The following is a 72,089-nucleotide window of genomic DNA, read 5'->3' as shown; positions in this document are numbered from 1 at the left end:
TTAACCTGGGCCAGTCACCCAGGGACCCTGCAAGGTTGAGCCTTGGTTATGTTGTAATGGGAAGGTCTGATTCTCCTCTTCTACTTGTTGCCCATCAGGGGCAGGGGGTCTTAAAAGCTTGTATTTCTCCCCAACTGAGATTTCAGCCCAAAGCCACTAATTCACTAGGATCAGTTAGAGACTAGCTGAACACAAGACACAGTCACCTACCCCATCACACCAAGCAGGTCCCCAGAATCTCAGGCTGCAATACTGAATGGGACCTTTGTAAAGCTGTATGGGAAAAGCCAAAGTCATCAATCCCAGCTCTTTGTTAAAGGGCTGGTTAATTACAACTCCAGGAGCCCTCAATCCAGTTTCACCTTACCAGCTTCTCTAGCCAAACTGAAAAAAATAATTATGGGGGGGAATCAGCAGGAAAACTCTGGCAACATGAATAATCAGAGTAGATCAACTCCCCCAGGGAACGACAAAGGAGACATAACAGAAGATGCCACTCATAAACAAATGGGAGAGGTGTCAGAAATAGAGTTCAGAATATGGATGGCAGATAAGATTAATAGAATGGAAGTAAAGTTGGAATTAGAAATTCAAAAAGTAATTCAAAAGATGTCTCGACGGGCGGCACCTGTGGCTCAAAGGAGTAGGGTGCCAGCCCCATATGCCAGAGATGGTGAGGTCAAGCCCAGCCCCAGCCAAAAACTGCAAAAAAAAATTCAAAAGATGTCTCAAAAATTCGATGAATTCAAAGACAAAATCTCCAAAGATTTTGACACATTGAGGCAAGAATTTTCAGCCCTCAAAGATCTGAGAAATACAGTAGAATCCCTCAGATTAACAGAGTGAAGCAGGCTGAAGAAAGGATCTCTGACACTGCAGACAAAGCTCTTGATCACTCCCAAACACTCAGAGAGACCAAGAAGTGGGAGAGCAAAAGTGGATCATTCCCTGGGAGTTGTGGTACCACTTCAAAAGAGGCAACATTCCCCTTATAGGAATTCCTGAAGGAGAAGAGAATGGTCCAAAAGGCACTGATGCTCTACTCCAAGATATAATTGAGGAAAATTTCCCAAGCATGGCAAGAGAAACTGAAATTCAGATAGCAGACAGTTTCAGAACCCCAGCATAACTCAATCCAAAAAAACCATTGCCTAGATACATTGTAATTAACTTTGACAAAGTTAATGTAAAGGAGAAAAGACTGCAACCAGCCAGAGGTAATAAAATCATAACCAACAAGGGGAGGAATATTAGACTGACTACAGAGCTCTCAGCTGAAACTTTTCAAGCCAGAGGAGGATGGTAATCAACCTTTAATCTCCTAAAACAAAACAACTTTCAACCCAGGATACTGTATCCTGCTAAACTGAGTTTCATTTGTGATGGACAAATCAAATACTTTAACAACATACACATGTTGAAGAAATTGGCCATAACTAAACCAACTCTTCAGGATAGTCTCAGACCCATCCTGCACAATGACCAGAACAATGGTCCACCACCAAAGTAAACTCACTCAGAAATTTTTGTTTTTTTTTTTTTTTTATTAAATCATAACTGTATACAATGATATGATTATGGGGCATCATACACTCACTTCATAAACCATTTGACACATTTTTATCACAGTGGTTAACATAGCCTTTCCGGCGTTATCTCAGTTACTGTGCCACAAAACCGAACTTCCACTTTGGCAAAAGGATTAAAAATGTCCACTGAACTTTTGAAAAACTCACCACCCAAAACACTACCAGACTTATCAGTTCTCTCAATTAATGTGAACAGTTTAAATTGTCCTTTAAAGAAGCACAGGTTGGCTGCCTGGATACAAAAACTCAGACCAGATATCTGCTGAATACAAGAATCTCATCTTAAATTGAAGTATAAAAATAGAATCAGGGTGAAGGGATGGTCATCTATAATTCAGGCAAATGGGAATCAGAAAAAAGCAAGGGTTTAATAATATTTCAATTATTAATATTTATGTGCCCAACCAGAATGCTCCTCAATTTATAAAGGAGACCCTAACAGACATGAACAATTTGATATATTCTTCCACCAAAATAGTCAGAGATATTAACATCCCTTTGGCAGTGTTGGATAGATCCTCCAACAATAAACTACACACAAAAAAGATTGGACGTAAACCTGACCCTACAACAATTGGACTTAACAGACATCTACAGAATATTTCATCATAACAAAACTGAATACACATAGGTCTCATCAGCCCATGGAACACTCTCCAAAATGGACCACATCTTATGTCATAAGTCTAACCTCAGCAAATGTAAAAGAATATAAATTATTCCTTCTATTTTCTCAGACCATAATACAATAAAAGTTGAACTCAACAACAACAGGAATCTTCATATACATACAAAGACATGGAAACCAAATAATCTTATGCTGAATGATAGATGGGTCATAGATTAGATTAAGAAGGAAATTACCAAATTTTTGGAAAAAAACAATAATGAAGACATAAATTATCAGAACCTGTGGGATACTGCAAACGCAGCCCTCAGAGGGAAATTTATAGCATTGCAAGCCTTCCTCAAGAATGTGGAAAGAGACGAAGTTAACAATTTAATGGGACATCTCAAGCATCAGAAAAATGAAGAATGTTCCAACCCCAAATCCAACAGAAGAAAACAAATAACCAAAATTAGAGCAGAATTAAATGAAATGGAAAACAAATAATTATTCCAAAGAACAATGAGCCAAAAAGTTGGCTTTTTAAAAAGATTAACAAAATTGATAAACCTTTGGCTAAACTAACCAGAAACAGAAAAGTAAAATCTCTAATATCACCAATAGGAAATGATAAAGGCAAAATAACAACAGAATCCTCAGAAATTCAAAAAATCCTTAATGAATACTAAAAAAACTCTATTCTCAGAAATGTGAAAATCTGAAGGAAATAGACCAATACTTGGAAGCACACCACCTTCCTAGATTCATCCAGAAAAAATTGGAAATGTTGAATAGACCTATATCAAGTACTGAAATAGAATCAACTATACGAAATCTCCTCCCCCCCAAAAAAAAATCTGGGACCAGATGGATTCATACCAGAATTATACCAAACCTTTTAAGAGAAATAGGTACCTATATTACATAACCTTTTCCAAAACATAGAAAAAGAAGGTCTATTTCCCAACATGTTCTACAAAGCAAATATCACCCTGATCCCCAAACCAGAAAAAGACCAACAAGGAAAAAAAATATAGACCAAAATCCTTAATGAATATAGATGCAAAAATATTCAGTAAGATCCTAGCAAACAGAATCCAGTAACACATAAAAAAATTATACACCTTGGTAATTCTGGGGCAAGATAGCCAACTGGAAGCAACCTCCGACAGAAGCTCCAGTCCACAGGGAAGGATAACATCCAGAAAGTACCCAATTAAGCTGAAGACTGGGAGCCAAGCCAAGAGAGAAGTGAGATAACTGCAGGCCACCTCTGCTGAGGCAAGCTGCGACTCCAAGAAAGCAATCTTCAGGTACAAAACTCATCAGAAAGGAAAAGTGTCCAATCCCTCCCCCAAGAAAGATGTCAGTTTGGGGTTTTTTTTCTTTTTCCTTTCTCTCTTCATTTGCTTCTATAGGTTTTCTACAGGCAAGTAGTGAACAGAGGACCTCTTGTCTCACCCCGTGGGTGAGAGCTGTAGGAAGTGGGGACTACTTCCTCCAAAGAGACCCTATGGTGACTCTGAACACTCCTACCAGGCAGAAAAATTGAACTAACATTTTCCCTGTCTTTCTGAACTTCCAGTCCACCCTTCCCCACTCACCTGATAAACCAGAACCCTAACCCCTGCTGAGACTCAGGGAGGAGGCTCATTAGCAGCATCCCCTGCTCCCAGTCTGCTGAACCAAGTGTCCCACCCCCCACCCAGCCAGAGTCACTGGGAGCCCTTCGCCCTGCCCCCGCGCCCTCCCTGTCTCCGTGCTGCACTGCACATCTGGAGCCCTGCCCATGGCAACCTTCCTGCTTCCATGAGGCAACCCGCCTGACCAGAATCTGCTGGAGCTGGGGCCCAGGGTCCTGCCCCTGGTGCCCTCCCTGCCTCCACGCCAGGCCCCTGCCCAAGACGAGTGGTGCTCTCCTTGCTGAAGTAACCAGGTGCCGGACACTGCCAGAGTTGCATGCAGTGTCCCCCACCCTGCTGCTGAATCTGTGTACACCATGCTCCTGGAGCTGCTCCTACAGCCAGAATTCCCTGGCTTTGGCAGTGGCAGAGGAGCCGTGCAGAGTCACTCCTACAAAGATCCAGTAACAATAGAGTGATCCCACCAGGGTCTAATATTGGAGACCCTCCCAAACTCTGTGCACTGCCAGAGGAAACCAGAATTCACTATATAGGGATACCGGTACTGCAGAGCAGCAGGAGCAAAGGCATGGTGCCTGAGGGAGAAAAGCATTTGCTGTCCTGGTACCCCCAGGATTAGACTGAGCCCAAGTGGAACACTTAACAGTGGCTATTGAACACCCAAGGCAGGCAGGCCTCAGCTCCCCCAGCTGGCTGGTAGCAGAGGGCAGTGACTGGGTTGCAGGGGCATTGACCTTCCTTTGACTCTGTGCTAAGCCCTGGCACTTCTGCTTATTGAAGGGAGCAGGACTGCAGCCCAGTGGGGTCACCAGTGAATGGCATGAAAAAGGAGCAAAGTGGAGAAAGAGACTCAGGCCCCTGGTCCAACTGTGCTACCCAGCGGGCCTTTCTGGATCCATAGAGCACCAGAGTGAGCCAAATATGAGCAGCCAGCAGACCTCTGCCATCTAGCTGCTGGAGACCTTTCGAACGCTCCCATTTGAGAGTTTCTACCGACTGGGTCAATTGATTCAGAACCCCTAAACTGGGACAATCACCCATGGACCCTCTCCGGTGGTACCCTGGTTATGTAGCAAATAGAAGGGTTGATTTTCCCCTTCCAGTGGTTGTCCATGGGGGGTAGAGTGTCTTAATTTATTGTATTTATCCACAGCTAAAACTTCACCAGAATCACTGATCCAACAGGATCAGACAAGAACCAGCTGAATACAAGACAGAGCCACCTAACTCCACCATACCAAGCAGGTTTCCTCAGCCTCAGACTGTAATACTGTACAGGTCCTTTGCAAAGCTAAAGGGGAAAAAGCTACAGTCATCAGTCCCAGATCCTTAACAGAGGGCTGGTTAACCACAACTCCAGGAAACCCCAATCCAATTTCACCTTACCTGACCACCTAGCCTACAGTCAAAAACAATCATGATGCGGAATCAGCGGAAAAACTCTGGCAACATGAGAGTAGATCAACTCCCCCAAGAAACAAAAAAGGAGACACAGCACAAGATCCCATTCACAAAGAAATAGCTGAGATGTCAGAAATCGAGTTCAGAGTTTGGATAGCAAATAAGATCAACAGAATGGAGGAAATGATGGAATTAGAATTCAAAGCAGAAATTCAAAAGATATTTCAAGAATTCAATGAATTTAAAGACAAAATCACCAAAGATTTTGACACATTGAAGCAAGATCTTGCAGCCCTCAAAGATCTAATAAATACGTAGAATCCCTCAGTACCAAAATGGAGCAGGCAAAAGAAAGGATCTCTGACACTGAAGACAAAGTATTTGAACGCTCTCAAATGCTTAAAGAGGAAAAAAAAGTGGAGAACAAAAACGGATCATTCTCTCAGAGAGCTCTGGGATAATTCAAAAAGATCTCATATTCACCTTATAGGAATACCTGAATGTGATGAGGTTGCTGTAAAGGATACAGATGCTTTGCTTCATGAAATAATTAAAGAGAACTTTCCAGACATGCCAAGAGATTCTGAAATTCAGATGGCAGACAGTTTTAGAACAGAGGCATGACTCAACCCAAAGAAAAATTCTTATAGACACATTATAATTAACTTCACTAAAGTTAATATGAAGGAGAAAATTCTGAAAGCTGTAAGACGTAAGAAAACCACAATATACAAGGGGAAGAACATTAGAATGACTACAGATCTCTCTGCTGAAACCTTTCAAGCTAGAAGAAGGTGGTCATCAACCTTTAATCTCCTTAAACAAAATAACTTTCAGCCCAAGATCCTGTATCCAGCTAAACTGAGTTTTATCTATGATGGAGAAATTAAATACTTTAATGACATTCACATGTTGAAGAAATTTGCCATAACTAAACCAACTCTTCAGGATATTCTCAGACCTATCCTCCATAATGAACAACACAATCCTTCACCACCAAAGTAAACTCATTGAGAAATATTTGGTCAAATTCCAACTTCCATAGTAGTAAAAGGATTAAAAATATCCAGTGGACTTTCAAAAAATTCAATACCCAAAACTCTATCTGATTTAACATTACTCTCAATTAATGTCAATGGCTTAAAATGCCCTCTAAAGAGACACAGGTTAGCCGACTGGATACAAAAACTCAGGCCAAACATCTGCTACATTCAAGAATCTCACCTTACCTTAAACAATAAACATAGACTCAGGGTGAAGGGATGGTCATCTATAATTCAGGCAAATGGAAATCAGAAAAAAGCAGGTGTTGCAATTTTATTCCCAGATCAATAGGCTTTAAACCAATTAAAGTAAGAAAAGATAATGATGGTCACTTCTTATTTGTTAAGGACAACACTCAACATGGTGAGATTTCAATTATGAACATTTATACACCCAACCTGAATGCACCTCAATTTATAATAGAAACTCTAACTGACATGAGCAACTTGATTTTCCCCAGCACCATAATTGTTGGAGACTTTAACAGTCCTCTGGCAGTGTTGGATAGATCCTCTAAAAAGAAGCTAAGCAAAGAAATTTTAGAACTAAACTTAACCATTCAACATTTACATCTAATAGACATCTAAAGAACATTTCATCCTAATAAAACTGAATGCACATTCTTCTCATCAGCCCATGGATCATCCTTCAAAATTGATCACATTTTAGGTCACAAGTCTAACCTCACCAAATTTAAAAGAATAGAAATCATTCCTTGTATTTTCTCAGACCATCACAGAATAAAAGTTGAACTCAGTAACAACAGCAATCTCCACATGCATACAAAGCCATGGAAACTAAATAACCTCATGCTGAATGATAGCTGGGTCATAGATGAGATTAAGAAGGAAATTACCAAATTTTTGGAACAAAATCATAATGAAGACACAAATAATCAGAACCTCTGGGATACCGCAAAGGCAGTCCTAAGAGGAAAATTTATAGCATTGCAAGCCTTCCTCAAGAGAACAGAGGGACGGAGGGGAGACAAGATGGCGGACTGAAGCCAGCTTTCAACAAAGGCTCCCGTCCAGAAGGAGAGTTAAGGGACAGGAATTTAGTAAGTATCCTGGTGGACTTGAGCCTCACCAAGAGAGAAGGCTGAAGAACGCACATCAACACCGCTGAGGCAAGTTGTGATCACAAGGATGCAAACAAAAGGTACAAAATCCACCACCAAGCGGACGGGAGTCCCCCTCCCCCATGAGACCGGCTCATGAGCCCCATAATTGAACAAGAGGGCAGAAATTAAAGGACCTCCCACTACACTCCACGGGAGAGACCTTCTAAAAACTGCACCTACCTCCCCTACTGGGGTGCAGTGGCGTTCTCCTGCCGGACATAGGGCTGAACAAAATTTTGGGAATCCTTTGCCGGCAACTCTGAATCCCCGGCACTCCCCTCCCGCCCACTGAGGTCTGGAGGCCTGTCCCCCAGGACTTCGGATCCTTGGGTGATTTCTCAAGGGGAGTGGACAGTCCCCGAGTTGCGACTGGTCAGCATTGACTCTGAGGCGCGCAAGTGAGGAGAGGGCACCGGGCTGAGGGGGAGTCACGCCTCGCGGCACTTCCCTGCGGTGCAGTGCACCAACACTCCCCGGGCATATGGGGCCCAAGACTGAATAAGACTCTGGCTTCCCCGCTGAGAGCTGAGAGCCCCTACTCTCACTCGGGGTCTGAGGGCCTAACCCCCAGGAGTTCGGCTCCTTGGGTGATTTCTCGAGGGGAGTGCACAGTGCCTGAGCTGCGTCAGGTCAGCGCTGACTCTGGGATACGTGAGCGAGGAGAGGGCACTCTGCTGAGGGGAAATAAAGCCTTGGTGGCACTTCCCTGCGGTGCAGTTTAGGACCCCTCCCCGGACCATAGTATTGCGTAAAACTGAATGAAACTCTAGCTTCCCGCCCCCACTCCCAATCGGGGTCTGGGGGCCCATCCCCCAAGAGTTCTGATTCTTGGGGGATCTCTTAAGGGGTGTGGACCCAGCACAAACTGCGGCCGCTCAGTGCTGACTCTGGGGCGCGGGACAGAGGAGAAAAGGGTCGCATGAGTGCCCACACCAGAGCAGCTGTTCCCTGGAGGTAGATCAACAGCCGTTTTTTCTTTAACGGCAGAACGCTCACTTCTGGATATTCTGAGGCCACACCCCCTGTCTCCCTGGGCAACCAGAGGTGACACGGCTCACAAACCCGGAAGCTTCCAGGGCGGGGCCGACCCAGAGAGGTGTTCAGACGCAATTCTCCAGCAGCAAAGACGTTTGAACTCAAAACAGCCCGTCTTCTGTAGGCGACGACAGGAACAGAGACAGAACCTCACAAAGTTGTCTGTTCTGTTCTGTTCTGTTAGCAGCATCCATCAGGGACGGGGCTAAGCCTGAGTGAACACCTCCTTCCCATCACCTGCATCAAACACTCAAAGATGTCAGGCCCAATCTCCTCCTGCTAGATAGCGGCAGTCTGCGGGGGCCTGGCAGACTTCCTTGCGATTCAGGCAGGTGCAAACCCCTGGAGTGTCTGTTCACTGCAGGCAACTGGGTTAGCCATCTGCAGAGATGCCAGTGACTGGGTCCGACGGAGGGGCAAAGTGGGGAAGGAGACGTCAACCTTCCCAGACTGCTCTGTTTGCTGGGTGGCTCCTCCTGACTCCACGCTGCACTGGGGTGAGCTGTGTCAGAGGAGTCACCAGGCCCCTGTGATCCAATTCCCAGAGACCTCTTGAACCCTTCCACCCGAGACAAGTGCCGATTGAGACAGTTGATTCGGACCTTTTGAACTGGGCTAATAGACTGAGGACTTTTCAGGAGGTGCCCTGGGTGTGCGATTGTAGGAAGGTTTGATTCTCCTTTTCCAACTGGGGCCAGAGGTGGGTAGGTGGGGTGACTTAATTGCTGATTTTTCCACACAGCTTAGACTTCAATCCAGAGTAGAAGTTGCAATAGGATCGAACAGAAACCAGCTGAAAACAAGACAGAACCACTTTGCTCCACCACACCAGACAGGGCCCCAGTTTCTCAGGCCACAACACTGTACGGGCCCTCGATAAAACCTCAGGGGAAAAACCAAAGGGAGTAAACCATGGGGCGGAATCAGCGGAAAAACTCTGGTAACATGAATAACCAGAATAGATCAACCCCCCCAAGAAAAGATACGGCAGATGTGATTGAAGATCCCATTCATAAACAACTGGCTGAGATGTCAGAAGTCGAATTCAGAATTTGGTTTGCAGACAAGATTAATAAAATGGATTAATAAAATGGAATTGGGCGGCTCCTGTGGCTCAGCGGGTAGGGCGCCGGTCCCATATGCCGGAGGTGGCGGGTTCAAACCCAGCCCCGGCCAAAAAAAAAAAATAAATAAATAAATAAAATGGAATTAGGAATTCGAGGAGAAATTCAAAAATTGTCTCAAGAATTTAACGAATTTAAAGACAAAACCACCAAAGACTTAGACACACTGAAACAAGAACTTACAGCCCTCAAAGATATGAAAAATACAGTAGAATCCCTCAGTAACAGAATGGAGCAAGCAGAAGAAAGGATTTCTGACATTGAAGATAAAGTCTTCGAATGCTCCCAATCTCTCAAAGAGGAAGAGAAATGGAGAGCAAAAACGGATCACTCTCTCAGAGAACTCTCAGATAATTCGAAAAAAAACAACATAAGGGTTATAGGAATTTCGGAGAACAATGAAGTAGCTGCCAAGGGCACAGAGGCCCTTCTACATGAAATTATGAAAGAAAATTTTCCAGACATGCCTAGAGAATCTGAAATTCAGGTAGCAGACAGCTTCAGAACCCCAGCACGATTCAACCCCAATAAGCCATCTCCCAGACATATCATAATTAGCTTCACTAAAGTTAACATGAAAGAGAAGATTCTCAAAGCAGCCCAGCGAAAGAAAACTATAACTTACAAAGGTAAGAATATTAGAATAACTGCAGATCTCTCTGCTGAAACTTTTCAAGCCAGAAGAGGCTGGTCATCAACTTTTAATCTCCTAAAGCAAAAAAACTTTCAACCCAGGATCTTGTATCCAGCTAAACTGAGTTTCATCTATGATGGAGAAATAAAATACTTCAATGACATTCATATGTTGAAAAAATTTGCCGTAAGTAAACCAGCTCTTCAGGATGTTCTCAGACCTATCCTCCACAATGACCAACCCAATCCTATACCACAAAAGTAAACTCACTCAGAAACTTCGGATCAAACTCCAACTTCCACACTGGCGAAAGGATTAAAAATGTCCACTGGACCTTTGAAAAACTCGACACCCAAAATTCCACCAGACTTATCAATACTCTCCATCAATGTGAATGGCTTAAACTGTCCTCTAAAGAGGCATAGGTTAGCTGACTGGATACAAAAACTCAAGCCAGATATTTGTTGCATACAAGAGTCACATCTCAACTTAAAAGACAAATACAGACTCAGGGTGAAAGGATGGTCACCCATATTTCAGGCAAATGGTAATCAGAAAAAAGCAGGTGTTGCAATTTTATTTGCAGATACAGTAGGCTTTAAACCATCAAAAGTAAGGAAGGACAAGAATGGTCACTTCATATTTGTTAAGGGTAATACTCAATATGACGAGATCTCAATTATTAATATCTATGCACCCAACCAGAATGCACCTCAATTTATAAGAGAAACTCTAACAGACATGAGTAACTTGATTTCCTCCAGCTCCATAATTGTTGGAGAATTCAACACTCCCTTGGCAGTGTTGGATCGATCCTCCAGAAAGAAGCTGAGCAAAGAAATCTTAGATTTAAACCTAACCATCCAATATTTAGATTTAGCAGACATCTACAGAACATTTCATCCCAACAAAACTGAATACACATACTTCTCATCAACCCACGGAACTTACTCCAAAATTGATCACATTTTAGGTCACAAGTCTAACCTCAGTAAATTTAAAGGAATAGAAATTATTCCATGCATCTTCTCGGACCATCATGGAATAAAACTTGAATTGAGTAACAACAGGAATCTGCATACCCATACAAAAAAATGGAAGTTAAATAACCTTATGCTGAATGATAGCTGGGTCAGAGATGAGATTAAGAAAGAAATCACCAATTTTTTGGAACAAAATGACAATGAAGACACAAACTATCAGAACCTCTGGGACACTGCAAAGGCAGTTCTAAGAGGGAAATTTATAGCACTGCAAGCCTTCCTCAAGAGAACGGAAAGAGAGGAAGTTAACAACTTAATGGGACATCTCACGCAACTGGAAAAGGAAGAACATTCCAACCCCAAACCCAGTAGAAGAAAAGAAATAACCAAAATTAGAGCAGAATTAAATGAAATTGAAAACAAAAGAATAATACAACAGATCAATAAATCAAAAAGCTGGTTTTTTGAAAAGGTCAATAAAATAGATAAACCTCTGGCCAACCTAATCAGGAAAAAAAGAGTAAAATCTCTAATATCATCAATCAGAAACAACAAAGACAAAATAACCACAGACTCATCAGAAATCCAAAAAATCCTTAATGAATATTACAAGAAACTTTATTCTCAGAAATATGAAAATCTGAAGGAAATAGACCGATACTTGGAAGCACGCCACCTTCCAAGACTTAACCAGAATCAAGTGGAAATGTTGAACAGACCCATATCAAGTTCAGAAATAGCATCAACTATACAAAACCTCCCTAAAAAGAAAAGCCCGGGACCAGATGGTTTCACGTCAGAATTCTACCAAACCTTTAAAGAGGAATTAGTACCTATATTACTCAACCTGTTCCAAAATGTAGAAAAAGAAGGAAGACTACCCAACACGTTCTATGAAGCAAATATCACCCTGATCCCCAAACCAGGAAAAGACCCAACAAGAAAAGAAATTTATAGACCAATATCACTAATGAATATAGATGCAAAAATATTCAACAAGATCCTAACAAACAGAATCCAGCAACACATCAAACAAATTATACATCATGACCAAGTTGGTTTTATCCCAGGGTCTCAAGGCTGGTTCAATATACGTAAATCTATAAATGTAATTCAGCACATAAACAAATTAAAAAACAAAGACCATATGATTCTCTCAATTGATGCAGAAAAAGCTTTTGATAATATCCAGCATCCCTTCATGATCAGAACACTCAAGAAAATTGGTCTAGAAGGGACTTTTCTTAAACTGATAGAGGCTATCTACAGCAAACCCACTGCCAATATCATATTGAATGGAGTTAAATTGGAATCATTTCCACTCAGATCAGGAACCAGACAAGGCTGCCCATTGTCTCCATTGCTTTTCAACATTGTAATGGAAGTTTTAGCCACCGCAATTAGGGAAGAAAAGGCGATCAAGGGTATCCATATAGGGTCAGAAGAGATCAAACTCTCGCTCTTCGCAGATGATATGATTGTGTATCTGGAAAACACTAGGGACTCTACTACAAAACTCCTAGAAGTGATCAAGGAATACAGCAGCGTCTCAGGTTACAAAATCAACATTCATAAATCGGTAGCCTTTATATACACCAACAACAGTCAAACTGAAAAAGCAGTTAAGGACTCTATCCCATTCACAGTAGTGCCAAAGAAGATGAAATATTTGGGAATTTACCTAACAAAAGACGTGAAAGATCTCTATAAAGAGAACTATGAAACTCTAAGAAAAGAAATAGCTGAAAATGTTAACAAATGGAAAAACATACCATGCTCATGGCTAGGAAGAATCAACATTATCAAAATGTCCATACTACCCAAAGCAATATATAATTTCAACGCACTCCCTATTAAAGCTCCACTGTCATATTTTAAAGATCTTGAAAAAACATTACTTCGTTTTATATGGAATCAGAAAAAACCTCGAATAGCCAAGACATTACTCAGAAATAAAAACAAAACAGGAGGAATCACACTACCAGACCTCAGACTTTACTACAAATCGATAGTGATCAAAACAGCATGGTATTGGCACAAAAACAGAGAAGTAGATATCTGGAACAGAATAGAGAACCAAGAGATGAATCCAGCTACTTACCGCTATTTGATTTTTGACAAGCCAATTAAAAACATTCAGTGGGGAAAAGATTCCCTATTTAACAAATGGTGCTGGGTGAACTGGCTGGCAACCTGCAGAAGACTGAAATTGGACCCACACCTTTCACCATTAACTAAGATAGACTCTCATTGGATTAAAGATTTAAACTTAAGACATGAAACTATAAAAATACTAGAGGAGAATGCAGGGAAAACCCTTGAAGAAATTGGTCTGGGTGAGTATTTCATGAGGAGAACCCCCCGGGCAATTGAAGCAGCTTCAAAAATACACTACTGGGACTTGATCAAACTAAAAAGCTTCTGCACAGCTAAGAACACAGTAAGCAGAGCAAGCAGACAGCCCTCAGAATGGGAGAAGATATTTGCAGGGTATAACTCTGACAAAGGTTTAATAACCAGAATCCACAGAGAACTCAAACGCATCAGCAAGAAAAAAACAAGGGATCCCATCGCAGGCTGGGCAAGGGATTTGAAGAGAAACTTCTCTGAAGAAGACAGGCGCAAGGCCTTCAGACATATGAAAAAATGCTCATCATCTTTAATCATCAGAGAAATGCAAATCAAAACTACTTTGAGATATCATCTAACTCCAATGAGACTAGCCTATATCACAAAATCTCAAGACCAGAGATGTTGGCGTGGATGCGGAGAAAAGGGAACACTTCTGCACTGCTGGTGGGAATGCAAATTAATACATTCCTTTTGGAAAGATATATGGAGAACACTCAGAGATCTAAAAATAGATCTGCCATTCAATCCTGTAATTCCTCTGCTGGGCATATACCCAGAAGACCAAAAATCACAACATAATAAAGATATTTGTACCAGAATGTTTATTGCAGCCCAATTCATAATAGCTAAGTCATGGAAAAAGCCCAAGTGCCCATCGATCCACGAATGGATTAATAAATTGTGGTATATGTATACCATGGAATACTATGCAGCCTTAAAGAAAGATGGAGACTTTACCTCTTTCATGTTTACATGGATGGAGCTGGAACATATTCTTCTTAGTAAAGTATCCCAAGAATGGAAGAAAAAATACCCAATGTACACAGCCCTACTATGAAACTAATTTGGGACTCTCACATGAAAGCTATAACCCAGCTACAACTTAACAATAGAGGGAAGTGGGAAAGGTGGGGGGTGGGTAGAGGGAGGGGAATCGGTGGGATCACACCTGTGGTGCATATTACAGGGGTATTTGCGAAACTTGGTAAATGTAGAATGTAAATGTTTTGGCACAGTAACTGAGATAACGCCGGAAAGGCTATGTTAACCACTGTGATAAAAATGTGTCAAATGGTTTATGAAGTGAGTGTATGATGCCCCATAATCATATCATTGTATACAGTTATGATTTAATAAAAAAAAAAAAGAAAAAAAAATAAAGTCATATTGGCCACAAAAAAAAAAAAAAAGAACAGAATGAGAGGAAGTTAATAACTTGATGGGACATCTCAAGCAACTGGAAATGGAAGAACTTTTCAACCTGAAACCCAGCATAAGAAAAGAAATAACTAAAATTAGAGCAGAACTAAATGAAATTGAAAACAAAGGAATCATACAACAGATCAACCAAAGAGTTGGTTTTTTGAAAAGGTCAATAAAATAAATAAACCTTTGGCTAACCTAACCAGAAGTAGAAGTGTAAAATCCCTAATTTCATCAATCAGAAATGATAAAGGCCAAATAACAACAGACTCCTCAGAAATTCAAAAAATCCTTAATTAATACTACATAAAACTCTACTCTCAGAAATATGAAAATCTGAGAAAATAGATCAATGCTTGGAAACATGCCACCCTCCTACACTGAGCCAGAAAGAAGTGGAAATGTTGAACAAGCCTATAACAAGCTCTGAAATAGCATCAACTGTAAGAAATCTCCCCAAAAAGAAAAGCCCAGGACCAGATGGCTTCATATCAGAATTCTACCAAACCTTTAAAGAGGAACTAGTATCTATATTACTTAATCTTTTCCAAAACATAGAAAAAGAAGGAATACTTCCCAACACATTCTATGAAGCAAATATCACCCTGATACCCAAACCAGGAAAAGACCCAACAAGAAAAGAAAATTATAGACCAGTATCTCTAATGAATATTGATGCAAAAATATCCGATACAATCCTAGCAAACAGAATCCAACAATACATCAAACAAATTATACATCACAAACAGGTGGGTTTCATCCCAGGGTCCCAAGGATGGTTCAATATATGTAAATCCATAAATATTATACATCACATAAACAAATTAAAAAACAAAAACCATATGATTCTCTCAATTGATGCAGAAAAAGCTATTGACAATATCCAGCATCTTTTCTTGATCAGAATGCTTAAGAAAATAGGTATAGAAGGAACATTTCTTAAACTGATAGAGGCCATCTACAGCAAACCCACAGCCAATATCATAGTGAATGGAGTAAAACTGAAATCATTTCCACTCAGATCAGGAATCAGGCAAGGATGCCCACTGTCTCCACTGCTTTTTAACATTGTAATTGAAGTCTTAACCATGGCAATCATGCAAGAGAAGAAAATCAAGGGGTTCCAAATAGGACCAGAGGAGATCAAACTGTTACTCTTCACAGGCAATATGATTATATATCAGAAAAATCCCAGGGAATCAACTACAAAACTCCTAGAAGTGATCAAAGAATGTAGTAACGTCTCAGGATACAAAATTAACACTCATAAATCTGTAGCCTTTATATACACCAACAATAGTCAAGGAGAAAAAACAATCAAGGACTCTATTCCTTTTACAATAGTCCCAAAGAAGATGAAATATCTTGGAATGTATCTAACTAAGGATGTGAAAGATCTCTATAAAGAGAACTATGCAACTCTGAGAAAAGAAATAGCTGATGATGTTAACAAATGGAAAAATATACCATGCTCATGGCTGGGAAGAATCAACATTTTTAAAATGTCTATACTACCTAAAGCAATTTACAGATTAACGCAATCTCTATGAAAGCACCTCTGTCATATTTTAAAGACCTGGAAAAATTAGTACTTCATTTTATATGGAAACAGAAAAAAACTCGAATAGCCAAGACATTACTCAGAAATAAAAACAAATTGGGAGGAATCACACTTCCAGACGTCAGACTATACTATAAATCGATAGTGATCAAAACAGCATGGTACTGGCACAAAAATAGAGGTAGATGTATGGAACAGAATTGAAGACCAAGAAGTGAACCCAGACACTTATCATCATTTGATTTTTGATAAGCCTATTAAAAATATAAATTGGGGGAAAGATTCCTTATTCAATAAATGGTGCTGGATGAATTGGCTGGCAACTTGTAGAAGACTGAAACTGAACCCACACCTTTCTCCTCTAACAAAAATTGACTCTTACTGGTTAAAGGACTTAAACTTAAGACATGAAACTATAAATATTCTTAGAGAGAGTGCAGGGGAAACGCTTGAAAAAATTGGCCTGGGAGAATACTTCATGAGGAATACACCCCAGGCAATTGAAGCAACGTCAAAAATACATTACTGGGATCTGATCTAATTAAAAAGCTTCTACACAGCCAAGAACACACTAAGTAAAGCTAATAGACAGCCCTCAGAATGGGAGAGGATTTTTGCAAATTATACTTCCTACAAAGGTCTAATAACCAGAATGCACAGAGAACTCAAACTTATTACTAAGCAGAAAACAAGTGATCCCATTCCATTGTGGCCAAGAGACATGAACAGAAGCTTCTCTGAAGAAGACAGGCACATGGCCTACAGACACATGAAAAAATGCTCATTATCTTTAATCACCAGAGAAATGCAAACCAAAACTACTCTGAGATACCATCTAACTCCAGTAAGAGTCGCCCACGTCACAGAATCCCAAAACTACAGATGTTGGCATGGATGTGGAGAAAAGAGATCACTTCTGCACTGCTGGTGGGAATGCAAGCTAGTACGTTCCTTTTGGAAGGAAATTTGGAGAACACTCAGGGATCTAAATGTAGACCTGCCATTTGATCCTGCAATTCTTCTAGGAATCGAAAGGACCAAAAATAATTTGGCAATAAAGATACTTACACCAGATTGTTCATTGCAGCTCAATTCATAATTTCCAAGTCTTGGAAGAAGCCCAAGTGCCCATCGACCCATGAATGGATTAATGAATTGTGATATATGTATACCATGGAATACTATGCGGCAGTAAAAAAATGGAGACTTTACCTCTTTTATGTTTACATGAATGGAGCTGCAAAAAATTCTTCTTAGTAAAGTATCTCAGGAATGGGGGGAAAAGTATACAATGTACTCAGTAAAGAAAAATGAAACACAACTTTAGCCTGGGATGAAGGAGGGAAGGGGAGCATGAGGGGAGGGGAGGGTGTGGGAGGGATAGTATGGGATAGTAGGGGGACCACACCTATGGAGCACATTGCAAGTACAAGTTGGATCTATCATGTGTAGAACACAAATGTCCTAATGCTATAATTGGGTAAATGAGGTGAAAGCTATGTTGATTAGTATGATGTAAGCACTCCAATTTTTACAAATAATCAACACATTGAAAATGGCATAAATATATTTATGATCTATATACAAAAGATTTAATTAAAAAATAATTTTAAAAAATTATACACCTTAACCAAGATGGTTTTATCCCAGGGCTTCAAGGTTGGTTCAATATATAGTCACCCACACTTTCATTTGAAAGATAAAACATAACTATAGCCCAGAATGAAAGAGAGAAGAGAAGGGTGAGGGAAGTGGATGGGAGGGAGCAGCAGTGTGGAGGGAGGGTAATCGGTGGGACCTCACCTGTGGTGCATATGGCAAGGGTACATGTCAAATATATTAAGATAGAGTATAAATGTCTTAACATAATAATTAAATAAGTGAGGTGAAGGCTATGTTAACCAGTTTGATTTAAGCATTCCAAATTGCATATAAAATCTGGACATTGTACCCCATAAATGCATTTATGTACACAGTTATGATTTAATAAAAAATAAGAGAAAAAAATAAAATAAAATAAAAATTAAATTATAAAAATAAACTATAGAAAACATAACAAAAGATTATTGCTATTTTGTCCAAATACATGGTAGATTTTGCTCATCTATATTTATATTCAAGCAGAGTACAAATATAAATTTTGGTACATTCTATTCAGTCTATAAATTTTATGCTATAGAAAATGAAAAGGTCAGATGTAATAGCTCATGCTTGTAATCCTAGCACTTTTGGAGGCCAAAGCAGGAGTATCACTTGAAGTCAGGAGTTCAAGACCAGCCTAAACAACATAGTGATACCCCATCTCTACCAAAAAGAAAGAAAGAAAGAAAAAATAACCAGGCAGGTTGGTGTACCCCTGTAATCCCAGATAATTGGGAAGCTGAGGCAGGAGCATCACTGGAGCCCAGGAGTTTGAGGTTGCAGTGAACTATGATCATGACAGACAATAAAACAAGACCCTGCACTCTCCAAAAACAGAAAATAAAAACATCTTAACATGCTTACTTAATATGTTTTGTGTTTGTATAACAGAATAGCAAAGACTGTGTAATTTATTAATAAAAGAAATTTATTTCTCACAGTGCCTAAGGCTAGGAAGTCCAATATCAATGTGATGGCACCTGAAAGGGCTTGATTTTTTGTGTCATCCTATGGTGGAAGAAGAAAGGATAGCAGTGGGGTGGAAACAAACTCACTATTATAATTTATCATGGGGGCAGAACACTCATGATCCAATTACCTCTTAAAGGTTCCACCTCTCAACACTGTTGCATTGAGGATTAAATTTCCAACAGGTGAACTTTAGAGGACACATTTCAAACCATAGCTCCTGTTACATGTACTGTGCATCTTGTACACAATTCTACTAAAATGGATGTTATTTGCTTACTTGAGATATTAAGGTTTTCATAATGAAAGTTTAGGTCACGTTTCTGTTTCCTTAAAACTTGCAAAAGCACCTAATGATTTCTTTTTCCTTTAATAACCTCCTTAAAATATGTGCCTACAGAATGGCTATCATTGTTAAGAGATGTTAAAATGTTGGTGTTTCATGAAAGGGCCGTACATGCAAAGTGACACCCAAATGCAAAAGGAGCTGAGAAACTAAAGAACAAGGCAGATGGAGGCAGAGCAAGATGGCAGCCGAGTAACAGCTTCCTTGCATCTGGGCACCGTGAGTCTGGGGAGATAGGACTCCAGGCATCTCTGGCTGGTGGGAACTGCCTATCATCACTCCTATGAAGATACAGGGAGTCAGCAAGAGACTTCTGGACCCCAAAAGGAGGACTAAAACAGTGGAAAACCGGCAAGTGGTCGCGTGTGTTCAATCCGTCTAAACCCGCCCACAACTGTAAGTTCAGTAGCAGCGAGACTGCAAACCAGAAAGGCCTTACCTGTGAACTGTTTTGATGTCCTTGGACTTGGCACTGAGTTGAACTGCCTTGGGGAAGGCCTGAGCGGGAGTGCGGAGAACTTTGGCCGTTGTCTAGGGCCCCAGTCTGAGCCGCTGAGCCAGACGGACCTAATAGTGTTTGGCGGTGGGTCACACGGATCCATTGTCAGTGATCTGCCCCAGCAAGCTCCGCCCTCAGGGTCGCAGAGCTAGAAACGGGTCAGAGCTGGTAACCCAGCAACCAAGTAGCCTAAGGGTGGGGTGTGAGCCGCCTTGCAGCCCTAACCCTCAGGGGCAGAGTGAGACCGGTTTTGGCACACTGAGTAAGTGGATAGCCACTTCAGCAGCGATTCCAGCGAGAAAGCTGGGAAAGCTTCTGCTCAGCAAGTTTACAAGTTCAAAGTGCCTTTTAAGTAGGCTGAAGAGAGATTTAGGGTGTCTACCTGCTGGGGTTTGAGAAATCAGCAGCCTCCAGTCGTATCGGAACTGTGAATAACATCTCATACCCCAGAAGACCACATGTTGCCCAGACAATATTCAATAACATATACAAACTGCTTTGTTTTTGGTTGTGTATTTTTTTCTTCTTTTTTTTTTGGTTTGGTTGTTTTTTTTGTTTGTTTATTTTGACGTTGCTGATGTTCTTTTTTTATAAATTTCAATCTTTTCCACACAGATCCCTTTTTCTTTCTCAATTTTCCTAGTTTAATTATAATTTCCCATTGCTGCCTTTTTTAATAACTTCAACTTCATTTTTGCTAGTGTTTCTACCAATATAATTTGGTTTTTCACCCAATTTTATCCCCGTAAAGTTTTCTGTTTGCTTCTTTTGGTTTGATTTATAGCATTTTTGTCTTTCCTCTCTACTTGGTGGAGGTGGGGTACTGTGTCTGATCAGGTTAGCAAAGAGCTGCTGACCTCAAGGGAACCACGCAACTGGGCACCCCCAGAAGGTGGGGATTTTTTAGGTTGTGTCAAAGTACCCTACTGTACACCTATATTGCCCTGTCTCCCTCTTTCTGTGCTTCTCTTCTTTTTGTCAATATTCCTTATACCCACCCCCTCTCCTTTCTCTATCTTTCTTTTTTTCTTATCACTCGGTCCTCCTTTCTTTCATCCCCTTTTTTTGCTCTTCAACCTTCTCACCCTTCTGGTCCTGTAACCCTTAGTCCACAGGCACAAGAACTTAAAGAGCAAGAGGAAGTGAAAGGAAAATTAGGGCAAGGAAACAGATAAAAGAAATCACTCATGAGGAAGAATCAGCAGAAAACTCCAGGCAACATGAAGAACCAGTCTAGAACAACCCCACCAAGGGACCATGAGGTAGCTACTGCAGATGATTCCACCAGTATAGAAATGTTAGGAATGACAGAAAGGGAATTTAGAATACACATGTTGAAAACAATGAAAGAAATGATGCAAACAATGAAGGAAATTGCTAATAAAGTGGAAAATAACCAAAAGGAAATCCAAAAACAGAATCAAATAAGAGATGAACGATATGAAGAATATAAAAAGGATATAGCAGACCTGAAGGAACTGAAACAGTCAATTAGGGAACTTAAAGATACAATGGAAAGTATCAGCAACAGGTTAGACCATGCAGAAGAAAGAATTTCAGAGGTAGAAGACAAAGTTCTTGAGATAACTCAGACAGTAAAAGAGGCAGAAAAGAAGAGAGAGAAAGCAGAACGTTCACTGTCAGAATTATGGGACTTTATGAAGCGTTCCAACATACGAGTTATAGGAATTCCAGAAGGGGAAGAAGAATGCCCCAGAGGAATGGAAGCCATACTAGAGAATATTATAAAAGAAAATTTCCCAAACATCACCAAAGAGTCTGACACACTGCTTTCAGAGGGATATCGGACCCCAGGTCGCCTCAACTCTAACCGAGCTTCTCCAAGACACATTGTGATGAACCTGTCCAAAGTCAAGACAAAAGAAAAGATTCTGCAAGCTGCCAGGAGTAAGCACCAGTTGACCCACAGGGGCAAATCCATCAGAGTGACCGCAGACTTCTCTAATGAAACTTTCCAAGCAAGAAGACAATGGTCATCTACCTTTAATCTACTTAACCAGAACAATTTTCAGCCCAGAATTCTGTACCCTGCTAAGCTAAGCTTCAAAATTGACAGAGAAATCAAATCATTTACGGATATACAAACAGTGAGGAAATGCGCCACAACAAGACCAGCTCTACAGGAAATACTTCAACCTGTTCTGCACAGTGACCACCACAATGGATCAGCAGCAAAGTAAGAACTCAGAAATCAAAGGGCAAAACCTAACCTCCACACTGATGCAAAAGATAAAACTAAGCAATGGACTCTCACCAAATAAGACAAATAGAATACTACCACACTTATCAATCATCTCAATAAATGTTAATGGCTTGAATTCCCCACTGAAGAGACATAGATTGGCTGACTGGATTAAAAAACACAAGCCATCCATTTGCTGTCTGCAAGAAACACACCTGGCCTCAAAAGACAAATTAAAGCTCCGAGTCAAGGGTTGGAAGACAATTTTTCAGGCAAACGGAATTCAGAAGAAAAGAGGAGTTGCAATCTTATTTTCAGATACATGTGGATTTAAAGCAACTAAAGTCAAAAAAGACAAAGATGGTCACTTTATATTGGTCAAGGGAAAACTACAACAAGAAGACATTTCCATTCTAAATATTTATGCACCCAATTTAAATGCTCCCAGATTCTTGAAGCACACCTTACTCAGTCTGAGCAATATGATATCTGATAATACCATCATAACAGGGGACTTTAACACTCCTCATACAGAGCTGGACAGATCCTCTAAACAGAAATTAAACAAAGATGTAAGAGATTTAAATGACACCCTAGAACAACTATGCTTGATAGATGCATATAGAACACTCCACCCCAAAGATAAAGAATATACATTCTTCTCATCACCCCATGGAACATTCTCCAAATTTGATCATATCCTGGGACACAAAACAAATATCAACAGAATCAAAAGAATTGAAATTTTACCTTGTATCTTTTCAGACCATAAGGCACTAAAGGTGGAACTCAACTCTAACAAAAATGCTCAAGCCCACCCAAAGGCATGGAAATTAAACAATCTTCTGTTGAATAACAGATGGGTGAAGGAAGAAATAAAACAGGAAATCATTAACTTCCTTGAGCATAACAATGAAGACACAAGCTACCAAAACCTGTGGGATACTGCAAAAGCAGTTTTGAGAGGAAAATTCATCGCTTTATATGCCTACATTCGAAAAACAGAAAGAGAGCACATCAACAATCTCACAAGAGATCTTATGGAATTGGAAAAAGAAGAACAATCTAAGCCTAAACTCAGTAGAAGAAAAGAAATATCCAAAATCAAATCAGAGATCAATGAAATTGAAAACAAAAGAATCATTCAGAAAATTAATGAAACAAGGAGTTGGTTTTTTGAAAAAATAAACAAAATAGATAAACCATTAGCCAGACTAACTAGAAATAGAAAAGTAAAATCTCTAATAACCTCAATCAGAAATGATAAAGGGGAAATAACAACTGATCCCACAGAGATACAAGAGATCATCTCTGAATACTACCAGAAACTCTATGCCCAGAAATCTGACAATGTGAAGGAAATGGATCAATATTTGGAATCACACCCTCTCCCTAGACTTAGCCAGGATGAAATACACTTCCTGAACAGACCAATTTCAAGCACTGAGATCAAAGAAACAATAAAAAAGCTTCCAACTAAAAAATGCCCTGGTCCAGATGGCTTCACTCCAGAATTCTATCAAATCTTCAAGGAAGAGCTTATTCCTGTACTGCAGAAATTATTCCAAAAAACTGAGGAAGAAGGAATCTTCCCCAACACATTCTATGAAGCAAACATCACCCGGATACCAAAACCAGGAAAAGACCCAAACAAAAAGGAGAATTTCAGACCAATCTCACTCATGAACATAGACGCAAAAATTCTCAACAAAATCCTAGCCAATAGATTACAGCTTATCATCAAAAAAGTCATTCATCATGATCAAGTGGGCTTCATCCCAGGGATGCAAGGCTGGTTTAACATACGCAAGTCCATAAACGTTATCCACCATATTAACAGAGGCAAAAATAAAGATCACATGATCCTCTCAATAGATGCAGAAAAAGCATTTGATAAAATCCAGCATCCTTTTCTAATTAGAACTCTGAAGAGTATAGGCATAGGTGGCATATTTCTAAAGCTGATTGAAGCTATCTATGACAAACCCACAGCCAATATTTTACTGAATGGAGTAAAACTGAAAGCTTTTCCTCTTAGAACTGGAACCAGACAAGGTTGTCCTCTGTCACCTTTACTATTCAACGTAGTGCTGGAAGTTCTAGCCAATACAATTAGGCAAGACAAGGAAATAAAGGGAATCCAAATGGGAGCAGAGGAGGTAAAACTCTCCCTCTTTGCTGACGACATGATCTTATACTTAGAGAACCCCAAAGACTCAACCACAAGACTCCTAGAAGTCATCAAAAAATACAGTAATGTTTCAGGATATAAAATCAATGTCCACAAGTCAGTAGCCTTTGTATACACCAATAACAGTCAAGATGAGAAGCTAATTAAGGACACAACTCCCTTCACCATAGTTTCAAAGAAAATGAAATACCTAGGAATATACCTAACGAAGGAGGTGAAGGACCTCTATAAAGAAAACTATGAAATCCTCAGAAAGGAAATAGCAGAGGATATTAACAAATGGAAGAACATACCATGCTCATGGATGGGAAGAATCAACATTGTTAAAATGTCTATACTTCCCAAAGCTATCTACCTATTCAATGCCATTCCTATCAAAGTACCTACATCGTACTTTCAAGATTTGGAAAAAATGATTCTGCGTTTTGTATGGAACTGGAAAAAACCCCGTATAGCTAAGGCAGTTCTTAGTAACAAAAATAAAGCTGGGGGCATCAGCATACCAGATTTTAGTCTGTATTACAAAGCCATAGTGCTCAAGACAGCATGGTACTGGCACAAAAACAGAGACATAGACACTTGGAATCGAATTGAACACCAAGAAATGAAACTAACATCTTACAACCACCTAATCATTGATAAACCAAACAAGAACTTACCTTGGGGGAAAGACTCCCTATTCAATAAATGGTGTTGGGAGAACTGGATGTCTACATGTAAAAGACTGAAACTGGACCCACACCTTTCCCCACTCACAAAAATTGATTCAAGATGGATAAAGGACTTAAATTTAAGGCATGAAACAATAAAAATCCTCAAAGAAAGCATAGGAAAAACACTGGAAGATATTGGCCTGGGGGAAGACTTCATGAAGAAAACTGCCATGGCAATTGCAACAACAAAAATAAACAAATGGGACTTCATTAAACTGAAAAGCTTCTGTACAGCTAAGGACACAATAACCAAAGCAAAGAGACAACCTACACAATGGGAAAGGATATTTGCATATTTTCAATCAGACAAAAGCTTGATAACCAGGATCTATAGAGAACTCAAATTAATCCACATGAAAAAAGCCAACAATCCCTTATATCAATGGGCAAGAGACATGAATAGAACTTTCTCTAAAGATGACAGACGAATGGCTAACAAACATATGAAAAAATGTTCATCATCTCTATATATTAGAGAAATGCAAATCAAAACAACCCTGAGATATCATCTAACCCCAGTGAGAATGGCCCACATCACAAAATCTCAAAACTGCAGATGCTGGCGTGGATGTGGAGAGAAGGGAACACTTTTACACTGCTGGTGGGACTGCAAACTAGTACAACCTTTCTGGAAGGAAGTATGGAGAAACCTCAAAGCACTCAACCTAGACCTCCCATTCGATCCTGCAATCCCATTACTGGGCATCTACCCAGAAGGAAAAAAATCCTTTTATCATAAGGACACTTGTACTAGACTGTTTATGGCAGCTCAATTTACCATTGCCAAAATGTGGAAGCAGCCTAAATGCCCACCAACCCAGGAATGGATTAACAAGCTGTGGTATATGTATACCATGGAATACTATTCAGCTATTAAAAAAAATGGAGACTTTACATCCTTCGTATTAACCTGGATGGAAGTGGAAGACATTATTCTTAGTAAAGCATCACAAAAATGGAGAAGCATGAATCCTATGTACTCAATCTTGATATGAGGACAATTAATGACAATTAAGTTTATGGGGGGGGAAGCAGAAAGAGGGATGGAGGGAGGAGGGTGGGGCCTTAGTGTGTGTCACACTTTATAGGGGCAAGACATGATTGCAAGAGGGACTTTACCTAACAATTGCAATCAGGGTAACTGGCTTATTGTACCCTCAATGAATCCCCAACAATAAAAAAATAAAAAATAAAAAAAGAATAAATAAAAAAAAAAAAAGAACAAGGCAGATAAATCCAGTTTGCCAGTATAGGATGACTTATTGGAGAACTGACAGAAGTGTAGTGTTGGGTGGCTTCCAGGCAGGTAGATCTCTGCGCTGCTACCCCCAGACCCAGGGTTTTTATACTATATGAAAAGGGAAAGTTGACCTTCCAGAAAAGACAAAAATGCTTACGTGTATTGTATCATAGCCTGTAATTTTTGTGATAACATCAAGATTGTTTTGACTTAAAGGCAGGATTTATGGTAAGTATGTACTCTTAACACAAGGATAAATAAAGTGAAAATCTTATAGGCCATTCCTGGAACTGGGGTTAATCAGCAGATTAGCATTCAAGATTAAGTTACTTTAGCTCCACACCCCACCCTTCTAATATGGCCCTTAAAATCTCACATGTCCTCCTTTTCCTAGATTGTCTCTGAGCCTTCAGAGGGAGAGGCTCTGGGTGATGCATTTCAGCATTTTGTTTCTACTTGTAAACAGAGGCCATAGCAACAATACAGACAAGAGCAGTCAATGATACATATGCAGAGTATAAGACAGAGAATTAATAATACTTTCCACCATCATGTTCCCCAGGATCCAAACCAATAGGAGAGCCATTGGGAAGAAGAAAGGTTAGAGTCAGACATTGTGGTTATTTGTTTGTGCAGGTCTTGTTAATAGGCCAACCAATTACATCATCTCTTATCACATCAGATTCTAAAGCTACAGTCCATTCTTGAAGAGCTTTAATGAATATTTGTAAGTTCAACCAGTCATTTCCCTGCCTAGCTGATACCCACCAAGCCAGATCAGAGATTCTGGAACAAGGGTAACAGCTGCACTAAAGCTAAGGTTCTCTGCTTTTTTTTATGGACTCCAATGGATTATAAATTCCACAACAGGGCTCTAGTCACCCCTTATTGTTCATATGTGGAGGCAACCATGGCTCTACCATTAGTCTCTAGGCTGGGAAGGAGTCCACCCCTGGAATGCAGAGATTGAGTTCTGTTACATGGAGTTTCCTCTCCTCCTTCTTCCTCTCCTTTTAGAGAGGTCTAAACTGCTAAACAGAAGTCAAGCCCTTCCAAAGGTCCACCAATATGACATGAGGTTGCCAAACTATCTTTCCTTTGTCTACCCTGGATGAGATGAGATAATACATTTGTTTTCTGGTAACCCTAATTGGGTCTTTTAGACCTCAAAGACTTGACATCTCCTTTGTTTCCTTTTCCTTTGTAACCAGTCAGACCTTACCCCTTCCCTTTTCAGTTTGCCAAGATCAGCCATAGCTTCCCCCACATCAGACGTATCCCACAAGGGAGTCTGCTAATCCCAGGGAGGGGAGAGTACTTCATAAAAACATATTTTTCATGCCTGAGGTAAACACAGCCTTATCTTGTACTTCAAATTATTGAGCATATCTGGCCTGCTGCACGTCCAAATTCCTAAAATTGTTCTGTGTTTCCTTCAGAGATCACCATGCTAAGTCATGAAAGTCTCCTTTGTTTGGCCAGGCCTCTCTCATGGCCAAGATAATCCAGCCCATAATGTTACTACTGCCCTGAACAGTTGTAGTATTGTGCAAATGCTGTCTCAAAATGGGATGAGTATACTACTCATTTTTCAGTTTTACTTCCTGCTAGAGAAATGCCATCTCCACCAGTGTCCCATAGTCTCAGCACCCATGTGGCTAAGCTTTCTCTCAGCAGATGTTCAAAAGTTTTTGCTATGCCCAATAATTCTTCCAAGGTAAACTCTCAAACAGTTAAGGTTTCCTGAAAAAGCAGTTTGTTATTGCCTAGCTGCATCTGTTGGGCTTTTGCTTTCCACTACATGAGTGGTTTTGCTCTCCAAAGGAGAGGATAATTATCCTCTTCCTCCAAAATAACCTCCATGTCTTCATTTGACTCACTAATTGGTTCCCAAGGATGTCAGATCTTAGCATTTCAGTCTGATTTAATAAGGACAGCTCACACTTTAGTTGGGCACAGTTTCTTACCCCTCCCAGTTGCACAAAACAAGCAGCTTAAAGTTTCCAACTACACTTCTTAAGCTTCAAGCTAATCTGCCAAGTCAGACACTATAGATATGGAAATCCTCATCTCCTTTTCTAACCATTAATTCTTCCTCTAGCTTTCATTCCCTCACCTTAGCTTCTAGCTTAGCTTCAAGCTGTACACTATTATGGGTTGCACAGACCATAATAGTGGCCAACCCACCATTGCCACTGTAGCAACCTCCCTTACCCCAGTAGGTCATGTGGTTTTCTACTAGCAAGTGATCTATGACCTCTGGTATTTGGGCAGTATCTCCATACTCACACAGTAATCCATAGGTATCTAGCAAATGGGCAATACCACCCCACATAGTTTAGGAAGCACATCATCCGCCCTCAACCAGTGCTTCAACCATACTTTGCTTCCCAAACTTCTACTGGCTAGCTCATTAACTGTTTCATGAAAGGGTCATGTGTGTTGGGTAGCAATAAGACAGGTACATTTCTATGCCTTTACCCCCAGGCCCAGGGCTTATATACCATAAAAAAAAAAAATGGAAATTTGACCTTACAAAAAATACAAAAAATGCTATATACATTATTAAGGCTGTTTTAACCTAAGGCCAGGATTTAAAGTAAGCATGTGGTCTCACACAAGGAACAATAGATGAAGTGGAAATTCCCAGTTAGCTGACCTAACCCAGTGAAAGAATGAAAATTCAGCCACCTTTATGGGAAAACTAGTGGAAGCAGTACAAAAGTATACTAACTTGGACCCTGAATCAGTGGAAGGGAGAACTGTGCTTAAAAGCCATTTTGTTAACCAATCAGACTAAGATATCCACAGGAAACTCCAGCATAAGGCACTGGGACCCCAAAGTGACTCAAAAAAGCCACTCAACTTGGCCACTTCAGTGTTCAGCAACCATGACCTGGAGGTAGCAAGTGAAGACCACCAAAAGATTAAATTGTTAGGAGCTTTTATTGCAACTAATCCCCATGGTCCAATACAAGACAAGCAAGGGAGATGAATGTCCACTAGTAGCAATGTGAAGTCTGTCCAGACATGTTTCAACTATGGCACACCAGGCCATCTGAAGACAGAGTGTCTCCAGAATGGGCATAACATGGATAGCAGAGGAAGTAGGGTATTACCCCACCCCACCTGCTTCCACTATGGTACCCCAGGACACCAGATCCATGATTGTCCCAAGAAAGCAGCCAAGGAGATGATGGTGAACAAATACCCACACTTGGATGGATGGGGCCCAGCCTCCTCAAATAAGAGGAACTATGGGTCACAGTGGATGTCTCTGATTCTTATTGGCCAGAAGAGAAGCTTTTTTAATTTTGGAAGCCTTTGGCAGTTACCTATCCTCCTCCTCATGCTTTGTTATTGGCATTGAGGAACAAGGCATTCACAGGTATTTAACTTCTCCTTTGCTTTGAAATTAGGACACTGGGTATTACACACAATTAATGTGAACTATATTGTCCCCAGGGATTCCAAGACAGTTCCAGAATCTTAGAGAATGCTCTGAGCAAATTTCTCAGCTGAACTTGGCTCACCCAAGTACCCATATTCAATATGTAGATGACACACTAATCTGTAGCCCCTCATATAAATCTTCTGTTGAAGACAGTAGAAAGTTGTTAAATTTCCTTAAGGAGGAAAGATTTACAGTATCAAAGGAAACGGCTCAGTTATGCAAACCTGAAGTTATTTGGGCTTTGTTCTTTCCCATAATGAGAGAAGGCTCTCACAGAAAAGAGTCAAGACAATTTGTTTCCTCACTAGCCCCTCTACAAAAAAACAACTTTGGGAGTTCCTGGGAATGACAGAGTACTGTCATATATGGATTCTCCAATATAGAGAGATGGCTAAGCCTCTGTATGAGGTTCTAAAGGGGGAAGAGATAAAGGAGCTAACATGGGATAGGGAACAAGAAAAAGCTTTCCAAACCTTAAACCAGGCTCCTTTAAATGTACCTGCATTGAGAATACCTAATTTAAAGAAACCTTTCTTTCTATATCCTTTCATTGGACCTACAATTGTTAGACTTTGCCTATTCAACCTCATTATTAAGTTTGTGTCTTACAGATTTCAGCAGTTTTGCATTAAGATGATAGTGATGCAAGAATTCCAGCAAATACTGATAGAACCTTGTGACAAAGTGGCCAGAATCTTATGACCCCCAAAACCCCTTTAGAGTAGTGAACCTGAGGAGGATCCCTGATAAGTAGATCATTGCCCCTTTTTGACAGCAGGAAGTAGTTAAGACTGGTCATCATCCATTTTGCCGTCAAGATTTCAAGACTGTATCTCTTCTGGGGGGGAAGAAAAGGAACACTGGACTGACATCAGGCATAAGTCTGATGTAGGATTGATAAGAGCAGAGATGCACATCAAAGACAAGCATGTAATATGCTCATGACAAAATTTTGAGACACAAAAAAATCAAGAAATGTAAAATCCATGCAGACAAATAAATGAAGCCCTCCCAGCAACACCAATAAGTCAAGCAAGTTGAAATTTGCATGGGTAAATCAGGAAGGATGCTGTTGACTGTTCACTTCTTGGAAGTGAAATAATGGACCATAACTCAGTCTGTCTCAAAACTTTCATCATTACCTACTTATTATGCTTGACTATATTCAGTTTTACCACTACATAAAAGAAAAATAGTATGTCCTAAAACCTGCAGACAGTTTGAAGAAGTATAATTGCAAAGAAACTGGAATACGAATATCCCACTATACCATAGAACCAAAAGAAACATGTCATTTTTTTAATGAGAGATAATAGCTGTTTGTCTTATTGTACTTACAAGCTCTTTTCTTCTTTTTTTCTTTTTTTTATTGCTGGAGATTCATTAAGGGTACAAGAAACCATGTTACACTGATTGCATTTGTTAGGTAAAGTCCCTCTTACAATCGTGTCTTGCCCCACAAAGGTATGGCACACACCAAGGCCCCACCCCCCTCCTTCCCTCTCTCTGCTCTTCCTTTCCCCACCCCTCCCTCCTTCTTTCTCTCTCTGCTCTCCCCTTCCCCCACCCCCACCATGTCTTTAATTGTCATTAACTGTCCCCATATCAAAATTGAGTACATAGGATTCATGCTTCTTCATTCTTGTGATGCTTTACTAAGAATAATGTTCCGCTTCCATCCAGGTTAATACAAAGGCTATAAAGTCTCCATTTTTTTTAATGGCTGAATAGTATCCCATGGTGTACATATATAAGCTCTTTTCTTAAGTCTTACATTTACGCATGAGTTTTGACAACTAAGTTCATGAACTTGCTACCGTGTACTTAACATTGGCAGCACTGTACAAGCAACAAGGTAAGGGTTCATAATCTTGGTATATCAGTGTCTTACAGCTGTATGCTTGTCGACATGTGGCGGTGTCTTGCTGAATGGTATTCACTATTGTTGTCGTGTGTTTCTGTACGTCATCACAAAAATGTTGGAGCTTGAATTAGAGAAACACTATATTTTTTGTTAAACTTGGCAAGAGTAGAAGTGACATCAGGAACATGTTATCCAAGTTTATGGGGATAATTATATAAAGAAAACAGAAGTGTACAAATGGATTAAACATTTTTCTGAGGGGACAGAATAAAGTATCACTGATGGAGAGAGGTCAGGGTAGCCAGAAACAAGCTGCACTGGCAAAAACATTGCAAAAATTATTTGAATTGTGCATCAAAATTATCAGCTGACAGTGAGACACATAGCAGACCAAGCAAACATCAATAGAGAAATGGGTAAGACTTAACTGAAAATCTTGGCATGAGAAAAGTGTGCCTCTTACATCACGACAATGCACCATGCACCAGCTCACACAGCACTGTTTGTGAAGACGGTTTTAGCCAGTAAACAAATAACTGTATTGTAATACTCTATTTACTAACCTGATCTGGCCCCCAACAAATTTTTTTCTTTACCTAAAGTTAAACAAAATATTGAAAGGAAGACATTTTGATGACATTCAGGACATCCAGGGTAATACAACAACAGCTCTAATGGCCATTCCAAAAAAACTTCCGGCAGTACTTCCAACATGACCATAGTTATTTTCTAGAATGTGTTTGGGAACTTAATTGTCAGAACTCATAGTAAGAATACACAATAATATGACTTACAAAATTTAAATATGCAAGAGTTTAATAGCTGTGACAGAAATATAATGAAAATAGTTTTATTTCCAACATATTTAATGAGTCCTCCTACTAGTTACTACCAGATGCAATTGTTAACTAGTACTATTTTGTTTAGATAATACCATTTATGTAACAGAAATGTAAATAGTACTTCTGTATTTTTTGTTTATGTTTTTCTAAACACATAATTTCAAATGAACACTTGTTTTCAGGTAATAACATATATGTACAACTATTTATAATGTATTATGTTAAGGGTTTTCATCTAATACAGGTGTGTCCTGGGTTGGCTCTCAATGATTGGTCACCTAAGAATATAGTACCATTCAGGTGGGGGGAATAAGACACACAAGGTATCATTCGTAAATTTCATAGACAAAAAACTGGTAAACAGTGGTGCCTTCTGTGAAAGTGAAATAAGATTGGAACAGGTTAGACAGATTTTTTTTTTTTTTTTTTTTTTTTTTTGTAGAGACAGAGTCTCACTTTATGGTCCTCGGTAGAGTGCCGTGGCCTCACACAGCTCACAGCAACCTCCAACTCCAGGGCTTAAGCGATTCTCTTGCCTCAGCCTCCCGAGTAGCTGGGACTACAGGCGCCCGCCACAACGCCCGGCTAGACAGATTTTGTTTTATTTGGGTTTTATTAATATTTAAAAAATTGTGTACCCTGCACACATACTACCTATTGAAAAGGGAAGTGGTACTGTTACTAGTTTTGCAGAGATTGCTCACAGTGAGTGAGGAAAGGCGCTCACTAAGAGTGGAAACAAATTTTCCCACTGGATACAATGTTTTGAGAACATGTGGTTCTCTGCCCAAACTTCAAGATGGCTGCCTGGTGGACTACGGATTCCAACAAGCCAGATGAGGTGAGTGGCTCCCCAAAACTAAAGGGCCCACTAAGCCCGAGAATTCAGTATGAATTTGAGTGTGGTGGCGGGGGTGGGGTGGGGAGGGCATTTGAGGGCTTTAATGAAAATGATGTATAACTGAAAGATCCCTCCAGTTTTGTGGAGGGATGGGTGCCGAGGGTGCGGCAGATGTCAGGAACACTATTTTAAGTCGTATTTCTGGAATCTTGGTAAGGCTGTTGTCTTGGACTTGTTGGCATGGTAGCAGTGGATAGTGACGAAGAGGCATGAATAGACTTTGGGAGGTCGCCGTGACAGGACTTGTGCTAGATTGAATGTGTATTGTGAAGGAAAGTGGCAACATGGCTGCCTGCTCCATTTCCAGACTTAGAGGGTCATGGTGTCTTTTCCTGAGATAGAGAACCCTAGGGCATTGGTGGATGCAGAAGAGTAAGAAAGACTTTTCTGGTACATTGTTAAGCCAGAGTCAGTTAACTGACGTACATTATTTTGAAAGTTACTCTGGATGGACGAACAGTTCTCAAGAAAATCACTGGAGCTGTTGGGGTAGGGAGGAGGGAAGGGCAGGAAGAGCATCTGGGAGACCAGAAAGGGGCCTATGTGGGTCTCAGCCGGGACATAGTGGAAGCTGTTCAGGGCCAAGGGATGAGGCTGGAGGGGCTCCAATGGAATGGCTGCAGGTGATCAAAGACTTTAGTTTTTCGCCAGTGTGAAATGGGAAGCCTTGGCAGGGCTTTTCTTTTTTTTTTCTTTTTTTTTTTAATTTTTTTTATTAAATCATAACTGTATACAATGATATGATTATGGGGCATCATACACTCACTTCATAAACCATTTGACACATTTTTATCACAGTGGTTAACATAGCCTTTCCGGCGTTATCTCAGTTACTGTGCCAAAACATTTACATTCTACATTTACCAAGTTTCGCAAATACCCCTGTAATATGCACCACAGGTGTGATCCCACCGATTCCCCTCCTTCTACCCACCCACCCCTTTCCCACTTCCCCCTATTGTTAAGTTGTAGCTGGGTTATAGCTTTCATGTGAGAGTCCCAAATTAGTTTCATAGTAGGGCTGTGTACATGGGTATTTTTTCTTCCATTCTAGGGCTTTGAGAATGATAAGAGCTGAACAGATTCCCGGTGTGAGGAGAGCAGGCTAGTGGGTGGAGTTGCCTGATTTAGCAAGTAAAAATCCAGGACTCTCAGTTAAATTTGAATTTGAATATAAAATCAACAATTATTTTGTAGCATAAGTATGGCCCGTACAATATTTGTGATTTATGCATACAAGAAATGTATTCGTTATTGATGTGATATTCAAGTGTAACTGGATGTTCTGTGTTGGACCAGAAAACCCTAACACCGGGGCAGATGGAAGCAGGGCCTGTGCAGGAATTCCAGGAGGCCGGAAAGGGTCTTGTTGGTAGCAAAAGTGTGAGGAGAGACCCCAGCAAAATGGCCCATTTGGTGCACTTTGCCAGAAAATAACGCTGGGAAGACGAACTTGGCTCTTCTACGTCTTTCACCTCCTACCAGGGCATCCCAGGGAAGGCTTACCCGCCTCTTCCAATCCTCTGGAGACGGCGCCCATTCTCTTGGGAGCCCAATCGTGGACGTGGGTTAGACTAGCTTCCCTCGACAGACGCCCAGAGAGGCTGCAGTAAAATTAAAACCCTCTGGCTGGTCGGCACATAACCCCGCCTTCCGCCCCCCATAGGGGTGGAGCCTGAGCGACTAGCAGCTAGCTGCACTTTCTCCCCGGATGACGAGTGGCTGGATAACATGGAGTCCGGCAAGATGGCGCCTCCCAAGAATGCTCCGAGAGATGCCTTGGTAAGTGCGAAGTGTAAGAGGCGGTGTGCGTAGTCTGAAGCGGCACAGGATCTGCAGGGCAGGACCAGGCTGAGGGCGTGAGGCGGGGGGCCGGGCTCACGCGCCAGCTTCAGCCCAGCTGGAGCGAACAGAAGGAAAGGATGGTAGATGCGTCCTGGCCCCTGGGCCATTCACTCACTGCCCGAGCTGAGCTCCCCCGGAGGGTAGTTGTCCAATGGAGTGTGCGGTGGGCCGCCCGGCTTTGTCTCCCAGGCTTCTGGCACCTGCCGCCTCGTTGTTTCACCCTATCTGCTAACCCTGACTCCGCTTGCAGCGTTCTGATGCTAGCTCCCCCACCACCACAACCACCACATCCGAAAATGACAGCTAGCTGGAACCACCCCTAACTCTGCTCAAGAATCCAATCCCGGTCTTATTATTCTCTTTTCCCTCCCTCGCCCCATGCCGACTCTCACCTAAAAATAAAAAATATTTTCAGCAAGAGCTTACTACGTGTGGTCACTGACACTCACTTGGGAGGACAAGGATGAGTAGGAGTTTGGGGCCCAGAAAAAGAGGACTTTGTATCATAAATATTACCTTTATCCAGCCTTGATTTCCAATACCAAATTCTGCATCTGGCATTTTTATTTGACTCCACAGGTGATGGCACAGATCCTGAAGGATATGGGAATCACGGAGTATGAACCAAGGGTTATAAATCAAATGTTGGAATTCGCTTTCCGTAAGTTAACAAAACACCAAAAACTTGTCTAACGTGTAAATCAGAAAAGATTGTTTTATCACAGGAACATTTTCAACCAAATTATGTTAAGAGATAATCAGAATTCAGCCTAAAGCAGTAAAAGGTTCAAACTAAGAGCAGTACTTAATACTGCGATATCTGTTTAAAATTGATCATATAGATGGGACAATTAGCTATTAAAACCAAATTTTGCAAACAGTCTAGAAGTTGGTGGAACCCTCTGTTAAGACAACTGGCCATAAATATTAAGCTGTCTTCATATGTTTAAGACAAATTGTTTTGTTCTTAAAGGATATGTGACTACAATTCTGGATGATGCAAAAATTTATTCAAGCCATGCTAAGAAACCTAATGTTGATGCAGATGATGTGAGACTGGCAATCCAGTGCCGTGCTGATCGATCTTTTACCTCTCCTCCCCCAAGAGATGTGAGAAAACTTTTATTTGAAGTTATTTTTACTTATAATGTGTTTTAACTGTAGCTCTAGTAAGGATTTTTTGGTTTTTAGTTTTTATTAGATATTGCAAGGCAGAAAAATCAAACCCCTCTTCCACTGATTAAGCCATATGCGGGACCCAGACTGCCACCTGATAGATACTGCTTAACAGCTCCAAATTATAGGCTGAAGTCCTTAATTAAAAAGGTAAGAAATTTTAGTCAACTTTGCTTTTTTAAAAAGGTGGGAAATGTTAAGGGAATTTGTAAAAGCAAATTCCTACAATTAGTGCAGTAGATAAAAGATTAAGGTAACTTACTAGAATTTTTTTTTTAATTTTTAAAATTTTTAGAGCTAGAAGGAAATTTTCTGTTAGTCTAAGCCAATAACCATTTTTTACATTAGGAAGCTAAGTCCAAATTCATTTATGGAGTTAGTAGCAGAGGAAGGACTGATTCTCAGGTCTTTTAAGAAGAGTAAAATTATCTCATCTTCCTGCTGTACACATAGGTTTTTACTGAGGTCCAATAAGAGAGTGGATGATACACCATCAGGAATTGGGCCTACTTTCTGAAATGTGACTAAGGCTCTCCCACCACTGAAAAAGTTCTCCCCATAATGGGCTATCTTTGTTTTCTGAAATTCCACGATAAGAGAGTTTTTTTCTTTTTTCCTTTTGGCTTAAGACATTGACTAGTTAAGATTAAAAATCACAAGGAAATTAGCTGTTATTCCCTATTCAAATAAAACTCTACCTTAAAATTAAATACTATATCAGATTACATATATGCATGTTCTTATCTATGTTTATATAGATAATTACATGTATACATGTTTGTAAAAACCCTAGTTTACATGTTGGATTTAGAACATTGATAGAATAGAAACAGGACATTCTTGCCATGTATTATCCCATTAATAATTCTCATCAACAAGCCAAACATTTTGGCTCAGGCCTATACTCTTAGCCTTTTGGGAGGCCAGGGCAGAAGAAGCCCTTGAGGTCAGCTGTTCAAGACCAACCTGAGCAAGAGCGAGACCCCATGTCTACTGAAAGTAGAAGAATTAGCCAGTCATGGTAGTTCACACCTATAGTCCTTGCTGAAGTAGGAAGATCACTTGAGCCCAGGAGTTTGAAGTTGCAGTGAGCTATGATGAAGCTACTGCACTCTAACCAGGGCGAAAGAGTGAGACCCTGTCTCAAAAATAAAAAAAAAAAAAAAAGAACTCCTCATCAACAATCCAGATTTCACTCCTGGCAAATTTAGGTGTCAAATCTTAACAACACTAAAATTAAGTTGTTTTTTAAATCCTCTAGGGACCTAACCAAGGAAGAGTAGTTCCACGGTTAAGTGTTGGTGCTGTTAGTAGCAGACCTACCACTCCTACTATAGGTAAGTGAAATGGAAGAAATGACTTTTCTGGCTAGTAAAGTAGTCGTGCCTCCGCACTTGGTTTGGGAAGTGTAATTCAAGTCAAAAGATGAGTCAGGGCCTGGCGCCGTGGCTCACACCTGTAACCCTAGCACTCTGGGAGGCCAAGGTGGGTAGATTGCTTGAGCTCAGGATACTGAGACCCTGTCTCTAAACATAGCTTGGGTTGTGGTAGATGACTATTGTCTCAGCTACTAGGGAGGCTGAGGCACAATCACTTGAGCCCAAGAGTTTCAGGTTGCTATGAGCCGTGATGCCACGGTACTCTACGGAGGGCAACAAAGTGATATTGTCACAAAAAAAAAAAAAAAAAAAAAAGTAAGTCAGAACTTTCCTGTGTCTTGCTATTGATAATTTTACTCATCTTGTAGTAAAACTATAAACATACATTTTACTGGATTTCAAAGTGAAAAATCCACAAGGACTATCTGATTCCAAAAGAGTATAAAATTGGAAATTTCCCAACATTGTAGTTGGTATAAACTATGATATCAAAACCAAGAATTTTCTGTTAGCTGTGTTCTATCTTTTATACAAATGAAGTTGCCAAACACACTCGTGGCAGTAGCCTGCTTATTAGAAATTAAAGAAATTTCTGAATATATTAGTAAGAAAATGGAGAAGTTCAAAACATACAAAAAGCCTTTTTTTTTTAAGACAGAGTCTCTGTCACCCTGGATAGAGTTCGGTGGTGTCATTGTAGCTCACTGCAACCTCAAACTCTTGGGTTTAAGCAATCCTATTGTCTCAGCCTCCCAAGAAACTAACCACAGGCACATGCCACAATGCCTAGCTAATTTTTCTGTATTTAGTAGAGACAGGCTCTGACTCTTGCTCAGGCTAGTCTCACACTCCTGAGTTCAGGCAGTCCTACTGCCTGAGCCTGCCAGAGTGCTGAGAATTACAGGTGTGAGCCACAAAAGCTTCCCTGAAAAGTTTAAGCATCTCAAAGGAAAAATAGTTCTGCTTTTAATGCTAACCCTTTTAAAACATAGTTTTTATTGTCTTATATGGTCAGTGGAAACCCCTTTAAGGTGTTTCCTGTGTCATTTTTGACAGATATCCATCATTTTTGAGGATTTCTAGCTGTCTGACACAAGATGTTCTAAGCCCATCTTGGATGCCAATAAAAAAAAAAAAAAAAAACTAGGCTGTGGTAATCCATTATATGTGTTAGCCAATTTAACCAATTTCAACTATCAGTTATGATTTTTATTCCTAGTTAGAATTTGTTGTAAATCTTTACAGATTGTTTAAATCTAGAGTGAAAGCTCTACCAAAAACTATTAAAGGTACAAGTTTTAAACTTAAAAGGATTTTTTAATGAGTTGTATAAACCTTAAGACCTAAGCATCTACTCTATTCAGTTTTAAAACTGAAACTTCATACTTATTTAAAGGTAAATCTTTAGATCAAAACAAAATCTATGTACCATGGAGTTTTCTTCTTTTAACAAAACAAAATACTTGTATTACTTCATTAACCTTCACCAAATACTTTGGACCTTAATACATGGCAACACTTACCTTGGGATAGAGGTATGTTAGAATAAGTTCTCACCTCCTGGGTTTAAGACAAAGAAAATCACTAGAACCTGTATTTCTGGGTACCTTTAGGCTTTTTTCCCCCACTTAGACTTTCTTCCCTTTGTCCCTAGAGATGATGATAGCTATAGTCTCTTCAGCAATTCTATCCCTGGGTAGACTGCTGGTTCCAAGGGGAAGGGAGATAATAGAAAGCCTGCATCTCCAAAGAAAAAATTAGAAACAGACACGTTTCTGTAATTTTTTTTTCTTTTTGTTTTTGGAGACAGAGTCTCATTCTGTTCCCCAGGCTAGAGTGCTATGGCATCAGCCTAACTCACAATCTCAGACTCCTGGGTTCAAACAATCCTCCTGCCACCGCCTCCCTAGCAGCTGAGACTACAGAAGCCTGCCAGAATGCCCAGCCAATTTTTCTATTTTTATTAGAGACAGGCTCTCACTCTTGCTCAGGCTGGTCTTGAACTCCTGAGCTTAAGCAATCCTCCCACCTTGGCCTCCCAGAATGCTAGGATTATAGGCTTGGACTACCACACCTGGCCCATAAATGTATTTTTTGAGAGAGCAATTACATCATTATATGAAGTCTTTAAGTCTTGTAATTTGTTCATTAAGCAAATGTGTTGAGTATCTTGTTAGGAGAAAGGCACAAGAGCCATGTCCTCACAAGGATAAAAAATGTAGCCAAGACTTTTAATATAGTGATGAATCTAATAATAAGACTCCTACAACATGTTAAGGGAATTTCAGAGGCAACAGATAAGACTTCTAACTAAGCAAATTAAAGTTTTGTAAAATTGGGTGGTATTTGAGTTTCACTTTAGAATGGGTAAATTTTACATGGTAAGGTTTAAACTAAGTTATCTCCAAGATAACCTTTCTGCTTAAAAAGTCTCTGACCATGGAAAATAAACAAATTTTTTGTGCCCACCTATGGACCCCAAGGGGTGTATTTGATCAGCTACTTTTGTTAGAAGCCTATTGGTTTGGTTTCATGGGCATAGAAGTCATCTTCTCATTCTCAGCAATTGACAGAGATTAAAAGTGCCAACTAAAGTAGTTAATAGAAAACTTGGGTCTTTATTTTGGCAATTTATTTAAACTCTCAACTTCGTGGCTTCATCTAGCTAAAATTCTGTGCTTACTATGTACCAGATGCTATTTGAAGAGCTTTACATGGATTATTTAATTCTCACAAGAATTGTAAGAAATAGGTACTATTATCCTCATGTAACAGATGGGAAAACTGAGATACAAAAAATTTAAATAACTTGCACAGTGACATTCAGCCAGTAGATAGATGATAGGGCCTAGATTCAAAGTTAAGCAGGTAGGCTGCACAGCCCACATTCTTTACCAGTACAGAATGTAGCATCTAAACAAGCTTATAAGCTTTTTAAGTTACTTTGCTCTTATTTATAGTGATTTTTGCTCATCTTTAATTAGTTCCTGTGCTTTGCATTTGCTTTTTTTTCACTTCATACCAGAGCAGTTGGGTTTTATCCCTTGCCTTTTCTGCCTGTTCAGCTTTAGGTGTTTACAGTTCCTGCAACAACTGCAGTACAAAATGTTCTGAAGGTAGTTTCTGGTAAGCTAAAGAATGCAGAATAGAAATCTGTATCTAACTAATATGGTCTGTTAATTATAACTACAGCAACCCCACAAACAGTATCTGTCCCCAATAAAGTTGCAACTCCAGTGTCAGTGGCAAGCCAAAGATTTACCGTGCAGATTCCACCTTCTCAGACTACACCTGTCAAACCAGGTAATGTGATTTGGGGAGGGGAAATAGAATTTATAAATAATTTCCAATTGTAGAACAGTTTGTGTTCCTATGGCAAGAGTTAGATTGTTCTCATATCACAAAAGGAAGATAGAAAATAATGCTGCAAATCAGAGTTCTTCAGAGGGGTCTATCTATAAGCCATCAGAAATTGAATGTAATTTTACATATAGTAGTACGATAAGTCTCCCCTTATCTGCAGGTAATATATTCCAGGACTTGTGCAGTAGATGCCTGAAACTGCAATTAGTACCAAACACTACATATATTGCATTTTTTCCTATACATACATTCTATGATAAAGTTTAGTTTATAAATTAGGCAAAGTATGAGATTAATGACAATAACTAATAGATAGAACAATTAATATGTAATGGAAGTTATATGAATGTTGTCTCTCTCAAAATACCTTCTTCTGTACTCACCTATTTTTGGAACATGGTTGACTGTAGGTAACTGAAATTGTGGAAAGCAAAACCACAGATAAGGGGGGTCTATAGCATATGTAACATTTTAGGAGGGGAGTGTATTCAACATTCTTGTCAAATTTTCAAAGAATACAGTGAACTAAACAGTGTGGTCCACAAATCTAAGGCATCTTCAGAGAAAAATACTTTTAGGGTAAAAACTCAAGAAATTGATACAACTTAGTGACAAATATATGTATGCATTCCAAAATGTAAATTCAAGTGAAAATTGTACCTTTTCTCAACTTAATAGGAGATGATATATATGTTTTGGAATAATATAAGTAGAATTCTGTTATGGTATAGTTTGCTAATTAATATGTTTAGCTTATACATATTCTGAAACCTAACCAGAGACTTATGTAAAATACTGGCTCATAAGAAAAGCATGATTCCTGACCTTTAACATGTGCCTTTAGTATGTTGTTTGCCGAATCCAGTTCATTGTTTCCCATGACTAAGTACTAATTGAAATTTTAGGTAATTAAATTAAAATGATACAACTCTTTTAACCTTATACTAGGTAATGTTTAAGTTGATTTAATCTTTATGTATACATTAATCAAAACACATTGTTTACCATAAGTATACACAAGTATTTTTCAATTAAAAGTAAATGAAATAATAAAGATTTTTAAAAATTTATTTCTATTCCTAATGCAGTAGTAGTAGTTTCTTCTACAATGTAGTTGCGCTTCATGCTATTGAAATTTGTTTTAAAATTACATTTAGCTTTGTTGTATACCTTTTCCCATGTTTTAGATTATGGATAATTCAGTTTGCGGGGGCTTTCTTCTCTGTTTACAGTTCCTGCTACAACTGCAGTACAAAATGTTCTGATTAATCCTTCAATGATTGGACCCAAAAATATTCTTATTACTACCAACATGGTTTCATCACAGAACATGACCAATGAGCCAAACCCACTGAAGAGAAAACATGAAGATGATGACAGCAGTGACACTCTGTAAGGATATAGTCTAGCTGCATTTCAAAAGTATAATTGGTTTTGAACCCAGTCTACTGAACTAGAACATTATAGATCTCAAGTTTTATTTTAAACAAATGTAGCTGCATATTTTTCACGTTAGTTAAAACTGTTAAGATTCCTTTTTAGTAAAAGCACAAATGTTTATTAGACTTAATGTACAAAAGGTTAAGTACTTGTTTCTTAATAGTTTCATTAATCTTGAGTCCTACTATGACACTTCTATTTTTTGATGCAGGTTTCTGCCATGTATCACTGATAGCAGCACTTAAAATTTGTTTCTACAGCCTGATCAGTGGACTGATCAATAAAAACATAATTTATAAGCTCCATTTAAATATTTTAGGTAAGATAGTCATGTTTCCTGTCACTAGCTTTTGACCAAATCTCTCACCTTAGAAAACATTTTTTGAAAAGGATGGATTTAGAGGAATTCTAAATCCATTTTGAATGTATTTAAGTTGGTTATTGGTCTTCCCTAACTTCCCACCTCAACTCCCTTTCTAGATCCCATTTTCTGCACTCCCCTATAAGCTTAAGTTTCTCCCTATTGCTCTTAAATTTAAAAGGCCATAACTGGAATTTTAAAACTGTCATTCCTGATAACACAACGCAATTTCATTTATATATATACTTATATTATCACTATGTCACCCTTGGTAGAGTGCCGTGGCGTCACAGCTCACAGCAACCTCAAACTCTTGGGCTTAAGTGATTCTCTTGCCTCATCTTCCCAAGTAGCTGGGACTACAGGCACCTGCCACAATGCCCGGCTGTTTTTGTTGTTGTTGTAGTTGTCATTGTTGTTTGGCAGGCCCAAGCCAGGTTCAAACCCGCCAGCCCTGATGTATGTGACCGGCACCCTAGCCGCTGAGCTACAGGTGCCAAGCCTCATTTTTATATTTTTAAAATGTGCTTTATATGCCTGATGTTCTGTGGTTCACTTTAACCTGAGAATTTGCATTTGCTTTTTTTCACTTCATACCAGGGCAGTTGGGTTTTATCCCTTGCCTTTTCTGCCTGTTCAGCTTTAGGTGCTTTTGATAGGTAGGTTTAGGTCAGCTACATTCAGTTTCAGTCTTGTATTCAAAGTTTATAACTCTTATCATATTTCACATTTATTTTTTTTTATTTATTTTTATTAAACCATAGCTGTGTACATTAGTATGATCGTGGATCATACTAATGTACACAGCTATGGTTTAATATTCTAAATTTAACAGACACTATAGCATAAAATCTGCTTTGATAAACATTTACTCCGGGCTTCGGCAAAACCACTGAAAAGCAAGTGTTTTCTTCCCTTTCTACTGCATGCATATGTTTTAATCACCACTTCTTAGACCCTCCTAATGGGTAATTCAGGTTATTCTTTCTAGCTTGTTGCTGAGATGTCACACATAAGATGGAGATCAAACCTAAAAGTAAACACTAATGGTTCTCCATCCTCTTCAAGGCCAACAAAAGGAAACAAATTACTGTGACGTGACTTGCATTTAGGTACATTCTACATAGTTTTCCCAGTAATGTAGTAATATTGCCAAACATATTTCCCTATTTTCCATTTATGCATGTCTAAAAATATTATTGGGAAAGACTGCAAACCTTTTGAGAGTATAAAGACCTATTTTGTTTCTGTTCAAGTTCAACATACTTTTGCAGAATTTTCTAAAATAAATGTTCACATCATAATTTAGAATTTGTAGCCAGGGATCATCAAAACTTAATTATGTTTCATCTTAGGATGGTGCTTTGATACATCTGAGAAATAGTCCAGTAACAGGCAAGAAACGTCTCATCACAGTTTGAGTGTTTTTGGATATTAGAAAAAGGCAATGTGGGCGGCGCCTGTGGCTCAAGGAGTAGGGTGCCGGTCCCATATGCTGGAGGTGACGGGTTCAAACCCAGCCCCGGCCAAAAACCACAAACAAAAAAAAAAAGAAAAAGGCAATGTAACTTGTGAAAAAACAGATCTGACCAACATCAGAGGAGAAAATTTTTCATTATATAGAATAGGATATTGTTACTTGAATGTTCTCAGGGAGGCAGCATGTCAGATGGCCTAGGTTCTAGTCTTGGCTCCATCATTTACCACCTGTGTGACCTTACTTACCTCTTAGCCTTGTTCTCCTCACTAGTAATAGGAAAATAACACCTACCCTGCCTACCTCACAGGGATGTTGTGAGGATTTAATTGGCACAAATGAAAATTCTTTTAAAATTGTAAAATGCTATGTAACTTTAAGGAATTATTATTAATGTATTTGTTCCAAGGTTATTAATAAAAATTTGGGTTTATCATTGATATTTCCTTTTTGACTCAAGGGATTCAAGGAAGATGAACAAGGCCCAGTAACTCTGAACGCCAAAAGGCAATTTAAGGTTTGTTTAATGGATGGATTATGTATCAGGGAACTGCTTGCTTTATTTGGAATCTACATGATTCATAGTAAAGCAAAATGAAAATGAGTGAAATATGGGCTTAAATTTGTTAAAGCCATAACATCCTGTCTTTAGTGGGAATTTTCATGTACATGTAATAGATGTTGCAATGTGAGTGTTCATTAACTTAACAGGTCAGCAGGTAGATAGTTGGCTGTTTCAGATGAAGTCTGCTTTACCTTGCAGCTTTCCCCATTCCCTCATTGCTTCCAGAGAAACCTAGCTTTAAGAATGACTTAAGGCAGCTCTAATCCTTCAACTTCTAGGTGGAATTTTTAAAAAGGTGTACTGATGGTGAATGGGGTGAGGACACGTCATCTCCAGTTCTTCCTTTACAACAAATAGAAAACAAGTGTGAATGATCTGAGTGTGAATATAGAAATACAGCCAGAGAGGGAAATGGTAGAGACCCACACTATGGTATGAGCCAGGATCCACAGTGAAGTACTCAAGAGGTAGAAAAGTAAACAATCAAAACAGCAGGTACAAAGGAGTGTATGCCACCATTTATATTTTAATATGTTTATATATACAGGGATATACTTTAATATATATTAAGTAGCTCTAGAACAGTGGTTCTCAACCTTCCTAATGCCATGACCCTTTAATACAGTTCCTAATGTTGTGGTGACCCCCAACCATAAAATTTTTGTTGCTTCTTCATGTGTGAAAAAATATGTATTTTTCAAAAATACATGTTTTTCGATGGTCTTAGGCGACCCCTGTGAAAGGGTCATTCGACCCCCAAAGGGGTCATGACCCACAGGTTGAGAACCACTGCTCTAGAAAGAAAAGAAATTGGTAGCTAGGGGACTGAGACAGCCATCATTGTATACCCTTTTGGTTTTTGATCATGTTCAACTCCTATGCTTGTAGAAAATTTTGGACATGAAAAGGAATTAAGAAACACTGACCTAAAGCACAGATTGAATTCTTCTCTTATGACATGGGGATTATTTTTTTTCTGCATTTAAGCACATATATGTGTGTGTGTGTATACAGACACACACGTATATATAAATAAAATCCTAATATATATATATATATATATATATAAACCCTAATATGTGTAAATATATGTGTGTATACAGACAACCACATATATATACATATATATAAAACCCTAATATATATATAATATATATATAAAACTTAACCGATTTTAACCGTTATATATATAGACACACACACATATATATTAGGGTTATATATATATATACACACACACATATATATATATTAGGGGTTTTTTTATATATATATATTAGGGTTTTATATATATGTGTGTGTGTGTGTGTGTGTGTGTCTATATATATAACGGTTAAAATCATAAACCTCTGCAATATGTAACCAAAAATTCCTAATTCTACATTAAATCAGAAAGCAAATCCTTATACTATTCTAGTTTATATGCTCATAAGCTGTTCATTATCTACTATCTTCCTCCACTAGGTGTAAATTCTTTCAGTTCGTAAGCACTATCTTATTTATATTCCCTCCATCATGTCCACAGCACGTAGAGGTATTCATATGTTTGGCTAGTTGCTAAATTATCATCGAGGTTTTCCCATTCATTCTATGGATTAACAGCCCAAATAAATGAGGGAAGATCTTGGAAGTAGAGTTTAATAGAAAGCACTTAAAAGGTACAATTAGGGATTGTTGGATAGATGATGTTGGCAATTACAGAGTGTAGGTACTGGGTTTATGTGTATTTACTATATAATTTTAATTCCTCTGTACACTAGAAATAAGTTGTTGGAGAAAAGATAATTACTAGGGAAAAAAAGTTTGATAAAGTTCTAACCCAGCTGCAACATTAATTTGCTAGGATCTTTTGGGCCTCCTACAAAAGAAGATTGGGCTAAAATTCCTGCTTCTCAAACCAGGGTAGAGTAATACCCTTAGAGATATACAGAAACTTTGTGCAATTTAAAATTAAATACAAATATGGGGACAGTATTGACTAAAATACAAAAGAACTAAGCAAAAATGATTACTTAAAAATTTGTGTTCTATTTAAAGCAACCACCAAAATTTTCTTTTGCTTTTCTCTCCAGGGTTAAGCAAATAAGTCCTAGTCTAGAAGCATCATATCAGGGAGGGAAGCACAATGAAAAAGCATCAGTCTCTGGAACAGGACAAACCTGGATTTGAATCTCTGCTGTTACTTACTAACTCTGTGATCCTGGTCCTAGAGTTTTAATGATTTCTTTATCCATAAAGGTGAAATCTTGTGTGTAAAATGCCCAGTACAGAATTTTTGTTTTCAAATCATGTCTCAGTCTAAATTCTCACAAACTCCATTAAAATGAAAGGAAAAATATTGGAAGGGAAAATTATAGGGATGATAAAAGAATCAGAGTGGCATTAGATTCTTTGACAGTAACGTCTTTGAGTCCAAGAAAGTGATACCTAGGCTAAAATTCTATATATGGCCAAACTATAAAAGGTTGAGTAAAGACATTTTCAGACTAACGAGGTCACTCAAAGATTCTACTTACTGGGCCCTTTTCTAAAAGCTAGTGGAGTCTTGTGTTCCACAAAAGAGTAGACCAAGAAAGAATAAAAAAGGGGATCCAGAAACCAGAGGCCCAGAATAGGAAATGAAAGGAATACCTGGGAGGTTTATGGGAAATCCCAGAGCAATAGCTATACAGCAAACCTAGAAGGCAGCCAGTACAAATTAGAGGAGGAACACTAAGGACTCTAGCTGGGATGCCTCTAATAAAAATTAAAATTTTTTCAATACATGTGCATATATACCTCTGGAGATTTGGGAATAATCAGTTACAGGTACACATAAAAAAGGAGAAAGCAATTACTTTAAAACTATTAATGTCAAAGAGAATAAAAGTTAAGTAAGTAAATATAATCATAGTATAATACACAACTCAGCTGTAAATAGGATTTATAATAATGTAGACTTTTGGTCTAATCTATAATTATGACAAAACTATACTGGGAGAATGAGTAAGTGGATATATATATGGAACAGAGACTGTAAGAGAGTTAAATCTTCCATGGTATGAAATTGACATCTCTTTTAGAAAATCAAGAAGTTAACTGTTTAGTATAAACATGATACTTAAACCATAGAGGGAAATACTAGAAAAAACTTGTTTATTTATAATTTATTTATTTATTAATTAATTGGACACAAAGTCTCACTCTGTCATCCCATGGTATCATAGCTCACAGCAACCTCAGTTTCCTGGGCTGAAGCAATGCTTCTTCCTCAGCCTCCCCAGTAGCTGGGACTACAAATGCCTACCACAATGCCTGGCTAATTTTTTCCATGTTTAGTAGAGACAGGGTCTTGCTCTTACTCAGGCTTGTCTTCAACTCCTGAGCTCAAGAGATCCATCTGCCTTAGCCTCCAAGAAAAGTCCTAGGATTACAAGCGTGAGCCACCATGCCCAGCCTAGAAAAACTTATGAGTTGAAATCAGTCATCTCTTGGAGAAGGAATCACAAATAGGAATGTGATGTAATTTGTCTGTTTGCTATAAGCCTTAACTTTTAAAATTACAATGTGTAACTGAAAACTACTATTTAAAATAAAGCACCAACACAGTATCTGCCATAAAGTAGGCCCTAAATAAGGAGTAGACATTGATTTAATCACATCTCCTCACTGCTGCTGCCCCACGTCTTACACTCAAAAATAACAGAGCCAGGTGTGGTGACTGAAATCTGTAATCTTAGCACTCTAGGAGGCCAAAGCAGGAGGATCCCTTGAGCTCAGGAGTTTGAAACCAGCCTGAGCAAGAGTGACACCCCAGTCTCTGCTAAAAATAGAAAAATTAACTGGATGTGGTTGTGCATGCCTATAGTCCCAGCTATGTGTGGAGCTGAGGCAGGAGGATTGCTCCAGCCCAGGAAACTGAGGTTGCTGTGAGCTAGGCTGAGGCTGTGGCACTCTAGCCAGTGCCACAGAGTGAGACTTTTTGTCTCAAGAGAAAAGGAAAAAGAAAGGAAAGAAAGAAGAAAAAAGAGAGAGAGGGGAGAAATAAGAATTGTAGGTATTTGATCCCTCCTTCAAGATTCTATTCCATTCCTAACAAAGTATGACATAAAAAAAATCCAGTTTCAATGGATATTTTTATTGTTTGTTTAACAGATCATGGACTTTGTCTCCCTACCTTCAACTGGAATTCATCTTGTTTCCATGCTGAGTAGTAAAACAGTGACAAAGCTAATCAGAATAAGCTACTGCAAAAAGAGAACTAAGCTAACTAACACAACTCACTTTCTTTTAACAGGCCAAATATAAATATTTGTACTCTAGAATGCACAACGGTTTAGTCACTAAGAAATTCAAACAGGATCTTGAAAAATATAGGCAAATCCAGGGTACAGTAAAGATAAGTTGAGATGCTGTGCAACTGTTTTTAAGTTCCTGGCACTGCATCTCTTGGATAATAACTAAATCTTGACATGAAGGAGGTTTCAGCTAATCCCAAGTAGAGATGCAGAAAACACTAAGTTGACTTAGCAGCTATGCACAGGAACCAAAAGGCAGGACAGTACTAAATATTGCTGAGGGCATCCACCCCAGGAAGGACTTTACCTGTTTTTGAGAGAGCACACAGAGAGAGAGAACATTACTATAGCACCCACTAAGTCAGATCTAGCTCCTTTTTTTTTTTGAGACAGAAGCTCACTCTGTTGCCCTGGGTAGAGTTGCCATTGAGTCATAGCTTGCCTTAGCCTCCCGAGTAGGTGGGACTATAGGCATCCACCACAAAGCCTGGCTAGTTTTTCTAATAGTAGAGATGGGTCTCTGTCTTGCTCAGGCTGGTTTCGAACTTGTGAGCTCAAGCAATCCTCACCTCACCCTCTCAAAATGCTAGGATTACAGGTGTGAGCCACCACACCCAGCTCTATCCCCCCTTCTATCTTCTTGTCAGTTCTGCTTTAGGATATACGGCCAGGAGTTGGACAACTTTTGGATTTTGGGTCTTAGGTCTACTAGAGTGATCTCTTTGAGCACAAGTTCCTATCTGGCCCTTCCCACCTCAATTGAATGTCAGGAGCTTTATTGAAGTTCCTCTATCTCTACCGCCCAGCTAATGACAAAACTACCTACTAACTTTCTCTACTCCATTCTATCTCACTGCACAAATATGCCAAAAACAGGGAAAAACCTCACCTTCCAGGAGCTCTAAACTGGCACCACCCCCAGTGCTCACATGGCTGACTTTATCCTCTGTGTTCCATTTGGCACAGCAAGTGGCAGTGTCTCCACCACCTGTTAAATGAAAGTCAGGTAAAAAAGGAAAGGAGAGAAAGGAAAAGAGGGATTAGCACCAAAACTGCAAGGCAGAGGGCTCTCCAACCCAAAAGGTAACTGATGAACACCCAACTCCATTTCACTAAGTGGATTCTCCATGAATTATCCACATGCTTAACTCTCCAGATTTGCCCAGAGTGAAAAGACCTAAGTAAAACATTCCCTTCTACTCTTCTTTGATAAGAATTCTGCCAGCTTACAGTGGTACCAGCTTTGTATAGGCCCCCTTACCTATGATGGTGATGCAGCCTCTAGAAGTGGCTTTCACGACCTCATCCATGAGGGCTTTGGTTCCCCGGGCAAAAGCTTCCCATTCAAATACCCCTACAGGTCCATTCCATACAATCTGCTTAGCCCGAGAGACGGCTTCAGCATACTTCTTGCTGCTCTCAGGACCACAGTCCAAGCCCTGCGCGGGGGAGAGTTAAAAGAGGGAAATGAGCTACCAAGAAAAGCTTCTTAGAGGAACAAATACCACCTCCGCCAAACTCTAAGCTCAAAGCTGAACATCGGAGCTTCTAGAAACAAATCATACCCTTCAGTCTTTAAAATGATAAATCTCAGCTGGATGCAGTGGATCACATCTGTAATCCCAGCACTATGGGAGGCCAAGGTTGGTGGATCACTTGAGCCTAGTAGTTCCAGACCAGCCTGAGCGCGAAACAGAGACCTCCTTTCTACTAAAAATAGAAAAAACTAGCCAGGCATGGGGGTGGGCACCTGCAGTCCCAGCTACTCAGGAAGCTGAGGCAAGAGAATAGCTTAAGTACAAGAATTTCAGGTTGCTGTGAGCTATGATGCCACAGTACTCTACCCCGGGCAACAGAGTGAGACTCTGTTTTAAAAAAGTAAAAAAATAAAAATATTAAATGATAAACCCGTTTGTTCCCTGTGACCTAAATTCTACCTTACGAAAGATAAAGTCTAAGGGAAAACTTAAAAGTTATTTAATAAAGACATTCTTAGCCACACTATTTATGATAGCAAAAATAACTAGATCAATACTTTTCAACCAGGTCAATTCTGCCCCTTAACAATGGATATGTGGCAATGTAAGGAGACATTTTTTAGTTGTTACAACTTGGGGGGCAGGGAGGGGAGTGGAGTTATGGCATCTAGTGGCCAGGGATGCTTTAAACATCCTATAATTCAACAGTATTCCCCCACAACATAAATCATCTGAGATGTCAATAATGTTGAGATTGAGAAACACTGAACTAGATCAGTAGTTCTCAAACTTTCCCAAGCATCAAAATCACCAAGAGGGCTTATTTCAAACCCAAACTGCTGGGTCCCACCCTTAGCATTTCTTATTTTAGCAAGAACTTGCATTTTTTTTTTTTTTTTTGAGACAGGGTCTCACCCTGTTGCCCTGGATACAGTGCCATGGCATCATAGCTCACAACTACCTCAAACTTTGGGCTCAAGTGATCCTCTTGCCTCATCCTCCTCGAGTAGCTGGGACTACAGGCTCCGGCCACAATGCCCAGCTAGTTTTTTCTATTTTTAGTAGAGGCAGGGTCTCAGTCTTATTTAAGCTGGTCACGAACTCCTGAGCTCAAGTGATCCACCAGCCTCGGCCTCCCAGAGTGCTAGGATTACAGGGGTGAGCCACTGTGCCTGACCCAAGAACTTGCATTTTTTAACAAATTCCAAAAATGATTCTGATACTGATAGTCTTGGGACCACACCCCAAGAAGCACTGAACAAATAATAGGCAAATGCTTAACAAAAGGAAAATGACTAAGCAAACTAGCATTTCAACATGATACAATTTTATACAATTATCAAAATGATAATATGTATAAAACACTAAAATCAACTATTTATATTAGACTTTAATATACACATATATTTTCCTTCCTTATAATTAGTATACTTCGACTGTCCTAATGCTTTCATGTAAGAAAATTTTCTTATATAGTTTTCTATGTAGCAAAAAAATTCAGAACCCAAACCTTGAAAGTACATGCCCCCACATTATTGATGAAGACAACAGTAAGCCACTGCTTCTCCCTCAGGGATTCTCCCACAAGGAGGGCCTCACTGCAAGATTTACAGCCCTCTCTGAAAGAGATCTCCTATAGAGATTTGTTTTTAAATGGTTATTGGTTAGCTGAATGAATAAATGAATGATACCAAAGTTTTTGTTCACTCATACCACCAACTACCCAGTGACTCACCATCCAGCCATCGGGTATGCCAGAATCCACAGTGGCTTGGCCAGTCATGGCATTCTCATCAAACTTGTCAGCAGTGACAAAGTCAACGGGCAAGGTGATTTTCACACCGTTTTTCTCAGCTTTGGACATTAGATCTTTGACAATCTTGGCTCCTTCTTCATCAAACAGAGAAGTGCCAATCTATACAGGAGATCCAAGATGATAAAGATCAGCCTCTATACTAAGAACAAAACTGCCTCACAAAGCAGATAAAAACCAGACACAACACAATATAAAGAAATAATGCAAAGACAAGCAACTTGCCAAAATAAATAAAAATGAGAGTTTTTAGGGCTCATATCAGAAGCTAGTTTTCTTTTTAAATTTAAACAACCTATTATCATCTCAAAGAGCTATTTCACATGCACTTGGCATTGGTTTCTTACCTCCATGTTGTTGAGCACTTTAAGGAAGGTAAAAGCCATTCCACCACCAATAATCATTTCATTGACTTTGTCCAGCATATTATTGATGAGCTGGATCTTGTCTGCAACTTTAGCTCTAGGAGGGAAAACAAGAATCATCATTAAAAGAACAAACGATGGGCCAGGGAAGTGGTATTACATAAACCATGAGTTTTTGTATCAAAGAGGAAGACAGAAAAGTCCCAAAGTAACAAAAGTACTGCCTAACTTTGCCCTCTGTTACTCCAACTCAAAAAGGTCGATCCATTTCTAAGAAATCCTTTAAAGTTACAACTACAGATGACAAAGAGCTACTCTTAATTTAAAAACCAAGGATTCCAAATAGGTCTATTACACATCCCCCTAACAAAATTAAAAGAGTCAAGATAGCTAATTGTGGGATCCCTGAGCCCACTCAGAACTTTGCTACCCTAGAATAGGGATCAGACCGTACACCAAACAAATATACACTGAAAGAAAAATATATTCCTAGTCTAAATTCCCACTCTATGCCTAGTTGCTAAGACATCTGCTTTAAGGCATTTATTTTTCTGTTGGACTACCTGATTCAACACATTGACTGGGTACCTACTCTTCCCAAGCACTGTCCTACGTCTTTGAGAAACAGCAATGGGCAAAACAAGATCCCCACCCTTTGGGAGCTTATTTTCTAGTGGAAGGAAATAAGACAATAAACACATGCATCTTTCACCTCCCTGTGAGAGAAAAAAGATCCAACTAATGAGAAAGTAACAGCTTGCCTTCCATAAACATTCCCATGTATCTAAATCCCACTTACATAGAAAAATCACCTTAGATCTATTTTATTCTTCGTTCAATAAACAGTACAATGACTACCCTGTGAGACCCCATGCTAAGACTTGTGAAATGGAAGTATGAAACAATAGTCATGTGAGAGGAAGGAATAGCAAGAGACTGATTACTTCAGTTGTAAAGATTGGACGTCACCAAAGGTAAAAATGGACTATTCATTATACACACACATACACATGTGTACATATATACACACATATGTATATATACAAGAATAAATAAAGTGAGAAAAGAACCTAAAGAATAGGTTGATTCATAGCTCAAAGGCCTGTCTTTTCAACAAATCAACAGATTGAAAATAATAAGGAAGAGGGAACTATTATAGAATAAAAGATAACTAATAATGAAATGTAATGCACAGACTTCACTAGTCAAACCAACCAACTGTAAATATCTAAGATAATCAAGAACATCTGAATACAGACTGGGTATAAGATGATTCTAACAAAACTGATAAATTAGTTGGGCACAGTGACTCATGAGTGTAATCCTAGCACTCTGGGAGGCCAAGGTGGATGGATTGCCTGAGCTCTTGAATTCAGACTAAGCCTGAGCAAAAGTAAGACCCCATCTCTAAAAACAGCCAGGCATTGTGGTAGACACCTGTAGTCCTAGCTACTTGGGAGGCTAAGGCAAGAGAATTGCTTGAGCCCAACAGTTTGAAGTTGCTGTGAGCTATGACACCATGGCACTCTACCCAGGGAGACAAAGTTAGACTCTGTCTCAAAAAAAAAAAAAAAAAAACTTATAAATTTTGTAAGATATGATGGTTATGTAAAGGACATTTCCTTATCAGTATACAATGCATAAAAAAGAATTATTGGGCCAGGCACAATGGCTGACATCCACAGCACTTCGGGAGGCTGAACCAGGATTACTTGAGCCTAGGAGTTCGAGAACAGCCTGGGTAACACAGCACAACCCTGTATCTACAAAAAATACAAAACTTAGCTGGGCATGGTGGCACATGTCTGTAGCGTACTTGGGAGGCTGGAGCAAGAGAATCAACTGGACCCAGACGCCCGAGGCTGGCTGCAGTGAGTTACGATGACACCACAGCACTGTAGCCCACACAACAGAGTAAGACCTTGTCTCCAAAAAAACAAAAAGTATTACAAGTTGAGTATCCCTAATCCAGAAATCAGAAACCTCAAATGCTTCAAAATCTAAAACATTTTCCATGATACTCAAGGGAAATGCTCACTGGAGCATTTTTAGACTAGAGATACTCAACTGGGTAAGTACATGGTGGCCATAAAGTTTGTGTGCAATTTAAAATAGAGAGTTATTTTAAATTGTACACAAACTTTATGGCCACCAGGTATAATGCCAATATTCAAAAATTAAAAATAATCAGAAATCCAAAATACTTCTGGTCCCAATCTTTTCAGATAAGGGATACTCAACCTGTATAAATGAAAATATATGATGTGTAAGGCTTGCTTAAAAATACTTCTAACAAAAAAGGGTTAAAGCATAAATGAAAGAAGATCAGCAAAAATGTCAACTGACTGTTAAAGCAGAGTAATGAGTACTTGGTAGTTTATTAGACCATTCTCTCAACTTCTGTATATGTTTGAGTATTTCTACAATAATGTTTTTTTAATAAAATATAAAATTTTCCCCAAAATTATTAATGGACCTAGGGAGACTCAGACTATAAGAAAAGTGGCAAGAAAAAACAATTCTTTTTTTCTCTTAATTTTTTTTATTAAATCATAACCGTGTACATTAATGCATTTATGGGGTACAATGTGCTGATTTTATATACAATTTGGAATGCTAAAAAAAAAAAAAAAAAATTCTACATCAACTTTCCCAACAGCTATTTCAGGCTGAGTCTAAAATCCTAACCATTACCATTAGGTGGCACTCACTCCCATATTGAAGTCTACTGAAAGTAGAACAAAACAAGACAGCTCAAATCCTAATTTCCAAGGAAGCAAAGATCAAAGTCTTGACATTTATCACCCAGCTACATAAGAAGGGGAATCCTTCCAGAAACATACCTTTTCACAAGAACAAGATAAAAGAACCTATATCCACCCAAGTTACTTTTAGGACCTTGAAACTGGGCTCATGAAGCCTAGAAAGCAACTATACTAACTGAAATTGACACCCAATTTCAGAGTGAATTTTCATCAGAAAATGCTGGATGTATCCCATGGAGGAGGAGACCTCTCCTCATAGAAGGATCATGGTCCTCCAGTCATAAAGGAGCGACTACCAAGAATAGCCATGTCCAGTCAAAGGAAATTATCTTATTTCCAAGTAGTCCCAATTCCTTGTCCCTATTTTATCACCTAAAATTTATCCTCTCAACCCTCTTGACCTTCAATTCTGAAATTTATGTTTTTAACTAAGCCATTGGAAAGTCATTATCCACATCACTGCCTTTCCCATAGGTGAAAAGAAAATATAAAATAGGTATGTGATTTTGAGACATAAGGTCTAAAAACACATAGTTATGCCCTGCTAGGTTGTATGTATGTGAAAGCCTCAACCCCTTCAAAATTGTTAGATAAGCACCTATGGTGGATCCTTCCTATTTTTCCACCCAGTACTACTTTCTTTCTCTACCCTGTTCTGTCCCAGGAGTATGACCTGCATAGACTATATCAAGGAGCTCCTTTGCCCTCTGACTTCCAGCTGGGTTTTAGCCAACTGAAGGTAGGAGTTGTGCCTTAGTTAGAAGCCTAAAAGGCAATCATAGTATTTATTTCCCTAGCTTCCTACCTGCCTGATGACTATCCCTATGTCCCTGACCAGAGGCTACAGTTCCCATCAGATGGTCCTCTCCACACTAGCTACCCTCTCTGGATTGTGGTAACCATTTTGTCCCTTTGTCTCTTCAGGCCTAGTGATGATAATGGTTGTTGCTAGCTCCAAATTATTGCACTATCCCTTTGTGGTTTCCCTAAACCCTACTCTTACCTCTGTATATAGTTCCTTTATTAAATCTCCTTAGTTACCCAGTGTGATTATGCTATCTGACAATAAATTACCCAAGTTATACCCTACTACCAGGCAAATACTACTTAAATCATTATCTTAAAGAGTTCTTCATACCCGCCCAAGATGGCCAGGAAGGGTCGCTCTGGGCTCTCCAAGGCCTTGGCAAAGTAGTTCAGTTCCTTCTTCATCAAAAAACCACCAGCCTTCTCTGGCAGATTAACTCCTACCATGGAGCTAGAAAAGACCAAAGACATTCAAATTCTAGTCAATCCCTACCACTCCTCCCAGTCCTAGAGGGCAGCTCCTGATCACTAAAATACTTTCATTTCTAAGACTCCAGAAAACCATGGTTTCCATCCTAAACTGCAACAAAAAAACATTTTGGTATAAGATAAAGTTTTTAATTAATAGTTCAAGGTCAAAGGGAAAGAGTAAAAAGCAATTAACATAGGTAGAATTTAAGATACTCAATTTATGATCTTCAGCAGTCCAAGGCCTTAATCACAGTAAGTAATTGGTTGGTTGATGATTGCAGGATAAGATTCCCCAATTTGCTTGTTACTGACAGCATAAGAGTCTGATTTCATAACATTCACAAGGGGAGAACTCTATACAAAATATCTAAAATAAGAAAGAGCAGCTTCTTCTGGAAGTTCCATAAATAGCACTACAATTGCCAACACTTTTACCTTTATTTTCTCTTTATATCAAAGATATTCAACAAGAGCATCCAATTTTAGTTCCAATTTTAGCTTCTGCCTTTAGTTCTAATTAAAGGCAGAATCTAAAAGAATCACAGTAGAATAGAGAACTCTCCAAATGCAACCCAGAACTTGGGCTGCTCAAGTAAACAGGAATATTTTTCTCAGCCTAGAATCTGACAAGGTTCTTGATACCTGTGGGCTCGGTGAGCAGTGCCAAAAGCATCATTGACATAGACATCCCCTAGCTTGGAAAGTGAAGCTCGAAAAGCTTCTATTTTGGCTGGCTCAGCTTTAACCTACAGAAAAAAAGGAAAAAACAAACAAAAATGGAAAAACCAAACAGGAAATGTTAATGGCTCCAAAAACAATTATAAAAGTATTTCATACCACCAAGAGTCATTATGAACATCTCTAAAGACCCTTAGTTGATAGGACAGCATTTTTTTTTACAACTTGCAACAGGATCTGTTATTATAAATAAATATTCAAGGCCCTTTGGTCATTTCTGTATGTTCTTGCTCTCCTTTACCATCCCTCAAATTGCAAACCTAATGTTCCTAAACCATGGCTTAATCTATAATCACATAAAGCTAATCACATCCCAATGTCCTCTACCCAGACCTCTAGCCCAAGATTCTGATTACATTCTTTCCCCTTACCTTGACTTACTTCCTCATTTTAATATATACCACATATGAAAATCAGTATTATACTTGACTCAAGCTGCTGGCTACCAAGGTCTTTCTGCCCTCCTTCATATGCCTCATAAAAGAATCGAGGGAAAACTGAGACAGAAGATAGATGGAAAAATGACAACAGAAAAGGACTTTAGAAACTATTACACATATATTGGTAAATTTAGGAAGTATTTTATAACCTTCCCTACAAGTTAGGCATCTGAGAAAACAAGAAATACACTTGTCAAAAAGAGGAAAAATGTAGAAGTGAAACACAGAGCTTTGAAATGTCAATTCATCTTCCAGGGATACCCCAAAGGGGACAAAAAGTAAGATGGTAGGATAAGCAAAATGAAGAGTGTCTGGCAGGAGATTAAGCAAAGATGCACAGGAAGCAACCAAATGAAGGAGGACATAGTACAGAAGATTACACAACACAGGGCAGTGTTCACTTTAGTCACTGCCCACTCCTATCCTATGTATCAGGGAGGTAAAGAAGGCTCCCACAAAGAATGGGGTTTTCCTGATTTTTGACCTGCCAATACCCTGTGTCTTAAAATAAGACCCTGTCTTATTTTAAGGTGCGCTCCCAAAGATGAGCTAGGTCTTATTTTCAGGAGACGTCTTATCTTTCCTGTAAGTAGGTCTTATTTTCAGAGGATGTCTTATTTTTGGGGAAACAGGATAGCTAGAAAAGAGTCCTCCTAAAAGATTAATGAGGGCACCCTGGATAAATAAAAATTTTATGTCCTCACTTTGTTGTTTTGTTTTAGTCCATTTTGAACTTATGACTGGCTTCTGCAATTTCAGGTATTGTCGGAAGCCATATAAGGTACAGCTTGGCCTTACTTCCTTTTTAAGTAAAAAACAGTTTTACCTTTTCCCGGTAACTTTACCTGGCAACTAGCCAACCAATCACCTTATGCCCCATCTTACTTACTCTAGCCAATCCCCAGTTAACAACTCCTCTGAACCTCCCAACAAGACCCACCCACCTTCCCCGTAATGCTTATAAGGCACAAGTTTTTTCAATAAAGTTGGAGACTTGATCAGAAAACTGTCTTGTCTCCCTTTCTCGCACCCCTTGTTTGTTTTTCTCCTTTAGGTGGTTCCTGCGGCCCCCCGTTGCTGTCCCGCGGGTCGGGACAAGGTATTGAAAGCCATTAGAAACTGAATGTCAAGTCAATTTTTTTAAAAAAAGTCATAAACTAGGACAGTCAGTTCACCATTTCCCAAATAAAAGGTTTTGCTTTCATTTGCCAGTTGCCTCATGGCATTTCTAAGACCTAGTGTTTATGTACCTTGAGTTCCAGTTTAAAAGGACACTATATTTTAGGTTGGCATTTGACTCCTGCTGCGATAGCAAGACCATGCCAAAGGTAGAAAAAGGCAATACCAGGGCCTGTGGCACCAAGAAAAGAAACTGCTAAAGACCTTTAGAAATGTGAGAGGTCCAAAAGTGACTAAGACAACTAAAGCATCTTGTTCTCCAAGACACTAAAGACCAGAAGAGTGGAAAGTACTAAAAAAGGCCTTTGACATTCCTTCTAGCCAATTGGCAAATTCAAAATCATCCTTAAAGAAACAGCTTTATCATTTAATATTTGAATTCTGGTTGTCAGATCATAGTAATCCATTTTGTGACTTATCTATGGCTTTTTTGCAATAACAGAGTTGAGCAGTATCTACAGAGAGCATATGCGGTTGTAACTCACAGTATGACACAAAGCCGAAATTATTAACTAGCTGGCCCTTTATAGAAAAAAGTTTGCTGAACTAATGGACTAAGCTCTAAAACCCAAAACAGGACCACCACCTCTAACTTTACTCTAAGTACTGCCTTTCTGAAACTTGTTTCTTTTTTTGAGACTCAGTTTCTTTATGAAATAATATGTTATCTTCACTTCATCTTAAAAAGAGATTTAAAGGAAAATGCTTTATACGTTTTAAGAAATACCTTAAATCCAAGGTATTATCATCATGACCATCACATTCACTGAATACTCTTACACCCCTAAGATATTACATGTTTTCCAAAAGTATTTCAAAACCACTTGAGAATAAGGAGGGGTTCTGGGATGACAGTAATATTCTATGTGCTGACCTGGGCAGTGGTTACACAAGTAGATTTACTTTATGATAATTCATCAAGCTATGCATTTGTGCATACTTATATATATGTCATACTTCAATAAAAAGATATCTAAGGAAAAAATAATATCAGCTTTCTCTATTCTTCAGTCACAGTCTCCTACAAACTTAGGCCTCACCCCTAATAATATCAAAATCACAGGTCCTACCTTGTTCCCAGAAGCATCTTTTCCCTTCCCTTCTTCCTCCACATGAAAGCGGAGGTTCTCTAGCAGGATGACCGACCCAGAAGATGGGTTGGCACAGGCTTTCTCCACCTCTGGACCTACACAGTCCTTCAAGAACAGAACATCCCTAGGAAAAGTAAGAGATGTTACTTGAGCAGTCCAAAAGTTCATAACAGGTAACAACATGCTTGACAACCTCTCCTCCTACAAAGTCTACCAGTACCTGAGCATGGCACTTACTTGCTCAGCAAAGATTTGAGTTCTACAGCAACTGGCGCTAAGGAATACTTGTCAGGCATGGGGACACCATCAGGCCGGCCCAGATGACTCATAAGTACAACTGACTTGGCTCCACTGTCCAAGCAGAATTTGATGCTTGGGACTGCAGCTTTGATCCTGCAACCAAAAACAGACAGCAGATAAAGAGCAAAGTTATTCCTAGGAATCAGTGGACACTATTTTATTCATGGCCTCATAAAACATAAAGCCCCTTTTCTTCTCCAAATTCCTTCAAATAAATCTACTGTCAGCAACTCAATGGTGATCCTCAGAGGAGGAAATTAAATATAATGCCAACCCTACACCTAGGATTATATAATCTCACCATGTATTTGCCCTTTGTGCAGACGAGTTAATACAACAGGCCTGAAGCTGTTATATCTATAGAAGGGCCTACATACAAGGATGGTCCTTGACTGGTTCTAGGAACTTGGCTTTCAAAGTGGTCTCTCAGTTCTCTAATTGACAAGGGATATTCACTGTTCCTGGACTGCCTATACATACAAACAAGGTGATTTATGCTGAATACCCGCTCTCCTCCAGAAGTCTGGGATTTTAGTAGTAAAGGATACCTATGTAACCAATAAAAATCTTCAATCTAAGTCTCTAATGGGCTTTTCTAGGTACAAACACTGTACCAATTCATGCATTTTTCACTGCCAAAGAAAGGACACTCTATGTGTCCCCTCATGGGACACTGGAAACCCATGCATGGATTTCTCGAGACTCTTCCTGTGTCTTCTCCCCCTTGCTAATCCTGTAATATATTCTTTCATTATAATAAGCTTCAACCATAAGAACTGTTGAGTCTTTACTAATCACTATGGGCTATATGGGTGGTCTTAGGGGACCCCTGAAACATCCTTCTTATATGACTACAGAATAAAGTTCCCAAATCTTTAAACCATCAAAGGAAATTTATGAAAAAAAATAAAATGAAATATATGTAGTAACATTTCTTTACCTATTATAGATCCTAAGTCACCTTTTTCTGTAGGAAAAAATTAATGCATTATATAGAACTTGATTTCCATAAGGTATCACATTTATTATAATTCAATCAAAAATAATTAAACTTCCTGTAAATATTTAAGTTTTATTACAAACCTTCTAACTTTCCATTTTTGTCAATTTATAAGAAATTCAAATTGATAACAAAGAAAACCATTTATTTCATGGTGTACATACACCACAATTTATTAATCCATTCGTGGATCGATGGGCACTTGGGGTTTTTATGCAGCCTTAAAGAAAGTTGGAGATTTTACCTTTTTCATGTTTACGTGGATGGAGCTGGAACACATTCTTCTTAGTAAAGTATCTCAAGAATGGAAGAAAAAGTATCCAATGTACTCAGCCCTACTATGAAACTAAGTTATGGCTTTCACATGAAAGCTATAACCCACTTACAACCTAAGAATAGGGGTAAAGGGGAAAGGGAGGGGAGGGGGGAGGTGGGCAGAGGGAGGGGGATTGGTGATATTACACCTGTGGTGCATCTTACAAGGGTATATGTGAAACTTAGTAAATGTGGAATGTAAATGTCTTAGCACAATAACTAAGAAAATGCCAGGAAGGCTATGTTAACCAGTGTGACGAAAATGTGTCAAAGGTCTATGAAACTAGTGTATGGTGCCCCATGATCACATTAATGTACACAGCTATAATTTAATAAATAAATAAATAGCTAAATAAGAAAACCATTTATTCAACAAATGTTTATTGAATGCTTTTTTTTTGTGCCAGCCACCATTCTAGGATTAGAATAAAATAGAACAATTTTTTTAAAAAAAGAATAAATAGAATAAAATTTTTAAAACCATTTCTGGCCAGGGGCCATGGCTCATGCCTGTAGGCCTAGCACTTTGGAAGGCCAAAGCTGGATGATTACTGGACCTCAGAAGTCTAAGACTAGCCTGAGCAAGAGCAAGACCCTGCCTCTACTAAAAAAAAATATATAGAAAAATTAGCCACCCGTGCCTATGGTCCCAGCTACACTGGAGGCCAAGGCAGGAGGATCACTTGAGCCCAGGGGTATGAGGTTGCAGTGATCTACAATAAAACCAACACACTCTAGCCCAGGCAACAGAGGGACAGTCTGTTTAAAAAAAAAGAAAGAAAGAAAGAAAACTATCACTGCTCTCATGGCTCATGGAGATGAAATTCTAATGGAAAGAGAGATATAAACAAATATAGGAAGCAGATTTGAGAATTTTCTCCAGTCTCCCCACTTAGCGATATGTGGAATAAACTCTTTCTTTGCTGTTAAAAAAATGTGTGTGTACACATAAGTAATATATCAGATGGTGATAAGAGATATAGAGAAAATAAAGCAAAACAGAGAGATAAGAATGATTAGGGAACAATGGTGAAGGAGATTTTAGATAGGAAAGTCAGGGAAAGTCTAATCAGTAGCATTTCAGCAGAGAATGGAATATAAAGCCTACTTGTATTTCTAAAATTATCTTATTATTTTTAGGAGACATAAAAACTTATTTGTGGCTAGGAGCAGTGGCTCCCCTGTAACCCTAGCACTCTGGGAGGCCAAGGTAGGATGATCCCTTGAGCTAAGGAGTCTGAGACCAGCCTAAGCAACAATGAGGCCCTGTCTCTACCAAAAATAGAAAAATTAGCCAGTCATTGTGGCAGACACCTGTAGTCTCAGCTTCTTGCCAGGATAAGGCAGGAGGATCACTTGAACCCAGGAGTTTGAAGTTGCTATGAGCTAGACTGATGCCATGGCACTCTGGCCTGTGCAGCACAGTGAGACTCCATCTCAAAAGAAAAAAAAAAAACAACAATAAACTCTCATAGGAGATAAAAAAAATAAAAACCTGTATCACATACAAAGTTTGTGTAATGAAACCAATTGAGTTTTCAGACTCTTATCAAGTTATATTATTTCTAATGTTTCATTTCATTAATCAACTCCACAGATTTCTGAAAATGAAGATTCTCAGACATATTTTCTATTCTTTACTCTTAAAATACATTAATAAGCATATTTACAATCTTTTCTGTATGCTACAGAATAATGAAAATCAAGAAGGATCAGAGCTGCCTTACACAAAGACCTTTATCATGCAACAGGAATGTGTTTGGCAAAACACCAGGCTCTATTCTAGGAGTGATACCTGAAAATGTTCTTGGTCTAGACCTGTCCAATAGAATATCCACTAGCTACCTGTGCCTATGGAGTACTATAAACATTGACTAGTCCAAATTGAAACATGATATAAGCGTAAAATTTAAATGCTGGATCTTGAAGACATAGCACAAAAAATGTTAAGTGTCCTTTTAATTAATGATTATTAAGATTAAATTTTAGGATGATTATTTTAGGCTTACCAGATTAAATAAAATATAGCTCACATTATACTTCTACTAGACAGCACTGATCTAGATCATTTCAAAGTACCTTGCCAGCCCAAACCCTTCATTTAAAATTGAAAATAATAAACTTTTTTTATAATATAGTCAAAAGCAAACACAGTACTATCACTTAAAATTTCTGTTTCTGACTCTAGGATCCAAAAACTTAGAGCAGCTAAACTGACTAAAAATGTTATTTCTGAAGTGTCTTCCTTTTTGTTTTAGGAAGAAAAGTAAATCAAAATTCTCAAAAACTCATTTTATCTGGGCCATCTGAAAGAAAGGTTTATGAAACTACACTCAAGTTTAATAATTATTGGTATTTGAAAAATCTTTCTCTTGCACAATTTTTCATTTTGCAAGAAAAACCAAGTAACCTTAAAGTTTTATATTCTTTACAATTGAGTAACTCCAAATTCTTTAAATTTCTACACAACAGGGAGAGGGGAATCACTTTCTTAGGATTTTTTTTTTTTATATTTCTGTATTCTCATAAGTAAGAAAGCAGACCAGATGGTAGGTTGATGGAAAGCCAAAATCATATAGCTTACGTTGCTATACTTCTACAAAATGAAAGGAAAACCATTTCATCCTCTATACCCACACCCGCACAGATTTTAAAACAACTCAAGGCTTAGCCAGGGACCTTACCTCTGGTTGTTCGTTATCTGATTGTTCTTCATGGGAACGTTGAAGTCCACTCTAAAAAAGAAACAAAGGCTCAGAGCCAGAATCAATTTATTGTTCCCTCAAAAATTAGGAGAGGCACTTTTAATGAACCAATTAACTAAGCTGGAAATTCATATCTCACCTTAAAGTTAATCAGTGGCATTAAGAGTTAAGATAATTGTAGAATATAAATGTCTTAACACAATAACTAAGAAAATGCCAGGAAGGCTATGTTAACCAGTGTGATGAAAATGTGTCAAACGGTCTATGAAACTAGTGTATGGTGCCCTATAATCACATTAATGTACACAGCTATGATTTAATAAAAAAAAAAAAAGAAAGAGTTAAGATAATTACCAGTCATGGGAAGAAGAAGGGAGAGAGTAGGGATTGAAAAACAGAGGGATTCTGGTTAATGTTCTATTCCTTGACCTAAGGGATCACACAAATATGCTCATTTTGTGGTAATATTTGAGCTTATGATTTGTGCCCTTTTAGGTACATATCTTTAAAAATAAATGTTTAAAAAAATAAAACCTAACTTAAATCATATTGGAACTAGCCCTGAAGACCTGGGAAATTAAATACAATTCCATCTAAAAAGATTTCTATCCAGGCCTGGCATGTTAGTATCTGAGTAACAGCTAGAAGGATGAGGAACTATAAGGAATGCATTTTGATTCCGATTCCTTATAAACTATTTCGGTGTCCTTGTGAAGCTAAAATCACTCAGAAGAAAAAAAAATTGGTTAAAACAAAACACAACAAGAGAATATCATTTATTTTTGAAGAAAGCCTGGGGCCTTCAGGCTACAAAAAATAGCCCACTGTATAGTATGAAGTTCACACACTATCCTTCAAGCAATACAATATAAATAAGATAGCCTCTTTCTTTTTTTTTGCAGTTTTTGGCCGGGGCTGGGTTTGAACCCGCCACCTCTAGCATGTGAGGCCGGCACCCTACCCCTTTGAGCCACAGATAAGATAGCCTCTTTCAAAAGCCTGAGAGGAAAAGGTAAGACATGTGCCTCAGCCCACCTGATAAACAGGCAATTAGAAGGGAAGTGATCAAGATGGCACAAATAATTTACTGCAATCTCTCCTTTCTTACTCAAGAGATTACTGCTTTGCCATTTTTTAAGAGCCAAATTCTCCTGAACTCCTGAGATAATGCCAGGAAGGCTATGTTAACCATTGTGATGAAAATGTGTCAAATGGTCTATGAAGCGAATGTATGATGTCCCATGATCATATCAATGTATACAGTTATGATTTAATTAATTAATAAAAAAATAAAATAAAAAATAGAAAACAAAAAAAACCTCAGCCTACTTCAACATAACTGAAAACAATGATGTGTGGCTTGGCTGCCAAGATCATTTTTAACCTTTGGAGTGTGAACAACACCTATGGGTGTTCAAACAAGACATTTGTTTGGTGCAAATGATGCCTCTAGGTGTTTGTTTTGCAAATAAAAATTTGCCTACACATGTTACTGGTATGTTACCTGACTTGAGTTTGTACACAGTATATCCTTCATTCTCAGTATTTTCCACTGTTGTGCCTGAAATTATTTGTACAAATAGTGGAAACCAAAAAAAAAAAAAACTTAGGTAAATTATTTTGATTAGTAAGAAACCAAAGAATGTCCATGTATCGTTATGTATCCTTAAGAGTTTCTGTCTGCGATTGCTACAAGCTCCCAATGGCATGTTTCATTTCTTTGTTTTTTTTTGTTTGTTTGTTTGTTTGTTTTTTCCGTAGAGACAGAGTCTCACTTTATGGCCCCCTGTAGAGTGCCGTGGCGTTACACAGCTCACAGCAACCTCCAACTCCTGGGCCTAGGCGATTCTCCTGCCTCAGCCTCCCGAGTAGCTGGGACTACAGGCGCCCGCCACAACGCCCGGCTATTTTTTTGTTGTTGTTGTTGCAGTTTGGCTGGGGCCGGGTTTGAACCCGCCACCCTCGGCATATGGGGCCGGCGCCCTGCTCACTGAGCCACAGGCGCTGCCCCGGCATGTTTCATTTCTGAGTGCTCTGCAGTTGAAGGCTTAAGTGACTTTTTTCTCATCTATAGGATGAAGATGACAGTAGCTACCTCATGGTTATTGAGAGAATTAAATAAACAATATGTAAAGTGCTTAGAAGAGTACTTGGCACAAACTAAGTGCCATAAAAGTATTGACTATTATTATATATGTTAATGCTTCTCCAAAATGTAATTCTGTGATTTGAAAGATATATCAACTATTACTAAAAACAGCTAGCATAACTAGTCAAAACTATTGCTGTCCTTGACCATAAATCTCCATCTTTTTCCTCTGGCTTTTTCACTACCCCTTGTCCTCTAAGGCTGAGGTCCAGTAGAAAATTATAAAATCCTAAAGACCTACTGAGAAGACCACCAATTTCCTATACCCCCTGGGCCTGAGCTCCAATATACCTCACTGCAGAGCAGTCTTTCCAAAGGTGGGTTGAGGGAAATAATTCTATATTAAAAAATTTTTCAAAAAAGACTTCAAAATTAAAGGCAGTATGCTTTTAGAAAAATATATACTCTATTTTGTCTCAGGCCACTTGATTCTAAACATCTATGAATACCTGGAACAGGCCCTTGCCAGCCTTAAAATACATTCCAAAGAAGACAGAGTATCACATTGTCATAGGTCATTTTCCCTCATGCAATCTCCCAGAATTCCCATGCTCGAAAGGGTTAATGGCAATAGGATGAACACCAGACACTCCTTGTCAAGCCACTACTTATCTCCAGACACTTACAGGAGGGAAATTCTTTAGACATAGATACTTAAGAATCTGTCTCATCTAACCAAGCTACCTAGAATTCAGCTTACTGAGAAAAACTGATTTGTACTCTTTTCTCACTGCCCTCTGGATTATCTCAACAACATCTCTGCTTTTAGTTTCTCCTCAGAGAATTCCAATACAGGAACTGCTCTTGCCTACACATTCTACGTGTTTCATTTTATGTAAAATTTCACCTCTTCCTTTTCCACAAGGAAGGAAAGGAAACTCTTTAAGGAAATTCTTCAAGTTTTCCTTGAAACACTCCCAAGCTTTGCCTCAGGCATAAAGTCATTTATCACTACACACACACCTTAATGAAAAATGACTACAAAGCCGGCCGCAGTGGCTCACGCCTGTAATCCCAGCACTTGGGAGGCTGAGGCAGGTGGATTGCCTGAGCTTATGAGTTCAGCAACCATCAGTGAGACCCCATCTCTAAAAAATTAGCCAGGTGTGGTAGGCACCTGTAGTCCCAGCTATTTGGGAGGCTGAGGCAAGAGGATCAATTGAACCCAAGAGTTTGAGGTTGCTGTGAGGTAAGACACCACAGTACTCTACTAAGGGTGACCAAGTGAGACTGTCTCAAAAAAAGAAAAAAAAAGAAAGAAAGAAAGAAAAAGAAAAAGAAAGAAAGAGAAATGACTACAATAAAAAATACTGACACCAGCAAATGCTGGTAAAGATACAGAGAAACTGATTACTTATGCACTACTAGTAGAAATGGAAATGGTACAGCCTCTTGGAAAATAGTCTGGAAAACCCCTCAAAAGATTAAATATGGCCTAGCAATTCCCCTCCTAGGTGTTTACCCATGAGAAATAACACCATACCCTTACTTGTACATGAAATGCTCATAGTAGCTTTATTTGTAATTATACCAAAAGAAAATTTTCTTCAATGGATAAATGGTTAAACTATGACACATTCCTTGTCAAATGTCCTTCGATGGATAAATGGTTAAACTATGACACATTTAACAACAGAAGACTATTCAGCAATACAAAGGAATAAACTATGGATACATGTGAAACTTGGATAAATCTTGAGAACATTATGCTGAGTGAAAAAAAATAATACCAAAAGGTTACATACTGTGTAAATCCATTTATATAGTATTTTTGGAATGATAAAATTTTACAAACAGTGGTGATCAACATATGACAAATGGCATAGAACTACACAGCTACTTTATACCAATGTATGTGTCCTACATTTGATATTGTACTATAATTATGTAAAACCTATTCATTGGGGGAAACTGGGTGAACACAAGACTATGTACTAACTTTGCAATCTTCTGTGAATCTATAATTATTTCAAAATAAAACATTAAAAAATAATGACTTAGTTAGATAAGAATATTATGTCTCTATCACCTGACATTTTGGATTCCATGTTCCATTCCATTAAAAACAAAGGAACCATGTCCATCATTGCTTGACTGGAAACTTGCTATATTATGGCTACCTTTGAGACTTTTTTTTTCTCTCTACTGTCAGTTTTTCCTCTCTGTTTCTCTTCCCACTACATCAAAGTTGTTTCTTAACAAGTTACCACAAGTTAATGAAAACCAGTGAGGTAAAAAAAAACACAAGTGGAAACAAGCAAAAGGGAAATGCTTCACAATCAGGCAACCTGCAAAAAAAAGGAAGGAAATGACACCACAAAAAATAAGCAGAAGTTTGCTCAAAGAGGCTGTAAAGTCAACTGGAGTCCTAAACAACTAAGATAGAATCTAGTAGGTAATTAACCAGAGGCTTCTGGCTACCTGCAATTCCCTCAATAGATAATTTCTCTTGGCAATTCAAACAAGGGGACCAGAACAGTCAGCCAGTCCCAGAGTTCCCTTCCACAGGACAAAGAAAGGAGACAAGTGAAAAAGCCAGTACTTACTTATTAGCTAGCCCCGTTTCTGAAATGCTGCCACCACATAAAGGCAATGAAGCAAAAAGGAATTGAGCTGACACCTGGATGGCTTCCTAGCCACCCTCTCCCACAAAAAGTAAGGGTACAATGTGACTCTCTATTCAAGAGTTACATTAATAATCAGGGAACAAAGTAACTTTCTGTCCTCAGGCTAATTAAGTGGAATTTATCCACATTACAGGGGAAAACTAAAACTATTAATTGAAAACTTCAGCAGACAAAAGGTCTATTTCAACCTGTCCTTGTTCATTAGGTCTGGGTATTTGGAGATCTGGTTGGTAGTCCAGAAGATCCAAATTATAGTCCTGGCCCTGCCAACCAACTTGCAAGTCCAGTAACCTTTAACAGGTCATTTTTTCCATCAGCAAAACAGAACTAGCCAGTTATTTCGAGGTTAATGTGTGTTAAATTAAACTATATTAGGCACAGAGGAAAGAAAAAGATAAGCTCCTAGTCCATTCCCACCCTCAGCCAGTCCAGTTAATTACTCAAGCCAGCTTCCCTGAGGAGAGAAAAAATAAAGCGCAGGATTGTAATTATAGGAAAGTGACCAGAATGATGTCCCACTCTTTGTCTTTCAGCTGGTACATGAATCTGGAAAGGTCAGTCTTGAACACAAAAGAGTTTGGTAAAAATAATTAAAACCTAAAAGCCAGTTGCATGACAACGTGCAACTGTCCTGTATTTTTTTTAATAGGATCTATCTCCTTTCCTTAGGATCATATGAGGGACAGAAAGGACATTTATCTAATGTTAGGATGGCTGTGACTCCTACTCTGTCCAGATTATAAAGGCCCATGACATTTAGGGAAATGTAGACACTAGGTATTTCTTATGAACATATGCTACTGGGTTCTTTTGCCTATCTTCACAGCAAGACAGAAAAGACTACCTTAAAAAACCTAATGTTCCCATAAAGAAATTAGAGAACAAGGTGTACATTTAGGATAAGTGCCCTCATAAAGCTAGGGTAAATGGAGATCCCCCATTGACTTACATGTCTGTTAATATCCAAAAGATGCCCTCACCTGAACCAGCCCACATTGAGAAAGGGACTGGAGCACACTTCACATGCCTGCCCATCAATCAACCACTTCCCAAAAGGGTCAAAATTGCACAACACAAGCAATGTAAACCCTTACGGCCTCTAAAAAACACCACCTGTCTAAGTAATATGAAATCAAGATAATCACATACATAACCATCCGCCTATACTTTGTTTCTGACATACACAAATGTACCACATTAAAAAAATGATAAATGCAAAAGCTCCATACACTAGCTATTCTGGCAGATAAAGGAGAAGCCATGATGGAAAGTGAACAGGGTGAGACATCAAAGTGCATGGGGAGCATTCCTCACTTCTAATATCCTGCTTCTCTAGCCTCATGTAGGGGTGAGGTTGGAGAACAGCAATTATGAGCAGCCACACCCTGCTCTACCATTACCCAGCGTGTGTTGCAATCCTGACACAAACGCCAAGGCCTAGAGTCCAACAGCAGACTTGTAGGGCAGCAAAGGCCTGTTACATAAGCTCAGCAGGGCCTCCTCAGGTGGGCCCCGCCCTACCCGCCCACCCCAAATTCTTTAGGAGTGTTCTACTCCTGAACATTTAAACCAACATCATCTGAGAAAGATATCCTTTTGTACAGGGACCTCTGTAATGTGGGCCCTTTCTCATTCCTCTGAGATGGTCTAGGACCGTGAGGAAAAGGAAATTAACCAAATGACCTTTCAAGGTTCCTTCCCAGCGACCTAGAGATTTTTCAGGATTAAGCATTAAGTCTCACCTCCCCGACTGGGATTTGGAGGCAATGGAATTGTGCTTCAACAATTGGCATAGGTTAAAACGGGGCCCTGGAATCATGAGCCCTTCGTCAGTGGGATCCATCCCCAAAGGGTGACTTTGGCTGCTTCCGGGGATGAGAGAAATTCAGTTAAAGAAACATTAAACCTGTCCCTGTGCATAGCCTCAGCTACAACGGAGGACAGCCTCGCCCTACAAGCCTAAGAACCCTGGGGCCCAGCCGACAGCTAAAACCAACTTTTAGCAAACAGGAAATAAAGTCGGTCGGCCAGGGCCAAGGAGCTCGAGGCAAAGCCCTTAGGGCGCATAAGCAGAAGTGCAGAATTACCTCATAACGACCCGCTTCCCCTTCACGTCCAGCTTGTCCAGAGTCAGCTTGCTAGAAAGCGACATTTTGGCAATATAGCGCGTGGGAGAGGCTGGGGAGACTCAGAACTAGCGGAAAACACGGCCGACACGCACACAGGACTCGTGCAAAATGCCGAGTCCCTAAGGGATCTGGACCGCTCCGCACCTCCCCCAGACGCCCCGCCTCCCGCACCGCCCCTTCCCGGCCGCCACTCCCGGCACGCTGAGAGAGCTGCAGCCTATTAGCCACAGCCTAAAGTGGCCCGCGCAACCATTGTTCTCTGGCGCTGTCAGTCTGCTAGCGGGACTGGCGAGACGTGTTGCTTTTATTTGTCACGTCCTGCACGCCACCAGCCGCAGTGAACTTTCCTGATATGGGCGGGGCTGGAGGTGGCACCAAGGGCTAGTTTGTGCAGCGGCCGGGAGCTGGTTGGCCCTGCGGATGAACATGGAGAGTATAGGCTGCCCCAGGGCTGTGGTTGCCGCGTTCCCCCGGCACCCCCTGAAGTCGAGCCCGAAGCTGCTGCAGCGCTGTGAGAGTAGACGACTACTTCAGGAAAAGCGCCACCACCACCCCCATTATGTGGAATTTGTGGCAGCCCTACATCAATGCAAATGCACGTCCTTTTGAAAATCCCTGATTTCTCGGCTCTCCAAGGTGGATTTCGGCTACATAAGGCTTACTTAATAATCG

At 39.3% G+C, this 72,089-nt stretch overlaps 2 protein-coding genes across 5 annotated transcripts; one reads left to right on the top strand and one right to left on the bottom strand.

The window, feature by feature from the left end:
- Window positions 1-34,221: 34,221 nt before the first annotated feature.
- Window positions 34,222-48,735, top strand: TAF9B (TATA-box binding protein associated factor 9b). Of its 4 annotated transcripts, none has more exons than XM_053579267.1 (8): window positions 34,222-34,944; window positions 35,587-35,668; window positions 35,981-36,117; window positions 36,199-36,333; window positions 37,445-37,520; window positions 40,749-40,865; window positions 42,158-42,317; window positions 46,841-48,735. In XM_053579267.1, exons 1-8 carry the CDS (start codon window positions 34,894-34,896, stop codon window positions 46,935-46,937), a joined length of 855 nt encoding a protein of 284 aa, XP_053435242.1. In that variant the 5' UTR covers window positions 34,222-34,893; the 3' UTR covers window positions 46,938-48,735. The 4 variants fall into 4 exon arrangements, with proteins under 4 accessions (XP_053435242.1, XP_053435243.1, XP_053435245.1 ...); XM_053579268.1 differs by lacking the exon at window positions 46,841-48,735 and adding an exon at window positions 42,577-44,636; XM_053579270.1 differs by lacking the exon at window positions 36,199-36,333.
- A 133-nt stretch (window positions 48,736-48,868) lies between these two features.
- Window positions 48,869-71,557, bottom strand: PGK1 (phosphoglycerate kinase 1). The gene is made up of 11 exons (XM_053579265.1): window positions 71,376-71,557; window positions 64,492-64,542; window positions 60,430-60,585; window positions 60,172-60,316; window positions 57,387-57,490; window positions 56,605-56,724; window positions 52,684-52,798; window positions 52,259-52,438; window positions 50,307-50,484; window positions 49,935-50,033; window positions 48,869-49,352 (listed from the first exon to the last, which is right to left on the bottom strand). Exons 1-11 carry the CDS (start codon window positions 71,438-71,440, stop codon window positions 49,312-49,314), a joined length of 1,254 nt encoding a protein of 417 aa, XP_053435240.1. The 5' UTR covers window positions 71,441-71,557; the 3' UTR covers window positions 48,869-49,311.
- Between the last annotated feature and the right edge of the window lie 532 nt (window positions 71,558-72,089).

This window comes from Nycticebus coucang, chromosome X (genome assembly GCF_027406575.1).
Source record: "Nycticebus coucang isolate mNycCou1 chromosome X, mNycCou1.pri, whole genome shotgun sequence".
Classification (NCBI taxonomy): Eukaryota; Metazoa; Chordata; class Mammalia; order Primates; family Lorisidae; genus Nycticebus; species Nycticebus coucang.
The sequence above is the reverse complement of the archived record's forward strand: the minus strand, read 5'-3'. Positions and strand labels throughout refer to the sequence as shown.

Bases quoted from the DNA above. Each gene is read 5' to 3' on its own strand.
- PGK1 (XM_053579265.1), bottom strand. From the start codon at position 71,440: ATGTCGCTTTCTAGCAAGCTGACTCTGGACAAGCTGGACGTGAAGGGG. The intron at 52,799-56,604 runs GTATGAAGAACT...TTTCCCTCCTAG, and splicing joins TTCCTGGCCATCTTGGGCGG to AGCTAAAGTTGCAGACAAGA. The intron at 52,439-52,683 runs GTAAGAAACCAA...TCTCCTGTATAG, and splicing joins AAGTGCTCAACAACATGGAG to ATTGGCACTTCTCTGTTTGA.
- TAF9B (XM_053579267.1), top strand. From the start codon at position 34,894: ATGGAGTCCGGCAAGATGGCGCCTCCCAAGAATGCTCCGAGAGATGCC. The intron at 35,669-35,980 runs GTAAGTTAACAA...TTGTTCTTAAAG, and splicing joins AATGTTGGAATTCGCTTTCC to GATATGTGACTACAATTCTG. The intron at 36,334-37,444 runs GTAAGAAATTTT...TAAATCCTCTAG, and splicing joins TGAAGTCCTTAATTAAAAAG to GGACCTAACCAAGGAAGAGT.